This window comes from Pongo abelii, chromosome 22, assembly GCF_028885655.2.
Source record: "Pongo abelii isolate AG06213 chromosome 22, NHGRI_mPonAbe1-v2.0_pri, whole genome shotgun sequence".
In the NCBI taxonomy this organism is placed as follows: domain Eukaryota; kingdom Metazoa; phylum Chordata; class Mammalia; order Primates; family Hominidae; genus Pongo; species Pongo abelii.
The window spans coordinates 33,622,567-33,694,655 of record NC_072007.2 but is presented as its reverse complement, the minus strand read 5'-3'; positions in this window follow the sequence as shown (position 1 = coordinate 33,694,655).

Below are 72,089 nucleotides of genomic sequence, written 5' to 3'. Positions count from 1 at the left end.
ATGCCCCGAAGCATTTTTATTAACTTAGTTTCTAGTGGAAAATATTAAAGTAGGTGTTTTAGTCATGTTTTCCCCCCAAAAAAACAAACCAATAGGATACATAGAAAGATATACAGGAAGTGATTTTTTTGAGAGATTTGCTCATGCAATTATGGAACCTGAGAAGTTTCAAGATGTGTTCTCTAGAGATAGAGGCCCAGAAAAGCCAGCAGTATAGTTTCAGTTCGAACCCAAGGGCCTGAGAAGCAGGGGATCAAATGGTATAAAATTCCCTAGCTGAGTCTGAGGGCCTGAGAATCAAGAGCACTGATGTCTAAGCACAGGAGAACATGGATGTCCCAGCTCAAACAAAGAGCAAATTTGCACTTTCTTGGCCTTTTTTGTTCTATTCTTGCCCTCAAAGGATTGGATGATACCCCCTAGAATTGGTGAGGGTGATCTTCTTTTTCAGCCTACAGATTCAAATGTGACTCTCTTATGGAAGCACCTTCACAGACACACTCAGAGATAATTTTTTTTTTTTTTTTACCAGCTATCTGAGCATCCCTTAGCCGAGGCAAGTTGACACATAAAATTAACCATCTCAGCAGGTTTTAAAATTGATTATAGGTTCCTGTAGTAAGGGAACATATTCTGCCATTGACTCTCATTTGCTTTTCCATCTCACATCAAGAATATTCTTCTGGAAGCCCTGAGATTAAGCTCTTCAGACTTTCTGCTACAGAAAGTATTCTTGACATAGAGCCCGGGCTGCTTTGCTTTTAAATTCATTTCAGCATCTGTGCCAAAGCATTTTCCCCAACATGCTGATCCCTGTGGATGACCGAGTGTGACAGAGAGACTAAGATCGTAGGAAACGTGGGATCCCTTTGTCAGCTGACTTGCGCTCAAAAAAATCTTCGGCATTTCAAATGAATAGTTCTTAGTCTGCATGGCAGTCCAGGATGGGTCCAGCCCATTTTCTCTTTTTCACTTTGGGTCAAATTTGCTTTGGGCTCTGATGGCTCTTCCAGGTTCCCTCTATTTGTTTTTCCCATAGTTATTTCCCTAATAAAACCCAAACACATTTATTTATTTACTTATTTTTTTGAGACAGAGTCTCCATGTGTCACCCAGGCTGGAGTACAGAGGCGTGATCTCGGCTCACTGCAAACTCTCCCTCCCCAGCTCAAGCGATTCTCTTGCCTCAGACTCCTGAGCAGCTGAGATTACAGGTATATGCCACCACCCCTGGCTAATTTTGTATTTTTAGTAGAGAGGGATTTTTGCCATGGTAGCCAGGCTGGTCTCGAACTCCTGACCTCAGGTGATACGCCAGCCTTGGCCTCCCAAAGTGCTGGAGTTACCAGCGTGAACCACCACACCCCTGGCCACCCACACACATTTAATCCCATATTAGCATTTGCTTCTAAGAGAACCTGGATTAACATAGATGCATACAGTGGGTGCTCAGCAAATATTTCTCCTGATTTTACCATGACCAAAAATGACAGGGTAGACCTCATCATGTATTTAGTTTTGGAGTATTGAAGTAAGAGTCATTTATTTTTTGATTATGGCTTCTAATCTTTAATATTCTTGGTGAATTGTGTTTTGTTCCTTATTTTGAAGCAAAATACATTATTTTATATGTTCTAATACCTAAAGACTAATTTATCACTTTACTTTTCATAATATAAATGTCAGGATGTATATTTCTTTCCTTAAAAAACTATAAGTGCATATGTTCTAATTTTGTTTTACAGACACGTTAGCACTTCTCATGCTGGCAAAAATTTTGTCTACACTTAATGCCAGCATTTCAAAACACTTTCGTTATTAAAGATTTGACAGCTGTAAATTTTTGTAACTTATAGAAAATTTTACAATTAAGACTAAAGCAAGCATTATAAATATATAAGTTAAAAAGCCATATACTTAAATGTAATTCATATGAGAATGCAGCAGTTCATAAAGAATTGGTATTATCTTTTTAAACTGGTAACACTTGACATTCCTCCATACACTATAATTTTAGGCTCGTAGACATGTTCAATCAGAATGGTGTGATGAAATTAACACACTAGACAAAAAACTTCACATATTCCACTGATTTTCCTCAGAATGTAAGAAACACATTCCTTTTCTTCTCCTTGGCCTTTTCTCCTTTTTTTCTCCAGTCCTCATGGGTTTTCAGCACTAGGAAAAGTCAATTTCCTTAAGCAAAAAATTGTTCATAGCTTTGTGGATACATAACATATGCACTAGAGTAAAATAGCTGAAGGCCTATGTGCTACTTGCCACAAAAGTTCAATGTTTTGGTTGATGGGATAGTGTCTGAGAAAGAAAAAAAAAACAGTATTAATGACTTCAGTCAATATTAGCTGAAGTCACAAGTTTCTTATACTAGAGACAATAAAACCATGTCTATTCGTTTTATGTGTCTTCTTTATCCCATCTGTCAAAAGCTCCATATTTTGCTTTTTGAGGTAGGCAGTTACAGTCCTTTTCTTTACTGCAGTTAAGAGCAACTTAATCAGGTTTAGAGGCTATGAAATAATATATAATGGGGCAAGATGACTGGTTTTCATCTCTTTTGTCTGCTCGAAATACTGCTGCAAACATAAAGACCTGTGAAGCTTGGTCAAGCCACACTTCACAAAGCATCGAATGTATCTTTTGAACACACTCGACAGCAAATAAACAGGACAAAATAAGTTCCTGTAAGTTTAACTAGTGTCATTTCTTGGTGAGTATGGAAGCACCATATGGGGATCTTTAAAATGACCCTTAACCCTGGAAAAGAATTCTAATAGGATAGCAAAGCAGTCTCCCAAGGAGGCTGCCATGTACAGCTAAGTACCTCTGCGGCTCAAATGGCCCCTTTTGACTCCACTCAAAACGGTCTCATGGTTCTTTGCAGTTAATTAAAAGCTATTTAAACAAGATAATTTTCTTCTTCCAGGATTCTGGATATTTCCTTTCAGAAATATTATAAGGGGTTAATTGTCTCCGCAGTTTCTCGTGGGCACTTTACTTTGAGCTTTGCAGGCCTTCTGTGATGAAGGTGCCTTCCTAACTGATTGAGGCAAATCTCACGGCAGCCTTTACGAGGCTTCTGCCTGAGCGATAAAATCCTCCTTGTTTCTAAAGAGCCACTGTTTCATTTCAGGCAGTCCCTGTGGAAAGAGAGATACATTTCCACAAATGTGGGAGGTTGGTAATCACCACTTTTATGACCCACATAATCAAATCTCTCTCATCATGGCCTCATATTTGCTTATCCCAGGCTGAAGCCATCCAGGCCCTACCCCCACTCCCACAATTCTGTTAAATTATGAAGCTGCCCAACCAAGCTACAGACAGAGCTGTTCAGCTGTGACATCAAAATGTTGTGCTGTTAAAATAAGCTTCCCTTTTGCCTCAACAGGATACTAAGTATCTAAATTATTTTCTTTTTTCTTTCTTTCTTTCTTTCTTTCTTTTCTTTTTTTTTTTTTTTTTTGTGCGACAGTCTCTCTTTGTTGACCAGGCTGGAGTGCAATGGCACAATCTCAGCTCAGTGGAAACTCTGCCTCTTAATTCAAGCAATTCTCACGCCTCAGCCTCCAGAGTAGCTGGTACTACAGGTGTGCACCACCACAGCAGGCTAATTTTTGTATGTTTAGTAGAGATGGGTTTCAATATGTTGCCCAGGCTTGTCTCGAACTCCTGGCCTCAAGCAATCCATCTGCCTTGACCTCCCAAAGTGCTGAGATTACAGGCTAGAGCCACGGGGCCCGACCAGTATCTAAGTTCTTTACATTTCTTATTACTTGTCTCCACTTCAAGAAGCACAAGATAAAATTAACCATACTAGCTAATTAAAACTCTTATTCAGCCCGACTCTGACAAACCTCGTTAAGGAAGAAAAAGTGTTGTCTGGATTCCTATAAAAACAAACAAACAATGCTCATATCTTAGCTAGTCACTGGCATGAGGAATAGAAAGCTGACTTTTAATTCTCATTCATTCGTTTCTAACCCTCAATCATTTATTTATTATCTCTTTCCTCCACATTTTGCCTGTATGTGACTTGGTTTTTCATTCAGCTCTAAACATTTGCACAGCAACGTTTCCCGTCATACTCAGAACAAATGTCTATTCCCTTCCCCACCCCTCCTTGTCACCTTTTAGGAAGAGGCTCCCAGAGTAACCTCTCCAACCAATCTCAGTCTGAAAATTTGAGAATATGCTTTCTAATGAACGGCTACATCTGTATGTGTTCCAATTTTTAATTAAAAATACTTTTTAGTTTCAAAGAAGCAAACTTGTAAACAATGTTTTTTTTTGTTTTTTTTTTTTTTTTGAGACGGAGTCTTGCTCTGTCCCCCAGGCTGAAGTGCAGTGGCGCCATCTCGGCTCACTGCAAGCTCCGCCTCCCGGGTTCATGCCATTCTCCTGCCTCAGCCTCCCAAGTAGCTGGGACTACAGGCAGCCACCACCACGCCTGGCTAATTTTTTGTATTTTTTAGTAGAGACGGGATTTCACTGTGTTAGCCAGGATGGTCTTGATCTCCTGACCTCGTGATTTGCCCACCTCGGCCTCCCAAAATGCTGGGATTACAGGCGTGAGGTAAACAATGTTTAAGTTCTTTCCACCTAAAAGTATTTTGAGACTGTTATACCTGCACATTGTCTGCACAACGTCTTTAGCTACAGACCAGTGAGTGATGGGTTCTTCCAAGTTCCTTTCTCAGCTATTGCCTTTCCCTTCTTTACACGTGCTTCTCCTCCTTTTCTTTCTCTTCACATTTTTCTCTTTTTACCTCTACACTTGCTCCAGAGAAAATCTCAGATCTTTGGCATCCCTTGTTTTTAATTACATCTTCTGTCAACACTACACTGACAATTCCAAACTTAAGATTTTAACTCAAGATTCCATCAATAATGTGCAGTTTTCTTATGTTTAGGAAAAGAAAAAGAAGACTGGCCAAGCTCTCTATGCTACGGAGTGGGAGGTGGATGATGGAAGGCAGGAGAATGACTTGCTCACAGATGTGGTTGATAAAGTTGGATTAAAGATATTGATATTATCAGGCAAGAGAGCCATGGGTCAAGGTAGACACAAAAGTCAAGATTTCAGGTGCAAAGATTAGGGGTAGTTGTATGATTAGAGATGGGGAAGCAGTAATGATGAGTATGATAGGCAGAATTCTAAGATTGCCTCACAACTTCCACTCCTCAGTTGTAGACATCTTGTTTAATTCTTTGAACTTTGAACATAATAAATTTTACTTGCGTGAGTGATCTGATTTAGCCTGTACTATAGGGCAAGGTTGACCGTGAGATAGGGAGATGATCCAGGCCTAATCACATGCCCTTTTAAAGCATAGAGTTTCCTTCTGCTGATTGCAGAAGGGAAATCGGAGACTGAAAGCAGACATATTTATGTGTTCTCGCTGGCTTGGAGATTATGGAGACCACAAGACCACGGACAAGAAATGTAGGTAACCTCTAGGGACTGAGAGCAGCACTTGGTTGACAGCAAACATGGGGATGAGGAATGGTCCCATAATTGCAAGGAGCTAGATTCTACCTACAAGAACGAGCTTGGAAACACACATTTCCATGTAGCCTAACAATGAGAATTCAGCCAGGCTGACACTTTGATTTCAGTTTTATGATACCATGAACACACAAGCCAAACTGTGCTGGAATTCTCACCTGGAAGTATGAGGTTTAATGGCTATTTTTTTAAGGTGCTAAGGTTGTGGTAATTTTTTGCAGCAATAGAAAACTAATATACGTAAACCGGAGAATGAAAATGGCCAACTCTCAAAAGTAGGCTTTTATGTAGTTGTAGCAGTGTCTGTGCAAAGGTAGGATGACGCTATTTAAAAAGTTGAAAGCAAATTCTATTACGGAGTTTATCTACCTTTTTAAGTCCTTCCTAGAAATTTTTATGTGGCTATAGAGCCAGAATATTAAAATCAGTGTGTTTGAAAGCTACTTTCATTCTTTTGCCATCCCTTATTGACTGCACTATAATGTGCCTATGTTCGGCAGAAAAACAGACCCCAAAGATATTCATATCCTTAGCCCTGGAACCCCTGGATGTGTCATGTTCTATGACAAGGAGGAATTAATATTGCAAAGGGATTAAGATTACTAACCCGTTTATCTTAAAGTGAAATGCCATTGCAGTGTTACTCCAGTGGTATTCTTAAATGGGGAAGAGGGGCACATAAGAGTCAAACCAGAGAGATGGCATTGTGAGAAAGACACCACCTGCCATTTCTGACTTTGAAGATGGAAGGGTGTCATAGGCCAATGCATTAGTTTGTTTTCATGCTGCTATGAAGAAATATCCAAGATTGGGTAATTTATAAAGGAAAGAGTTTATTGACTCATAGTTTTGCATGGCTGGGGAGGTCTTAGGCAGGAGAGAGAGAAGTGCAGATCGAAAGGGAAAAAGTCCCTTATAAAACCATTAGATCTTGTGAGAACTCACTCACTATCATGAGAACAGCATGGGGGAACTGCCCCCATTATGTAAATCACCTCCCACTCCATCTCTCCTCTGACACATGGGAATTACAGTTAGGATTAAAATTCAAGATGAGATTTGGGTGGAGACTCAGAGCCAGACCATATCATTCTGCTCCTCGCCCCTCCCAAATCTCATCTTTCTCACATTTCAAAATACACTTATGCCTTCCTAACAGATCCCCAAAGTCTTAACTCATTTCAGCATTAACTCAAAGTCTAAGTCCATAGTCTTATCTGAGACAAGGCAAGTCCCTTCTACCTATGAGCCTGTAAAATTGAAAGTAAATAAGTTACTTCCCAGATACAATGGGGGTACAGGCATTGGGTAAATATGCCCATTCCAAATGGGAGAAATCGGCCAAAACAAAGGGGCTACAGCCCCATGCAAGTCCAAAATACAATAGGGAAGTCATTAAACCTTAAAATTCCAAAAAGATCTCCTTTGACTTCATGTCTCACATAAAAGTCATGCTGATGCAAGAGGTGGGCTCCCACAGCCGTGAGTAGCTCTGCTGATGTTACTATGCAGCGTACAGCCCTTGTCCTGGCTGCTTTCATAGGCTGATGTTGAGTGCCTGGGGTGTTTCAGGCACACGGTGCAAGCTGTCAGTGGATCTATCATTCTGGGTTCTGGAGGATGGTAGCCTTCTTCTCATAGTCTCATTAGGCAGTGCCCTGGTGGGAACTCTGTGTGGGGGCTCCAACTCCACATTTCCCTTTCACACTGCCCTAGCACAGGTTCTCCATGAGGGCCCTGCCCTTGTAGCAAACTTCTGTCTGGACATCCAGCAATCCCATACATCTTCTGAAATCTAGGTGGAGGTAACAAAACTCAATTCTTGTCTTCTTGCAACTGCAGGCCTAACACTATGTGGAAGCTACCAAGACTTGGGGCTTTTGCCCTCTGAAGCAATGGCCTTAGCTGTACCTTGGCCATTTTTAGCCATGGATGGAGGGGCTGGGATGCAGGGCACTCAGTCCTGAGCCTGCACACAGCAGAGGGGCCCTGGAGCAAGCCCAGAAAACCATTTTTCCCTCCTAGGCCTCTGGCCTGTGATGGGAAGGGCTGCCCTGAAGATATTTGACATGCCTGGAGACATTTTTCCCATTGTCATAGTGATTAGCATTTGGCTCCTAGTTGCTTATGTAAATTTCTGCAGCCAGCTTGAGTTTCTCCCAAGGAATATATTTTTCTTTTCTACTGCATTATCAGGCTGCAAATTTTCCAAACTTTTATGCCCTGTCACCCTTTGAATGCTTTACTGCTTAGAAATTTCTTCTGCCAGATACCCTAAATCATCTGTCTCAAGTTCAAATTTCCACAGATCTCTATGGCAGGAGCAAAATGCCTCCAGTCTCCTTGCTAAAGCAAAGCAAGAGGCACATTTATTCCAGTACCCAACAAGTTCTTCATCTCCATCTGAGACCAGTTCAGTCTGGACTTCATTGCCCATATCACTATCAGCATTTTGGTCAAAGACATTCAACAAGTCTCTAGGAAGTTCCAAACTTTCCCACATTTTCCTGTCTCCTTCTGAGCCTTCCAAACTGCTCCAACCTCTGCCTGTTACTCAGCTCCATAGTTGCTTCCACATTTTTGAATCTCTTTATAGTAGCACCCCACTCCTGGTACCAATCTATTGTGTTAGTTCATTGTCTTCTTGCTATGAAGAAATACCCAAGACTGGGTAATTTATAAAAGAAAGAGGTTTAATTGACTCACAGTTACACACGTATGGGGAGGCCTCGGGAGACTTACAGTCATGGCAGAAGAGGAAGCAAATATGTTCTTCTTCACACGGCTGCAGGAGAGTGAAGTGCAGAGGGAAAAAAGTCCCTTATAAAACCATCAGATCTCATGAGAGCACACTCACTCTCATGAGAACACACTCACTGTCATGAGAACAGCATGGGAAAACAGCCCCAATGATCTAATCTCCTCCCATGAGTTCCCTCCCCCAAAATGTGGGAATTACAATTTGGATTAAAATTCAAGATGCAATTTGGGTGGGGACACAGAGCTAGGCCACTTCAGCTAAAGAATATGAACAGAGTCTAGAATTTGGAAAATGCAAGGAAACAGATAATTTTTAGAACCTCCAGAAGGAATGCAGTCCTGCTGTCACCTTGATTTTAGACCAGTGAGACTCATTTTGGACATTTTACTTCTACAACTATAAAATAATAAATCATGTTGTTTTTAGGACACTTACTATATGGTAATTTTCATGGCAACAGAGAACACACAGCTTTTTATTTATTTGTCTTCTTCTACATTAACAGTATCACCACCTGTTTATCCATGCCAGTTACAAACCTCAGCATCATCTCCAAGTCTTTTCTTTCCCACAAACCTTGTATAACATATGGACAAATCCAAAAGATATTCTTTCATATCACTTGTATCCATTACTTGCACTCCATTAACTACAACATTATTGGTGTAATCATTTATCATTCCTTGACTGGGCTATTGCAGTCATCTCTGCCATCATAGCTCACTCCATCTGTCAAGCTAATATCAATGCTATTTTCTAAAGTTTTAAAATGTGATCAAAGCAGGTCCCTGGGTCACAAACTAACAACAAATATAGCTTTTAAATAAATTTGTTAACCATAAATATAATAAAATTTCTTATACTGCCTAAAAAATTATTCAAATCTCTGAGAACCTTTTGGATATCTAAATGCTCATTCCTGTAAATCTTATTTTTGCAACTTGAAATGTAGTGTTTCCCTTTACTTATCAAGTAATCTGAATGTTTTTCATCATTTAGTTTTTTTTTATATAATTTTTATTTCCCATTTTTTTAATCCTGGTTAAGATGACTATCATTTCCTACTCAGTGTAGAAAAAATTTTTCTATATTTTACTCATGTGTTTTTTAAAATTCAAAGAATGACTCCTAAACATTAGCCTCACTAAATCTACAGCCTTTCCTTACTCATTCTTTGATTCTTTTCCCCAAATAGAAAAATTATGTGCATACTGTTAGTAATGTAACATGACATCAAATGCTTCTAGTCATATATCACTGTGAAACTGGTTGTGTTTAAGAATAATATTTGGGAGGCCGAGGCAGGTGGATCATGAGATCAGGAGATTGAGACCATCCTGGCTACCATGGTGAAACCCCATCTCTTCTAAAAATACAAAAAATTAGCTGGGTGTGGTGGTGGGTGCCTGTAGTCTCAGCTACTCGGGAGGCTGAGCAGAAGAATGGTGTGAATCTGGGAGGCGGAGCTTGCAGTGAGCCGACGTCACACCACTGCACTCCAGCCTGGGCAACAGAGTGAGATTCCATCTCAAAAAAAAAAAAAAAACAACAACACTAGTTAAATTTCAACCTCCATAATTTATGTTAATGAGACATTAGTATATTATTCATTCTAAGCTTATGAATTTTTTCTGTAGCAAGGATTTCTTTTTTTCACCAGTATAGATGCAATAAAACCATCATAGGACTAAAAACATCTTGACCACACTTTGACTACTGGAAATGAAATACATGAACAATCTGCAGAAGATGATTATAAAGTCCTTTCAGTGGTCTAGAAGTATCCCCCAACACTGACCTCCACAAATATCTTAATTCAGTTCAATGTTTTGTTTTTTAAATGCTTACTCTTGGCTCCTATAAGTTATCATGTTTTATTTTATTAATTTAGGCTGTATTTCACAAATATACCTATAATACTTTGAATTGTTTCAGGTAAAAAGAAGAGTCATTTCTCCTTCCATTAATTTACTTAAATCATTTGAAATTGCCAATATTTAAATATTTTTTATTGATAAAATTTTCTATTTTATGGAGTTGAATATAACATTAAGTTTAATAACTTCATGCACCTATAATTGCAGATGCCTATTTGCTATTCTCCCCGATTTCTTAGTTTTCACACCCTTTTTGTACAGTACTGTAAAACCAGTTTCACTTATATTACCTATGTACTCAAAAACTCATCACCAACATGAGAAAATCATAAGTTAACCTCTCTTTGTCTACTCAAGTCATAACAACCTTTGAAAGTGCAAATTATGTTTTATTTCTGTTTTGTAAGGTTTACATTTACTGAGATTTACATGGTATCTTCTCCATTTTATACCAATAGAAATAGTACAGTGCTGTAATTCCATCCTCATACATAGGACAAATGTGCCTACTAATATATATCATGAACACATAAGAACATAATTAAAATTACATACAGTTAACTGACTAGATTAAAATATAGGGAAAAGGTAGAAATAAAACAGGGAAGAGGTCAAATCTGAACATTACTGAGATGTGTGAACCAATGAACTCTTTCTACTAAATCGAATATCAGAATTCTATGAATGGTATAAATGAATTATGAAAAGATCGACTAAAAGAGTGTAAAATAATGAGATATTTTACCTGTTGAGCATAGAGTTTATGGGCTATTTAGTATATTGGAAATAATGGCAAGGACAAACTACTGATTTCTGTAGAAGGTTGGCAAATGTCTGCAGATGAAATATTCTGATTCAGAGAAATGTACTTCGAAGAAATGTAGGTCATAGTATAAAGACATGAGACAGGCAAACTAATATCTTATTGATCATATGGAGATAAAAGAGCTTAATGGTTACAGTCTAAAAAAACTGGCCTTAATGCCTATGTGTGGTTATGATTTTGTGACATTGAGAAAGTAGCTTGACATCTGTGTCTATCCCTTAAGAAATAATGGTAGTGATTGGTTTCATGAGAAGTCAAAAAAGTTAAACTATTCACAATGATTTATAGCTACATTGACATATTCTTAGAAAATGTCTTCAGTTAAAAGGTAATTATGCAAATTTTAGTCACATAAAATGGAAAGGTAAGCTATGTTTATATATGTTCAAAGGAGTATGTATACACACACATACCCTTTCAGATCAGTGTAAGTGGTCCACTTACTAGCCCGCCATTCACATAATGCTATATAATGAAAATGTGGAGAACAAAATAAAGAAATGCTGACATTAATGCATTTGGAGAGTGATGTGAATCCAGAAAATCTGAAATTAGTTCACACAAAAGCTTTTCGAGCTGAATAGACTAAATAAATATGCAATGCATAGTTTTCTATAGTGTGTTTCATATTTGTAATCAACATGTAATACCCCAAGATAATGTAAATAGGACGTAGATATTAGCACACATTAGAAGCAGGCAGCAGCCCCTCACGTTGAGCATTTAGAAATGGATGAGAGATTTTTGTCCTCAAATCCAGTGACCTTTCAGATCTCAGATAACCAGCATTCTTGAAGTTATGGTATCAGTTGCCCCATTAATTTCATGCAGCTCTAAACTCTGTCTAGCACTGACTTCTTTGATATCAGACAAAAATAATCAATTTACATGAATTTAAATGTGTTTAGCTATTTGGAGATTCATCGGGGAGATTCCACACCAGAATGGGAAAAGAATGGGTAACAAATCCACTTTAAACCATTAGAATAAATCTTACCGAAAGAGAATTACACAGAAAAGTGAACTGTAAGTGATTTAGCCAAAATGCAAGGACCTGTTTTTTCTTTGAAGAATGTCAAGTTGCTGATGACGTGCTGACACTCTGAGCTTCACCCACACATATTTTCCTGTCCCTGCCAGGGATTCACCTCTGAATATGCAAAATGATCATACAAGGCAAGCAAACTTGTGTGCCAAAGACCAGCTTTCTGAAGCGTGAAATGAAGCTGTCTTTAACTTATGTTTTTGTTTTTTGTATCTTTAGAGTCTTGTAGATAAGAGGGCTTCAAACTATTAGTTATTATTAATTTGTCTTTGATTTCTTCTAATTTCTTTGAAAAAGAATTCCTGATCTAGTTTTTAAACATAATTTCTGATGTGTTTATAAAAGTTTGACTAGTGGTAAAACTGCAATCTTCTCGAGATACATTATAAAAATAAAATTTAAAGCAACTCAAATACCCTTTTTCAATGTTAGTAAAAGTTATACAATTCTTTGATAGATTTTATTTTAGTGTTTTACCTTTGAAAGGGCAGCAATGGATGAAAATAAGTTCGGCCTAATAATGTATTTTTCCAAATATGATTTTTAAGAAATTGGTTTTCTGAGCTACTTCATAAATCTAAAAATATTTTCATTTATGTTAGTTACTTATTCTGACTTTAGTTTGAAATCTATGAACCACATGCAGATAAAAGTATATTTATTAATGTAGAAATTAAAAAGCCCATTTAAAAATGTATTCCTATTTTTCCAACTTTTCCCTTGTCAAATAAATGATTGGAGAATTTTTCGGTATCAAGCATATTTTGTGAAGATATCAATGAATGGGGAATTCACAGATGTTATAAAAACAGAAAAAATGCTTTTTTATTCCTTCAACACTGTAAACACCAAATAGTTACAAACACTTGCCACCTGTTTCGGTTACTCTCAGCTGTCTCCCCTGCCTCCTTCCTTTTTTCTCCATTGTTTGAATGGACATTCAAAGGTTTTGAATAATTAATCACACAGAACTGTTTTAAACATGCCTTTGTCCTGAGAGGCCTTTCAAATAATTAGCCCCTTTGCAACTGTTCAAAGATGTAGCACATTATGCCAAAATCATAATGTCTCCAAATTCTTTGCTTCTTTTTGCTTATGTATAATAACCCAATGTTTCTTTATTCCCAGTTGTTGAATAAAACATAGACAGAAGATGGCACTATTTCTTCATCGTTTAAAAAAGTATATATCAGCAAGTAATTTCTCCACTTTAAGTGAAAAATAAAATTTTAAAAGCTACCTGCAAGGAAAACGCACAGGTTTATTAGAAAATGGTGGTAAGACTACATGTCATAAGGCATGATTTATTTGACTACTAGGATAGAAAGTAATTTAAAATTAAGCATGGAAAACTAAACAGTAATAATATACTTACTTCCCAATGAAATTATAGAAAAAGAATGCAGTATTTGTTATATAAGAAAAAAATGTCACCGTCATAGGTGATATAAAGAGACTGGAATGGTGCCAACACAAATAAACTTTGTGTGGGGAAAAGACAAACTTTTGTGTTTTATCACAATATTATCAACATTTAGCACAATGTTTGACAATCGGTAGAGATATGGAAACTGCACTTAAGGAGTTGATATCTAAAATATATAAGGAGCTCAAACAACTCAACAGCAAGAAAACAAACAAAACCAAAAAATCCCAATTAAAAAAATAGGCAAAGGACCTGCAGCACATTTTTAAAAATAATACATATAAATGGCCAGCAGGTATATGACAAAAATGTGCACAATCACTAATCATCAAGGAAATGCTAACTAAAGCCACAATGAGATATCACTTCATGCATTGTTATGATGGCTACTATCAAAAAGACAAGAGATAACAAGTGTTGAAGAGGGTGTGGAAATAAAAGGAATCCTTATATACTGTTGGTGGGAATGTAAATTAGTACAGCCATTATGGAAAACAGTTGGAGTTTTGGAAAAAAATTAAAAGTACAACCACCATAAGAGCCAGCAATTCCACTTCTGGGAATAAAGTATAAGGGAATGAAATCTGTATGTCGAAAATATATGTGCACCGTCGTGTTCATTGCAACACTATTCACAATAGCAAAGCTATGGATTCAACCTAAGAGTCCATCAGCAGATGAATAGTTATAGAAAATATAGAGTATATAGACAACAGAATACTATTCAACCTTTAAAAAGGAGGAAATCCTGTCCTTTGGGACAACAGAGATGAACCTGGAGGACATGATGCTAAGTAAATTAAGCTAGGCACAGAAAGACAAATACCATACGATCTCACTTACATGTGATGTCTAAAAAAGTAGAACTCAAAGGAGAGAGTAGAATGGAGCCAGGGATGGAGTTGAAGGAATTAAGAGAATCTTGATCAAAGGATACAAAATTTCAGTTAGACAGAAGGAATAAGTTCGATATCTACTGTACAACATGGTGATTATTGTTAATAACAATGCATTTAACTGTGCACTTAAACACTGCTGAGAGTAAATTTTATATATTCTCATCACAAAAATATAAGTATGTGAGGTAATAGATACATTATTTAGATTGATTTAGTCATTCCACAATGTTCAACATCATATAAAAACTTCCTATTGTACATCATTAATATTTGTAATTTGTATTTGTAAAAAAATTAAAAATTAACAAATGCACATGGTAAGTTAATAAGCCAACAGTTTCTTCCAAGAGCCAGTACAATTAAAAACTACATGTTATTACATCATCTGAAAAACTTTATATAAACCGGAATTTCTAATTTTCCTAATAAAATTTATCAATCTAGCAAATATTTAACCAGAAAAAAAAGTTGCATAAGTATTAAAACAAACAGAACTTAAATCGATTGTGTATTTGCTTTAAATGGCTTTCAAAGAAGCCATTACTGTGAAAATGAAGCTCTTAGAAGCAGTTTATGAATAATAACAATAACAAGGAATCCTAAGAGGTAGATGTTATCTTACTCGTTTTTGTAATTACAGCTCAACACTATTACACAAAGTAGATGATTATGTCTGAAAATAAAACAAGGAAAAAAGTTTTCTCCCTGTGAGATTGCCCATATTTACAAACTTAAGACAAGTTACTTGAATCCAATCTACACTGATTAAATATGTGTATTTGAAATCATCACATGTAAAAATGAGAACTCACCCTTTTAGTCTTAACTCCAGAGCAAATTTCAATCTTTTGTGTGTGTGTGTGTGTGTGTGTGAGACGGAGTCTCGCTCTGTCACCCAGGCTGGAGTGCAGTGGCGCGATCTCGGCTCACCCCAAGCTCCACCTCCCGGGTTCACGCCATTCTCCCGCCTTAGCCTCCGGAATAGCTGGGACTACAGGCATCCACCACCACGCCTGGCTAATTTTTTTGTATTTTTAGTAGAGACCGGGTTTCACCATGTTAGCCAGGATGGTCTCGATCTCCTGACCTCGTGACCCACCCTCCTGGGCCTCCCAAAGTGCTGGGATTACAGGGTGAGCCACCGCGCCCGGCCGCAAACTTCAATCTTAAAAACAAAAATTGCAAATACATGTTTACAAAGGATGTTGAGTAAACATCAATTTTCTCTTGTTGGGCATATATCTAGCCTTTATTTCCCCAGTCTCTCTTGATGTTAGGTTTGGCTATATGACTAGTTCTAGACAATGGAATGTGGATAGAAGTCATACGTGTTATTATTATATGACGATTTTTAAGAAACAGATGTGTTCCATAGTGGAGTACCAAGGGCACAGTGGTGGTTGAGCTCCACCTAGTAGGGAGAAATATTTTGTCACTGTTATGTTTACAATTGCCATTGAAATGCCTCTCTCATTATTTCCACTAGCAAAACGCTAATAGAAGAAAAAAGGCAGTGGAGCCTTAATAATAGAAAATTAGAAGATAGAAAAAAATCTAGTTACCTGGATTGTAGAGGTAATTCACTGTAAACCAGGAAAACAAGATTTAGACAGGTGAGTGAAAAATACACTTTTTTCGTATTTGAACATTGTAGGTGGTTGGATCTATTTTTGTCTAGCAGTTCACATTACCCAAACCAACGCCATAAGGAAATAGTGATATGACGTCCAGAAAACGTACACAACGTATTACTTACTGTAGCCCTTTTAAACCCAGTTTCTCTGCAGCTTCGTATTTCTAATTATATGTTCCTGCTTTTCACTGTCTTTACTAAGTAAAGTGTTTATTGGCTGGAAAATAATCTGGTATTATTATTTGTTTCTCTGACCTTCACTAAGCTAAAAGAAGGAACGTTTGCTTATTTGACTTCAACTAGTAAGAGCTTTATCAAGAGGGGAGATGAAACATTTTTGTCCAGCTGATTATCAATATATATATATAGCAGGCATGTAATTTCACATAAATACTTTTGTTCCTAAATAAACAATACAGATATTAAAGACTGCATACTGCTAAAGTTTTACTATATTTTACACAAATATATCTATTTTTATATCTCTCTGATGGATCGGTCCATCTCTTAAGCCCTTCTTAGATTTATTTCATTTTTAATGTCAACCTTAATGAAGGAGTTAGGGACAGGGAACCGCTGCATGACATTAAATTGATAGTAGCTACTTCTACCTTCCATGTATGTGTGGTGGTTGGGGAGGGGGTGGTTGTAGGGAATGGCATCATTCATCTCAGTGGGAAGAAATACTATATTGCTTTTTCCTTTCAGTACAGAACATTAGTGTACGTGAGAAGGAAGAATTAGAAATTCCCAAGTCACTGCTAATTGTTTACAGCTGAAGGGTAGAAGCTGGAGTGGATGATTCATAGCAAAACATATTAATTAGTCTTGGATAGTGAAGAAAGGAAGGAAAACCACGAGCAAGCAGGGAGTACAAAGTGATATGCTTTGCATAATAAAGTTAGTGAAAATGAGTTGTAGCAGTGGAGCAAAAGGAGCATGCAATTTCTAAAAGGAGAGGAGCTGTATAAACTGAAATAAACTTTAATATTATATTATAAATAATGATTTTTGAATGCAATTTTTTTGTGGGAAAAGAAGCTGTTTATTCCACCTCTGCCTCACCCCATCCCAATGCCATTTTCTTCCTCTATTATTTTTTAAATTTCAGTTTAAATCATATATTGCTAAAAAATTTATATATTCAAGGTATACAATGTAATTTTTTGATATATGTATACATTGTGTAGTGATTACCACTGTCAAATTAATTAACATATCCATCACTACCTGTAGTTACCACTGGTGCATGTATGTGTGTGTGGGGGATGGTAAGAGCACTTAAGATTTACTCTCTTAGCAAATTTTAAGTAAACAATGCAGGATTATTAACTACAGTCATCATGTTGTACATGTCAGAACTTGAACCCAAAGGTGGGAGATAGAAGCTCTGATGTCTAAGGGCAGGAAAAGATAGATGTTCTATCTCAGGAAGTGAGAAATAACCTGTCGTTTTTTGCCTTTTTATTCCATTTCTCCTTCAACAGATTGGATGATGCCTGCCCACACTGATGAGGGTGGATATTTTTTAACTCAGTCTATTATTTTAAATGCTAATCTTTTTTGGAAACACACCCACAGACATACACAGAAATAATATTTTGCCATCTATCTGGGCATCCCATAACCTAGTCAACTTAACACATGCAATTATCGATCACACTTGGTACCCTACAGAATCAGGCAACACCACTATTCCCTCTATACACTATATGAAGTAGAATAATATAAAAATGTTTAAGTAATAGAACCTTCTGGACAACAACAAAACTAAATGCATTCTCTAAGAGGCTAGAAAGCTTCTACGCCACCAAATCCCTTATCTGCTGAGGGTTCGTTATCTACATCAAATGACTGAGATTTTGCAGAATCTTTCTTAAGTGTTTTGATTTTTTTTTTGGTAGAGCTACCAGTTTTTAGAAATTTGTCATGGCAACCCCTTAGAGTGATACTTTGGTACTCTAGGTCCCCACCTTCTTGGAAGAACAGTTGCACTTTTTTTTTTTTTTTTTGACACAGGGTCTCACTCAGTCACCCAGCCTGGAGTGCAGTGACATCATCATGGCTCATTGAAGCCCCGACCTGCCAGGCTGAAGTGATCCTCCTGCCTCAGCCTCCTGAGTAGCTGGAATTACAGGTGTGCACCATCACACCAGCTAATTTTTTAAATTTTTTTGCAAAGGTGGGGTTTTGCCATGTTGCCTAGGCTGGTCTGGAACTCTTGGGCTGAAGCAGTCCTCCCCGCTTCTGCCTTCCAAAGTTTGGGACTAGAGGCATGAGCTACAGCTCTTGGCCAACAGTTGCATCTTATGTTTTAGTTTATATTATGTGAATGCTGAGATCTTTTGCCTTGTCTGAAAGTTAGTTTGTACAGAAAGAATGTCCTTAGGAGCTGCAGAGAAAAGGAAAGAGGCAGCAGAATGTACGTGGGAAAGACTTGGGTCTTTTTAAGACATCTGTCTTATCTTTGCTCTGTCTAGCCTGTCTATTTCAATATCTACATAACTGGGAATAACGCCAAATTCAAACTTTCAGTGAGGACTCTTACAAATCAGTTTTTAAAGTATCTCTTTTCCTCCACATATTTTTTCTATCCATATTGGGACTGTTTACCAGGGCATGTAATATTTGTACATTCTGAAAATATATGTAGATTGGATTCTTTTCCAGGAGAACAACATGTTTGAATGTCTTAACAAGGAAACCAGGGATATAATTTCATTTCCTTCCTAGAAATACACATATTATGGGATTAATATGTATAGTATAATTTGGATTCTAAATATTCATCCATACTCATTTTATATTATTCTTTAAAAACCCTTCCTTGTGTGGCTCACTTATTGAATATATTATTTCAGTAAAGGTAATAGTACATGTTATGAAATCCAATCATTTATATTTTATTTATCTTTGGCATCGTAAAAATTAAATGTTTAAACTTCCATTGTTGGTGAAAGTTAATGTGTCCATAATAGTCAATAAGCTGACTACTAAATAAAGCAGTGTAAAGGCATTTTACTCTTCAGCTGTTTTAAATAAATTCTCAGTTGGTGCAATCAAATCTTATAAGTTTATTACCTAGTCAACCTTCTCTTTATTGATTTATCAGAAACTACTCATGATCACTGGCTTATTTGTGGTGTCTTGTTCATTAAAAGCAGATTTACTAATTAATTCAGTACAGAGGTATGAACCCCCTACTGCCTACTACATGATAGATATTGTGCCAGGTTTTAGAGATAACTTAATCATACATGTTATTTCAGTTGAGAGACATATAAATTCATCAAATGATTAAATTAGAACAATTAAATATCAGATATGGCAATTGCTACAATGATGAGTGTTCTACAAACCATGGTTAAAATAAAGGTATTTAACCTAAAGATACTTTGAAATTATTAATCATTAAACACTTATATAAGGAAAGCATAGGCATTAATTAGATGAAATGGGAAAGACATAAGAACAACAGGCATGTGCGAAGGCTCTATAAATAAGATAATTGAAATTTGATGCAGTGGTTGACATAGAGAGAACTGGAGACAGTGCAGTGAGAGATAGCCGGGATCAGTGAGTACAGGGTCTTATAGACTGTGTTTACTAATGTAATCCCTATTTTAGATCTGGCATGCCAGTAGAGGGTTTTTACCAGAAAAGTTACATTTTTACATAGGAAGGAGGTCAGCATGCACAAATGATAGTGGTTGCTAGGAAACTATTTTAATATTCCAAATGAGAAAGTTTGAATGAGTGTGGTGTTCAGGCAGATGAACTAAAGTTAGGAAGATTAGATAGGTATTTAGGGACTAAAGTAAACCAGACTTTTTGGTTTGCCAGAGATGCAGTTTTGACGCACCCATTTTTATTAAAAGACACAATTCCATTGCCCTTGTACTATCATGACGATTGAGCCTCTCCACTTAACCATCTAAAAAGATATCACAAGCATTTCCTCTTGGCAGTGAAATGCACAGAGTGAAAGCGCCACTAAATTTTGTTACTCAGTAGGGTAAATTCATTCATATATATATGGTTATAAATAAAGACACTGCTTAAAAACAGTGACAGAGGCACCCACCACCTTATGAAGAAGAGGTGACTTGGAGGACTGATTAGTGTTGAAAGGAAAGCTAAATCAGGCACTCCTGTCAAACTTCCTTTTGTTTTAAATGACTATGCAGTAATTTACAATTACAAATCTCTGTTAGGAAAAATCACTTGTTGCATGGATATCTCTTTCTCATTGTAAAAATATGCAGAGGAGGTGATTTGTGTTTGTTTCCTTTTTTTTTTCTAAATTGCTTTTCTGATATCTTATACAGGATTGTTTTTCCGTTATTTACCTACCCTAAAGACTGTCAAAAATTCTGAAGTTTTCTCCCTTCCTGCAGATGGGAACCTGTTATCTCTTTAGTTATTCATAGTGCAGAAAGCCGAGCAGTGGTTGCGTCAAATGGGTGGGAATCAAATGAAAGTGGTATGAAGAGACTTCCTGAAGCAAAGCAAATACTCTACTTCTTGTTTTAGTTGACAGTTACTTGATGCATGCCAGTCAAAATTCATCAAACTGAATACTTAACATTTGGGCAGTTTTTGTATGTTATGTTTGATTCAGTTAAAATAAATAACATTATTTAAAAATGGATAAAGTATTTCTTCAGTTCTTTGCATGTTTGAAGGTAAGACATAATAAAAGATTTAACTACATGAGTGAAAATACGAGACAGTGGACGTTATAACTTTGAACAGAGAGAACTACAAAGAGACCTGCGGATGTGTAAGTTATTTAAATTCTATTACTTTCTGGAGAGGGATTAAGTAATCTTTCTAGCTTCAAAAGTAAAACAAGAACAAGAGATAAAATTAATAGAAGAGGAGGGATGTTAGGTTTTAGGGAAACCTCTAAAACACTTTTCTTTCTTGACAGCAGTAGGCTGAGGTAGGACGCCTGGACAGTGCATGTTCTAAGAAGTAAGATGAAGAGTGGCCAGGTATATTAGGAGACATTTCTACAGGTAATGGGATTTGGTGAAAAGGACTTTGAGACATTTGCCAACTTTAAGATTTTAGGATTCTAAAATTTATATTTCAACATATCAAAAATTATTATGCCTTATTTGCCCATAGCATAGCTATTCTTGTAAGCATCTGAAAGCTGTGTTTAACATACTGTTTATCATACCTCACTGTCTATCACATTTAACACATGTGCTATCACTTTTAAAGTAGTGCTTTTATAAACATGTATAGAATGAGTAGTGTTTTATAACCGGGTTTAATTTTATAAGATTATTTTAATCTTGTTCTATGGCTTATTTCTTATTTCAAATTTTATGCATTATAAACTTTACATAGAAATTGAGGTAAAACATTTGTTTCTCATTTACTGTCTGAAGCAATATGAAATTCACACACACACACACACACACACATTATACTAACATTTTGGTCTCTGGTAAAATCATCCTCTAAAAATATCCCCGATTGGTGAAATAAAATAAACTGTTTTATCTGGTGAATGAATACCCTGATTTAGTCTCCAGTTAAGGAGAATCGATCCGTGAAACATCAAAATGATCCAATATACTTGTTAGCAGATTTTGGGATTTCCTGGACTATAAAATTTTAATAAATGTATAAGTAAATGTATGCATAACTACATAATGCATACATAAATATTTTGAGAGAGGACTGACCTAAGATTGTCAAATGTTTGACAATATGTCTGTATTTTAAAACTATAGAAAACCAATAAAAAGTAATATTACTATCAGGCTGTAGGAAAAAGGGGGGACATTTAACGATACCCAAAAGTTAAAGTCTGGAAATGGTATTCATAACATTTACTGGTATGTTCAAATGAACTGACCAGTCAGAACAGATATTGGCTGATATGACTTACTGGTTTATACTCACACCATACTTGGATGATCAGAATGCTGAAATTAAAACAAAATGGACTGTTAACTAGGTGTATTTTGTTACATAAGAAATAATTACATTGTCCTTATGTTCCCTTGTTGTCTTGGATTATTAAAAAAATTGCTACACACAAGTAAGTGTCCTCAAAGAAAAAAACACGGAAAATGTTGAACTCAAATATCATTTCAAAAATGAGCTCCTAGGGCAGCATTATGAAAAGGATATAGGTGAATTTCACATGACAATGGAACACAAGAATTAAATTCAATATATGTGATGGTTCTCTCAGACCTGTAGGGGAAGGAAGTGAATTCTGAGGACTGTCTTAAAAAATGAATAGAGGTTATTCCAGCTTGCAAAATAAATGTAAAGCGGAATACTTTGTTCTAGCCCTTAAGGAGTTTTCAGTCTAGCTACAGACATGATGAATATATATAAAATCGCCATAAATATAAAGTGATGCATCTACGTGCATGAGAAGGTTGCATTGCTTAGGTGCATACTGAAGAAGATAATTCAGGGGAAAAGACTGATTACATGGAAGCCAATTTAATCTGGAAATAGTTTTCAAGTGCAATGGGTTCTATTTATATTTTCATATCTATAACAATTTTAAGCATGCTCATGGCATAACCAGCAAGGCATATAGCACTATATATTTAGACATCAGATTTTTCGTTTAAAGTGTGAGAATGGACTAATCTGGGCGAGAAATAGCCATATGTGCATCCCTGCTTTGTGCTCCACAGGAAGTCTACAGCTTCCTATGTATAGTTAGATGAGCCCTTAATTTGACATGCTAACTCTGTTTCCAAAATGCTCTGTTAAAGATACTGTAGGCTGATGAATTTCCAGTATTCTCTGAAGTCACATTTAAGAAATTGGAGGGTATATAGATTGTGGTAGGCCCCCACAGATATTCTGCTCCTAATTCCTGGAATTGTGATTGTTGCTTTATATGGCAAAAAAGAAAAAAAAAAAAAACACCTTTGTGGATATGATTAAGGAAAGGATCTTGAGAACAGGAGATGATTCTGGGTTGTCTGGTGAGCCCTAAATCTAATCACAAGTGTCCATATAAGAGGGAATCAGAACACTTTTGGAACACAGCAGATGAAAGAGGCGATGTGAAGGAGGCAGCAGGGACTGGAGCAATGGGGCCACCAGCTAAATAATGCCAGATGCCCCTATAAGCTGACAAAGCATGAATTGTCCCCTGGAGTCTCTAGAAAAAAAAATATTAGTTCTGCTGACACTTTTGTGTTGGTACCTAAGTTCTCACTCTGGACACAGAAACTCTAGAACTGTAAGATAAATTTACGTTGTTTTAGGCCACAGAGTTTTTGTAATTTGTTATAGCCATAACAAGAAACTGATACATAAATAAAAATATTTTTTCTTACATCTTCCCTGATATTATATTTAAGTAAGATTGCTCTCAGTGTCTTCCATATTGGCAGCTTAGCCAAGCGCAGTGGCTCATGCCTGTAATCCCAGCACTTTGGGAGGCTAAGGCAGGCAGATCACCTGAGGTCAGGAGTTTGAGACCAGCCCGGCCAACATTGTGAAACCCCGTCTCCACTAAAAATACAAAAATTAGTTGGTCATGATGGCAGAGGCCTGTAATCTCAGCTACTTGGGAGGCTGAGAATTGCTTGAACCCAGGAGGCGGAGGGTGCAGTGAGCCGAGAGTGCGCCGTTGTATTATAGCCTGGGCAACAAAAGCAAAACTCCAACTCAAAAAAAAAAAAAAAAAAAAAAGTGGCAGCTTGCATGAGTCTCTGCCTTTATCTGCCAGACTTTGTTGTCATATTCCTCTTTTCTATTTCAGTGGTATCATCTCCACTGCTAAGTCCCTTACATCAAAGGTGAAGCCATATTTAGCATTCTTTCAGCAACAGTTTATCTGAAGTGAATTAAAGAGATTGATTTATTTTATCTCTTCTTGGACTCTTCATAGCTCATACATTTCCTCATAAGATAGAACATATTTTTTCTTTCAATCAAATAATTTAATCAGTCATAAAATGTCATTTAATGAGAACATTTACATTCTCTTCAGAGTTTAAATGTAAGCAGTCCATTTCAAATATACATATATACATACATATGCAGATGTATTAATATGTATATATTTACTTTCTATTAATTATAAAATCATAGACATGAAATTGTATCCCTTAAAAAGTTCCAAAGGTTTGGATTTATTGCTGGAGAAAAAAAATGAAAAAATAAAAAATAAAAAGTTCCAAGCCATTATTTATAAGTTAAATCTCACATATCCCTTTACTGGACTACCTGTTGTTTTCGTAAGTTCTCTACTGGGGTGGTAATTAGGGCATACAGCAGTATCAGAAATGGGAGAATTGGAATCTCAGTGACATGAAAGACGTGTCATGAATATATTAGTAGTTGCAGTTTTATATTTTGTTTTGTTTTGGGAGGCTGAGGAGGGAAGTCAAACCAGAATGGTGTTGGACTCTTTTTATGGCCTTACCTGTATCTACTTAAAATTCATATGATGAAGTCCTAACCCCCAGAACTGCGGAATGTGACTATATTTGACCATATTTAGAGAGTAGATCTTTGCAGAGGTAATTAAGTTAAAATGAGGTCATTGTGGTAGACTCCAATCCAATATGCCTGGTGTTCTTATAAGAAGAGAAAATTTGGAGACAAACGTGTACAGAGAGTTGACCAAATAAAGATAGACAGAATGGCCATCTTAAACCAAGGAGAGAAGCCTCAGAGTATCCCAGTCCTTCCTTGATCTCAAACTTCTAGCCTCCAGAATTGTGAGAAAACAAATTTGTGTTAAGCCTGTTTGTGGTAATTTATTGCAACAGCCCTAGCAAACTAATACAGACTGAGACTGTATTATTTATTGGAATAGTTAAATTAAAAATAAAATTAAAAGTGAGTTCCTCTGTCATTGCTTTAATTAAAAAATCACAAACATATGAGCATTATGGCTCATGTCAATAAACAAAATATTAATTTATATGAAATTTATTGAGCTTCAGAAATATTTTATATACGATAGTATATATATATTTGTGATCTATGCAAGTGAGCCCTGTCTCAAATTTATGGTGTTTACTTCCCTTTTGGTTAATTCATATTGTTTTATTGTTTTTGAGTCACTATATTTACATTCATGTAAGGTTGTCCTGGAGTATTTTTTCATCCATGTAAAAATACATTTAATAAAAATATGTTTTTTCTTTGTCTGTTTCTATGTATTGGCAAAATATTTGAGAGCATTTTAAAATTAAATTGTTCAATATGTGTTACTGATGAAGAAAAAAAGTCAAGAGAAGGAAGTATAAATATTATACTTTTTTATTATAAAGAGTGGAAGCATTTTTAAAAAGTTAATCAATGTTGGAAAACATTTAATCCAAGAATTTTCAGGTTGTTACCAATGAAGAATGCATGATTTCTTGTTATTATTATGATCATCATGAAAAATTTAATGCATCATTGATTACTTCGAAGGAAGACTAAAACCACATGATATGCTAAGTTAAAAATAATGGTTTTTTTTATTTATTGGTAGCCAGGAAAGCTGTAACTATATAAATATAGTTAATTTTAAGCAACCAAAATCTGTATCAAGTACCTACAGTATTTCCAAAGCAAATCTAGAAACAAGTACATGGAAATATTGAAATTATGTTCTTATTCAAGGAACAAAATTATAGAATAGAAAGAAACAATTGGGTGACATTTAAATGCCTTATTTATAGCAGTTTGCATGTCTATGTGAGTTTTCAAAATTTTATGATTTTTTTCCACATTCTCATATTTCTGAATAAACAGAAGGATTTTTAGTAGATGTTGAATTATTTTTGTTGTTACTAATCTTGTTGTTATGATTTCAATATTAGCAGCTGTAGCATTTTTTATGGGGTGCATTAAGTGTAACATTTACATTATTAATATTTTCCTTTACATTCAGAAGTTCTGAAGTTTACAAATCAGAAGATTCTTGCATTTCAGCTCCATCTAAATAGGATATGATATTCTTTAAGTTTACAGGAGGTAACAGGAAAAACATTGAAATCCAGTTTTTAAAATAACACTTGCCAATTACAGTACGTCTATAGCATTTATTCTAAATTTGTGTGTGAATGTGCTATATTTCATTAGTGAAACAGTGTACCATGCACTTTTTTTCAAGTTTATTAAATTTTTAAAGTTTATATTTTGTGTAGGCTTGCATGCAGTTTTCATAAATATCGCAGAGAGATCTTATCTAGCCTTTAGTTAATTTCGCCCAATATGATATTGTGTACAATATCACAACCAGGCAATTGTGTTTAATATAATCCACCTAACTTATTCAAATTTCCCCAATTTCACATTTATTTATGTGCTTCTGTGAGTATTTACTTCTGCATAATTTTATCACGTGTGTAGATTTAAAGTAGCTATCACTGCATTCAAGATACAGAAGAGCCTCATTATCTCAAGGGTCCTGGTTTTGTCATTTTAGAATCACACCTAATTTTCTCCCATCATCCACATTCCTGCTGATTACTATTGTGCTCTCCATTTCTATAATTTTGTAATTTTAAGAATAATTGGGGTCAGCATGCTTGTTAGACGGCAGGGACTCTCACAGGTACTGTGTCAGGAGCCATGGGGGCTAGGTGGTTTGTGACCAGGCTTGAGTGGCAACCAATCAGGTTAGTAGCATATCCAAGGGAAAATTGGATGGTGACAGAGGTCACAAAAGTTTTCTCAAGAAACAAACCATAACCAATGGAAAGATGAAAGAAAACTATCATTTTAATGTTAGCAGGACATTTGGATGTCCTTGGCCTCTAGTTAAGAAGACTTTAACTCCAGACAACAATAGACATGTTTAAGAGTAGCTTAGAATAAAGCTAACATAATATTTAATGTTGGAGGTATATTTTCTGTATGAAGTAAAATGTAACCCTTAATATTTATTTTGTAAAGAAGGTATTTTAAGAAGTAACATGTATAGGTGCATTGCCAATTCAGTTCTTTCCCTAAAAGTGGGTAGATACATTCTTTATGTATATATATCTTTTATGTCTCACTTTCTTTGTGGAACATAATCATGACAGGTCTACTTTGTAATTCAATATCTTGTTCACAAAGCACTTTAAAACCTTGTAGCGGGCAAGCTATAATAATTCGAACTTGTGTAAATAATACTTAGGACTTTAGGATCTCTTGAAAAAAGAAATTTTCTCCTTACTGACCAGCAAATTTCAAATCTAGTTTCTCCCCTCAGACATAATGCAGAGTGAGTGCCCTGAGGAAGGAAGGAGAGAGTAACACTGCTCATGCGTGGTGTGTAAGGAAGCAGTTCATGGGCTACTCCTAATGAAATTTCAGAAGAACTGTACTTACCATAGGCTCTATTGCAGAAAAACATCATTGCGGGATTTAATAACATCAGAAGTTAGTAATAGAAGAAACATTATGAGAAAATAAAAAATAAATAAAATCTTCCACTTCATAAAGTGTGACCTGCCAACTGAAATCACTAGCATATTCTATATGAAATTTCAGTATAGGGAGAAAAAGGCACATCAAATTATTATTTTTGAGCTTTTAAAAATGAGTATATTGTCTTTTTCTCTTTACCTGATAAGACCTGCGTTCAGGGATCAGTTCTTCTGCAAATGATTATGGCTTCTGAAACGATCAAAAGGCTGTTTTCTCCACCGTGCTTTAGGTGTTAGACTAAAACTGCTGACCGATAGTGGGCCAGTGGGAAAGGAAAGATGGAGTTTTCAATTATAAATTAGCAAAAATTATTGTGATATAATGGTTATACTTTTCTATGTAGTGTATTGTTATAGTGGGGAAATTTATAGTCTCTGGTGAAAATGTAATACCTACTCACAGTGTTTCTCCCATCAAATGACAACAAAATAAATGCCCTATAAGTGGAACAATGAACATAAGTTTGGAATAAACATTTAAAAATTAGCTAAAAAAAGATTATCATATGGTTTAAAAACTATAATCATCCAAATATATTACAAAGGAAGATTTTTAAAGGTTTAAAAGCCAGGATAGGAGAAAATAAAACTAAATAATGGATATAAGCAGTAAAATACACCCTATTTTATTTTTGTAAGCTTTTGTATGGATGGAAGAGATGAAGAAGGAATTAATAGCATCTTAGTGTTTGAGAAAGGATGAAGGAAATTTCCTACAGTGGTTTTGTATGAGACATGGTTTCTCCATGAAAAGTTTAGGTGCTTTTGAAATAATATTGTAGTAAAATATTTGCTTTAAGCCAATCTGTTCATTAGAAGAAGTTTCAAATCAAGACTGTTAATTCATACCTAACGAGGATATCCCAGGGTATTGCATGGTTATTTTTCTCCACTCTTGAACATGTATGGGGATGAGGAAAACTCTTGAGAGAATATAACCAGAATTCTTATCAATTGCCAGTACCCCCATTTAGGAGAAGATAAACTCCTCTGTCCATTATCAATTATTTAGACTTTTGCTAATCATTGATGCACATATGATAAGTATTTTACTCTTCCAGAAAAAGAGGAGATCAGTGTGGATTAGAACTTTCAGGGAAGTCATCACAGAGAGTGGATATGATATAGCAGGCCAAAATTACATTATCACAAAAATAAGGCAAAGTGAAAACACAAACATGGAAAAAAGTTGAAGAGTCTAGCCTTATAATTTCATTCAATTCATTAAATCTGTGATTTAGGTAGTTATAAAGCACAGGGTTGTAAAGACCAATTACGTACCTTGTAAAGAAGGTGTCTACTTCCCCTTCCGCCATGATTGTAAGTTTCCGGAGGCCTCCCCAGCCATGCAGAGCTGTGAGTCAATTAATCCTCTTTGCTTCATGAACTACTCAGTCTCAGTAGTTCTTTATAGCGGTGTCAAAACTGACTAACACAGGTCACATGGCTTCTCCCCAGTTAATTAGTATTGACTATTATGTTGCTTGTTATAGATAAAGGTGTAAAATAAGATTGTTGTATAAATAATCAGATGCCATGCTGTACTCATGAAATATAGAAGAAATACAAATTATTTTGAAGATTAATATAACTTAGCAGGTTTATTTTATTTTACTGAACTATTGTGTTCTTTAGTTATTAATATTAAAAAGAAACAAGGGAGAATTCATCCAAGAGAGTTCATAAACCTGATGTTTTTAGTCCTCTATGTTTCTTAGAACTGTTTCAAAATAAAACAAATTTACTATGCAGGTAAAATCAAATTGTAGAAGGAAAATATAGGAGACAATAGGGTTAAGAACAAAAACACATAGTTTCAAGTACTACTTCATATTGGTGAGAGCTTTAAAAGTAGAGTATGAACTGTTTTTCAAATATGCTTCCTGCTGTTATGATACACCCTGGGGGGATCCACGGGTCTTACAGATATCTTGGGAAATGGTTGAAAGCTCTTTACCTACTCTAATCAACAGACTGTGTATTACTTAAATAATATGGTAGCTTTGATTTTGCTATTGTAACTGCATGATTTGATAGAAAAAATAGTTTGTACTCTAAAATCTTAGATGGTGTGGTTTGACAAATTTCTGCTGTAAGTTTCTGCTTATCTCTTGCTTGCTATGCACAATGGCTCTGTCTTGATTATAGGTTATATTCTAAGTAGATTGCTGGATTTGATTGTGTATTAGAAGCTTGTTCAATTTCAGGGTAACTAGTGTTTATACTAATTAATGAATTGCTTGCTTTAATCAGGAAGAGAATGCTGATGATTCTAGGAAGGGGAAATTGAAAACAAATGATGGTTCTATTATTTTCTCAACTTGATTAGAGGGACATTGGTCAATTCAAGTGTTATTATCAATTATTGAGAAAAGAATTTGTTGTAGAAAACAAATGAAGAAGAAAAACAGAGATAAATGAAAAGTAAATATTTTCTCTCTTTTTCTCATATTTTCCTTTTAAATTGAAGTTATTTAATTTTTAATTTTTTTTCTTAAATATGGAAAGGTCTGGGGCATTAGTAAGATAGAGTAAAAGAATTATGCTCTTATCACCTATAAAAACAAAGTCAGTAAGAAGTGACCACTCTACATATTGATTTTCCTGGTAAAGGATTTTTTAAAAGCCTATGTGGAGAATCCACAGAAACAAAGCACAAGAGCTTGTGTTAGCACACAACTTTCTTTACTGCTCTCAAAGAGATGCCAGAATTACAGCTATCCTAAATTAGTGGTCCTCTGATGCTTCTGAAGAAGCATAAGAAAAATATATAAGCCATGACCATAAAAGGGACTCCAAAAGAGGTAATGCATTAAAATAAAATTAAATCATCCTAATGTTCTAGAAAATTATCCAAAAAAAATCTAGGGATTCTTTTCCTTCCACTTAAAGTCTGCTTAGGCAAATTATGCATGGACAGAAGACGTTTACAAATAAAGGCATTTTTTTCATAATTTAGTGTCAGTGAAGGAGATAAACAGTTAAAAGTAATGAATTTCCTACAGATGTACCTGCCCTGTTGGAGATGACAGCCTCGGTTATTTTACTTCATGGCTGTAACTGCATTACTTGTTTTTGTTTTTGTTTACAATTTATTAGTCACTAACTAGGTGCTGGATATAAACTAATGAACAAAACCAAGTATTTTTCTGAAATTACTAAAGACAAACCTGTCCTTCAGTTTTAAAAAATCATTAATATTTATATGGTAATATTGAAAAACAAATACACCTTAATTAGTTTAATTTAGTACAATTTTAATAGAAATCCTAACTGTATTTGTTTGTAAGCTTTACTCTCCATAGTTTTTTAATATTCACTCTTCAAATTGGAAATAATTCATTAATTTTCTTTTTGTTGCTGATGAAGATGATATTAAACAGATGGCAAAGTCTAAGGCATTTGATGTTTAAAAGTAAAGCAAAATTGCCCACATGACACCTGAACAACAAGCAAATGGTAGTCTAGCAACTGTTAAAAGGATTGAGAAAATTGATTTTAACAATTACAAAATATTCCACTTTTCCCATAGTAGTAATTCAAAAAATGTCTTTGGAACTAAGCAATTATATTAAGAAGCAATTCTGATTGGTATTTCGAAAGTAGAAAAAAAATTAAGAAATATAATATTTGACCCTTTTATTAAAAAAATCAGTAAACATAGATCCCTCTGGAAAAAAAAAAAGCACAGAAGACTGACAAGTTAGTACAGCCAAAGTAGACCATTTATTAGAACGAAAAATTAGCAATGAATGACAAAACTGAAGCGTAAGAAACTTGTAGAAAATTACATGTAGTATTTTGAATAAAATAAAGTTTCATACATAATATATTTTACATTTTAATGTCAAGTCTTCCAAGTTAATATGATTTTAAAATTTAAAGTTAATACATTTTTCACTTAATCAACCATTAATTTAATGATTCTTTAGTAGTTACTAGATTCTTGCAAACTGCCAGTCTTGTGATACACATAATGCAAAGATCATTAGACATATTCCCTGGAATTAAAGAGATAACTATTTTAAAATACAAAGGAAAACATCAACAAGTAAAAAGAATATACAACTAAGATAAACTGTGCAATTGTGGTGAACTGCATGAAAAATGGCCACATATTCTTTTTATCTTTGAATGTAGACCACTTTGCAATTTAATATTGTAGTTTTTCCCATTAAGAGATGGGCAAAGTTATGCAATTTGTTTTGACCAATATGACATTAACAGAAATGATTTAAGAAACAGATTAATAAATTCTTGCACACTGGGACTTTTCCTCTTTCGGTTCTTGGAACCCTGAGAGCACCATGTGAAAAAGCTTGAGCTAACCTGCTGGAGTATGAAAGGCCATGTTTTCATCCCGAAAACATAAAGAAAATGTGGCATATATACACAACAGAATACTATTCAGCCATGAAAAAAAAAATGAAATCATGCCTTTTGCAGAAACTTGGATGGAACTGGAGTTCATTATCTTAAGTGAAACAAGCCAGACATGACAAATATCACATGTTCTTACTCATAACTGGGTGCTAAAAGAGGTTTATATGTTGATGTAGAGTGTGGAATAATAGGCAAAGAAAACTTAGAAGGGTGACAAGGAGGGAGTGTGATGGACAATCAGAAATTACTTGGGTACAATTTATGTTATTTGGGTAATGGATCCTCTGATTTTACCACTACGCGTGTAACAAAATTGCACTTGTACCCCATGAATACAAAAATACATTAATACAAAGAGTGCCTTTCTTTTCTTTTCTTTTTTTTTTTTTTTTTTTTTGAGATGGAGACTCATTCTGTCACCCAGGCTGGAGTGCAGTGGCACCATCTTGGCTCACTGCAACCTTCACCTCTCAAGTTCAAGCGATTCTCCTGCCTCAGCCTCCCGAGTAGCTGGGACTACATGTGTGCACCATCATGCCTGGCTACTTTTTGTATTTTTAGTAGAGATGGGGTTTCACCATGTTGGCCAGGCTAGTCTCGAACTCCTGACCTCAGCTGATCCACCCACCTCGGCCTCCCAAAGTTCTGGGATTACAGGTGTGAGCCACTGTGCCTAGCCAAAAATGCCTTTCAACCATAAGATATAATCAGCCAACTGTTAGATAAGGACAAAGCCTGACAGAAAGATCAACTAGGCAGGTCTAAACCACCAATAGTTGAGCCCAAAACTCCTGAAAAATAGTTTTTGGGAATAAACTTTGGATGGTTCATTACATAACATAAAACAAACTATTTTAGAAATAATATAAGGTTTTAATGAAAACATCCCTATTTTGCTTGTTAATTTTATAGAATTAAGAGACAGAAGTGTTAGCTACTATAAAACTTATTCATTTATTATATTTATAATGAGTTTAGACTCAGAAAAGTGTCAGAAATACTTCACTCTGTACGTATAATCTTCACCAGCTTATCCTAAAGTTAATAACTTACATAAGCATAGTATGATGAGCAAAACCAGAAAATTAGAATTTGAACAAATACTATTAACTATACTAAATTTCTCCACTAGTTCATTTTTTACATGTCGGAATTCAGCACTTCACACTGCATTCAGTGGCTCTTGTTCCCTAGACTCCTTCAACTGGTGACAGCTCTTCCGTCTTTCCAGTCTTCCGTTGCAATACTTTTCAAAAGTGGTGGCCATTTTGAAAATGTGTCTTCGCGGGCGCGATGGCTTACGCCTGTAATCCCAGCAATTAGGGAGGCCGTGGTGGGAGGAGGATCACATGTGCTGAGGAGCTCCTACCTGGACAACATGGTGAAACCTCTCTTTACTAAAAATATGAAAATTAGCCAGGACTGGTGGTGCATGCCTGTGGTTACAGCTACTCTGGAGGCTGAAGCAGGAGAATCACTTGAGCCCGGGAGGAGGGAGGCTGCAGTGAGGTAAATTTGCGCCATTGCACTCCAGCTTGGGGGATGGAGTGAGACTCCGTCTCAAAAAAAAAAAAAGGAAAGAAAAAATGTAATGTGTCTCAATTTAGGTTTATCTAATCATTTTTTCAGATTAGACTGAAGTTATGTATTTTCCATAAAAACCCGGAAGTTATGGTGAGGCCTACTTAGTGCATTTGTAATGATTGCATGCTGTGTCTTTTTTTTTTTTTTTTTGAGACGGAGTCTCGCTCTGTTGCCCAGACTGAAGGACAATGGCGTGATCTCTCGGCTCACTGCAACCTCTGCCTCCCAGGTTCACGCCATTCTCCTGCCTCAGCCTCCAGAGTAGCTGGGACTACAGGCGCCCACCACCATGCCCGGCTAATTTTTGTATTTTTATAGAGACGGGGTTTCACTGTGTTGGCCAGGATGGTCTCGATCTCTTGACCTCGTGAGCCGCCCGCCTTGGCATCCCAAAGTGCGGGGATTACAGGCGTGTGCGTTATGGTATTGATTTGGAATACTAACTTAATAGGGTTTCTTCCAGATTTCTCCACTTGTTAAACTTGCAGTAAAATAAAACTGTTAAATTTAAAATATGCCAGACGTATAGTAGTTAAGTATATTTTATATGAGTGATTCCCCGTGAAATAAACCAGAAGATATCAAGTTGTCTAAAGTATACTGCAAAAGTTATAGTTTTCATGAGAAAATGTAGTCAGTAAAGCAATGTGTACTTAAAAAAAATTACCTGTGATTATATTATACTATAGCATTAAAACATTTAACATCTTGAGTACACCATTTTTCTTCTTACGAATGAAGAGGTGGGTTTTGGGGGTTTATTTTTATGAAGAATTATTACACAGTATTTAAAATTTTTAACAGTCCAGTTTCTATACGTGAAACTGTGGTGACAGAAAACTTCAGCATGTCATTGTTAGGTAGCAGTGTTTCTCTGCTTTTTATTCATTATCACTCCACAAGAAAAAAATAAATTTAATTTAAATTCTCCTCATTCATAATGCTTGTCTTAAAATCAGAATCATTTATTTTCCTTTTACTTGCTCTATTAGGAGCTGTTGGTTGTTAGTGTCTCTATTTATGTGACTTATTCTAGGACCCAGGTGGAAGGAGCAGCTCTGCCAGTCACATACTGTTGTTGGAGGAGAAAGTAAGAAAGCTGGTAAATGCACTCAACGTCTCTTAAGCCCTATGCTTAGAAAGGGCTGTTGGGCAGGTTCACTGGGCACTGGTTATGAACTTGTCTGAGTTCAGCGAGACAGAACACACTCATGTGAAACAAGTTACATAAAGTGCATTTATTACAATATGTAGGCAACAAGGGACAACAGAATCCTAGGATTTATTGTAAACCAATGCCCCAGGACTCAGGATAGCTGCCCAGGGTGAATAGGGTCTCACTTAGATGTGTCCCACTTGTGGCAGTTAAAGGAAGGCAACCAAACCCAGGTTATATACCTCAGGGAAAACATGACCAGACAGGCTAAAGCACTGAAGGACCTCCTATTTCTAGCAGAGAGAAGAACAGAACACAGGCTATTCTTAATAGTTCCCCTCCTAGCTCAGGATGTTGTATTCCCAGCATATTCTTAGTTTTTCTTGAATATTACAGCAAGAAGGGAGAAAAAACTGGGTTGGTCCAAGGCCACCTTGAGAACGGTTTTGCAATGTATCTGTCACTTCTGCTTCTATTTCATTGGTCAGAACAAATCAAATGAGCAAATACGATCTGATGGGATGGGGGGAATATTCCTCCCACAGGAAGTCAATGCAAGTCATGACAATGGCATGGGGTATGGAATCTTATTACAAGGAAGGCAGTGAGTGAATAGTGGAAAACAATAATGAAATTTGCACAGAGTGGAACACTAAAGCAGGCCATCAACGTTTGATTTCTCGCCTATCCCTTTACTAGCTGGAGGGGCTTTAAAAAGTCACTTAGCTTTCTTATGATTGTTCTCCTCATGCAGAATGGGAAAACAAAAAATACTTACCTCATAGGGTTGTTTGGAGGATTAACTGAGTTCACATAAATAAAGCAAATACAATATTTCCTTGAACATTTTGTGTGCTATAATACAAATAAGTATTAATTAGAGTGTATATATAAGTGTTTATTATATCACATGGACAGACACACACACACATACATCCAAATACATGCACAGAGAACAACTGTGCTGGTGATTAAACTAGCCTCTTTTAGCAATACTTTAAAATTCTCTCTTTTTTTTTTTTTTTTTTTTTTGAGACAGAGTCTCACTCTGTCACCCAGGCTAGAGTGCAATGGAATAATCTTGGCTCACTGCATCCTCCACCTTCTGAGTTCAAGCGATTCTCCTGCCTCAGCCTCCCAAGTAGCTGGGATGACAGGTGTGTGCCACCACGCCTGGCTAATTTTTGTATTTTTAGTAGACACGGGGTTTTGCCATGTTAGCCAGGCTGGTTTCAAACTTCTGGCCTCAGCCTCCCAAAGTGTTGGGATTACAGGCCTGAACCACTATGCCTGGCCTGAAATTCTGTCTTATTGAATACTGTCTATTATATGCATTGAGTTTTAAACAAAAGATTGATTTTTTCTCTATTTCTGTCTTATTTAAGCTCCCATAAAGCCAGCTCTGTAGCAACTTTTAAAAGCTCTAAATTAAATTTATTTCCCAAGGTGTCATGCAGATATTGCTGTTTACAACAAAATTGCAAAACACAAACTTTGCAATATTTTTGTATGGCTCTATCAGAGTATTATGGAAAATTTAAAAACACATTTTAGAAACATAAGCTTTTATGGAAAGCAAAGCTTCTATTGCTTAATATTACACTGTTGAAACCCAAGTTTATTACTCTGGCTCAGAACTCTCTTATGAGCTCAATCAACTACCTATATACACTTCCGCTTGGGTATCCACAGCCACTGCACACTAAATGCAACCAAGTTTGAACTCATGATATTCTCCAGAAAACTTGATTGTGATCCAATGATCCCTTTTTCATTAAAAGATGTAATCACTCTTCTAATCATGCAAGCCAGAAACATAAGAATCATGTTTTCCATCACCCCTTTTTACTATCAGATTTACCTTTTTCCTAGATTCCATCATTATCTTCTTTACTACATCTCAAGTCTATCCATTTCTCCATATTTGCCTACTAGGCCTAGCCATTTCATCTTTACCCTAGGTGGCTGTAATAACTTAATAGTTCATATCCCCACATCTTTCTTCTCCATCTTATATCCTTGTACACATATGCACAACCGTTTCAAACACTGCAGTCAATGAAATACTTTAAAATGCCTATTTAGCTGTTTGCCCTAACTTGAAGTTACTGTTAGCATGGCTACATCTCCACATTAATTTCTTATCATTGTTCTTCCAACTTTATCTATGTGAACCACACCAACCCTGTTTACCTTGCTACATGCACCAAGCCAGGCAAAACAGCTACAGAAAACTTTGCCTGAATCATTTTTCCACCCCATTTATTGCTTCTATCATCCTTAGATCTCAGTTTCAGGAATTTCTCCTAAGGCCCCTCTAAGACCTGCATGACTGGGTCAGATATCTTATTGTCAGCTTTCATATAACCATTAATTTCCTTTCACGGCACTTAGAGCACCAATTTTACTTTGTTTGACTATGTACTTAATACCTGACTCTACTATGAATTTGTAGCTCTGTAATTACAGGAGTTTGGCTTTGTTGCTGTTGTTCAGCTTTATTTCCCCAGTACTAAGCATAGGCGCTGTCATAGTAGGCATTTGATGAATATCTAATTGCTCATTAATCGTTATCTAAATCTCAAGAGTGTGGGCTAATTTGAAGTAGAAAATATATGCCAAAATAATTAATAAACAGCTGTATGTAGATTCTTCATTATTAATGCAATTCATTAGTGAGACTTACCTGAAAGTCAGGAAATCAGTCATTCAATTTTAAAAGAAAATATAGGTGGAGTATATGAAAGGAATAGGCAGAAACAGGATACCTAGACCCATCTAGGCTACTTTATTTATTATTTCTTACTCTATTGATCTTAATAAGCAACCTAGTACTAAAGGTGGGAAAGAAAATTGCTGGAGCTGATAGAGACCCAATACATCTACTACTTATGAAAATTAAAACCAGGTATAAGAGTTAAGATTTTTATCTTCAGGCATTAAACATTGTGGTAAGTTTATTCTATAAGGAAATTCTGGGTTTTGGCATACATTAAACCAATATGTTTATTATATATCTTTTTTGGAGGATCTAGATACTTATACAGGTATCTGTGAAACATTTTAGCATGAAGAAAAATATATTTCTGTTATACATTTTAGAAAAGTAAGTAGCATGCAATTATTTTATTAGCATTGTTTGCTAGCTAGTTAATAATATGAAAATTTTACCTGATTTCCACACTCTCAGCTCTACTCTGAGCTCACGAAAAATATAATTTTTAGTTTCTCCTCCTTAAGAGATCTTTTTACATGCAGAAATATCTCACATCTTAAAAAAACTAATTTTTAATTTGTACTTTAAGTCATTTGTTCTCCAAGATGTAACTGAAAATGTGCTCAGATTTGGTTGCTTGCCAAAGTATGTGAGTTTTAATCTAACAGAAAAACATATAGATATGTTCCAAGAAAAGTATTGCAAAATATATGAGAATAAATTTTACAAGCTGTACACTTAAATTTTTTAACCCCAACAATGTGTTAAATTTGTGTGTTCTTTAGTAATAAAAATAGTCAAAGTCAGTAACCATAAACCACTTTTGGAATGTGTCTATAAGAGCAAATAATACATTTACTTATACATAAAAACACATGGTGAGATGTATGTGTTTCTAATTTAAAACTATTTAAACAACAAAAATTACAGGAATATGGGATATGCAATTTTTAGAATGGATTATCCCACGAGGGCCTCCTCATGTTAGACATTATGGATGGGGGTGCCGAGCAAGTTACTCATGTCAGAGAGAATGCTGTCTGAATAAAGCAAACCATGCAATCAACTAAAAATTTTACAGTGACCAGCCCTTTTTGCATGGAGAGAGATAAACTACTTCTTCATACCTGCAGATTTGCACTCTAATATTAGCTAAATGGCTCATGGTGTTGGTCATTTGGAGACTTGCATGTGGGATGTCTCCATGAAATCCTAGTATAATTCTCAACATTTTAAAGTATAAAAAGCACAATATTTGCAGACCAATATCCTCGGTTTAAGCTTTTACTCTGCTACGCATTACCCTTGTGGTTTTGGAAAATTTCACTACACAGAAATTTTTCTGTAAAGTGAAAAAATAAATTAGTCTGTAATACACAGAATCACAGAAAAACAAAGTAAAGTGACATATATAAATGATATGTGAAAACTGTGAGAACTTTTAAAATTATAACATATAGCTATTATTTTATTGTCACTATCATAATTTTTGTTTATTGTAACTACAGGATAAATAAATATGTATACAAACACCCTAATGACTGGAACGACCATACTTATTTTAATACAGATCATGATTTTACATGCCTGAGTATAACTTTCATTTTTAAAAGACCGGCAAAATGGATTATAACAAATTATTAATGATTCCAAAAAGCATTATGAAAATTACGAGAAGTTGCTCAGGAAATAGCACAATCCCTGGCCCACAGTGAACAGTGAAGGTCATCTTCTCCCCAGCTTATTTTTTCCTTATGTTGTACAAAGAGTTAAATTACAGCTCTCAGAGGTGAAGAATCTTATTGGCTTGGGGAGTTAGTGGTAAGTCTGAGCCCAAGATTCCCTGCATTTGACAGCTTTGATTGATCTTATAATTGCACATTTTGCAAAACAATTAAGTTAGAGAAATTACAGTTCTATACATGGAATTCTGCTAGAGAAAATAAATAAGCCAAAATTACTATAATGAGTGCAAATATTAAGTCCACTGTTGTATTAATTCATTACTGTACTGAATAGCCTAGAAAATGTATCGCTGTGAATAATCACAATTTCCTTGGACAGCAGTTTCTTCACTATTTTTACCTAATTGTCAAGACAAATGGCTTACTGCTTACTTATTTTTTGAGTCTGTATTGTCCATAAAATTATAAGAATTAATGAATTCTGCATTTATATATACCACCAAATAATGAATTTTTATAAAAGATATATTTATTATGCTGAAGAGAATATGACTGCCCAATGTTTTTCCAGAACTTTTAGCAAATATTGATTCATTAGTTCACAACTATGTGTGACATTTCAATTTTTAATGTCATAAATCAAATGGAAATATAATTAATATTCACTTTCAGATTCTAAGTATCCTTCATAAGATTTGATGACAGATGGCCCATTTTTCACTTGATTCATCTTGGGCTTATATATTGATATAAGTCACTTAAAATTATCCTGACATTTCAACATGTTAAAAAGTCAGCAAGCATTATTTTATTTGATAAGTGATAAAGAAGAGCAATGTGACCCTCTAATTTATTTCATAAGCAAGGCATCAATAATTGACTTACAGAGATTCTTCTTCCTTGCACCCTTTGTATAAATAAGTCACCATTGATGATTGACTTTTGTTGGAACTCTGTCAACTTTTCTTTATTGTAGACTTGCTCCAAGGTATCAAAAATAGCTTAAAGATCTAATATGTAAGTTTGTACACATCGAATACTTGGATATCTTGGTTTACACATTCCCACACTTGCCAATTTTTATAGCAGTTTACTAACTATTTTTAGCTAGTCGTCAAGAAAAGTGGCTGCTGCTTACTTATTTGGAATTGACATTGTAGGACATTCATTTCAACTCTTTTAGCCATTTGTTCTCTGTATTTTCTCCTTCATTCTTTCCCTGGCAGTTGGATTTCTGAAAACTAGTATTTGTTATATGAATGAATAAACTAAAACTTTGACATTTATTTATGAAATAATTATAAAATCAATAAAACAAGTTCTTTCTTCATAATTACACGTTGATCAATTAGGATTAGATTTCTTTTCAGTAGAGTGACAGGGAACAGATTGTTTAAGAATGTGCCAAGTGAATAGCTATCCAAACTGTGATTAAAAATAGAATACTGGGCTTACACACACAACTGGCGACACTAATGGAGAAAAATTGGTTTGGCTATTCTTTGAAGATCCTTAAAAGCAATATTCTAAGACTCTCAGTTCTGTTAAGAACTTTTGTGTCTAAATTTTATTTATTCTCTAACTCATTCCATAAAATTTAATATATTTTACTTTTTTCCCTAAATCAAAACATTTATATATTATGACACCTCCATGATAGATGCTGTTTCAAGATTGATTTCTGTCTTATATTGCTATACAAACCAAAAAGCATTAAAAGCAAATACCCTAAACATGGGTTAAATGAATCATGATGTTTATTCTTCACAGTTATTCAAATACTTGGTGGAGCTCATTAAAAATTTAGGATATTAGTTTTGACAAAGAATAACATTTTAAACTTTTATTTCCTTACAGAAGCAACAAAGCACAAGAAGTGCCTTATTATTGAATTTTTTCACATTTGATATTTAATGTTGACACAATAGCCCAATTAAGTTGTACTTTGAATCAGTAGTAATGTACATATATTTTTAGAAAAATATTTGGAGAAATATAAAAACTTCATGGTCAGTAAGCAGATGGAATCTCCTCATTCAGGAGAGTATAGGGCGATGAGGACAGGATGCCCATATGACCACATGTAGAAAAAATATATATGTATCCAGCAATCAATGATTCTTATCAAAAGAGTATGCTATCGTAAAGAATGAGAATAGAAATAAATTGATTCTTGTTGCAGAGTTGGAAATTGGTTTCCAAATAGAAAATTTAACTAGCTTGTCTTGGGACAAAAACTACATTATTACATTTTTATTTTTACTGTACTTTGGGAGGAGGTGGCAGGAGAATTGACAGTTGTCAGCGTTTACTAGAAGAAAGTACTATGGGACTGTGTGTTGACTTCAACTACTTCGAATGACAAAATCTACAATTTTAATGTATTACGATTATTTTTATATCCATGGAATATGCATGATTGAATCCTCTCCCCTCTCTGATCATTGCTATTATAACTAGCATTCCATTGCTACTATTACTATCTCCTAACTTACTAAAGATAGGATGATCAATTCTGAACCAGTGACATATATGGGCAATTTCATGTTTGATAAGATGTGAAGAGTGGTGGGAAAAATCCCAGGTTTCTAAAATAGTGTCTTCGAATTCAGATTTCAAAACTTTTACATTTTATTAAATAAATCCATTTGTTTCTTCTCCCTTGGTATTTTTAAATGCACATATTTCTGAGAGGGTAAGTTCATATACAACAGGACCCTGGCGGAGGATGTCATTAAGATAGGATGCTCCGGACAAAGGTTTCTGGAGAGATAAGTAGAAGGATTTAAAAAAATTGGCTTCTCGACTTAAATTTACTTTTTTTTTTCCTGCCATTTTCCCTTCACCAAATAATACAATTAAAAATTTACTTTTCAAGGTTACTTGCAGTGGCTTACACCTGTAATCTTAGAAATTTGGGAGGACGAGGTGGGTGGATCACTTGAGGCCAGAAGTTTGAGACCAGCACACAGCGAAATCCCATCTCTCTCGAAAAATAAAATAAATAAATAAATAAATAAATAAATAAATAAATAAATAAATAAATTAGCCAGGCATGGTGGTGGCTCCACCTGTAATCTGTAGTCCCAGCTACTTGGGAGGGTGAGGCAGGAAAATCGCTTGAATCCAGGAGGCAGAAGTTGCAGTGAGCCAAGATTGCGCCAGTGCACTCCAGCCTGGGGGACAGAGCAAGACTCTGTCTCAAAAACAAATTACTTTTGAAAAATACTAATGTTGGCCAAGTATAAAATATTTATATAAACAGAAGTATCAAAACCTTGAAAATGCCTCACCAAGAGTTACGCAACAGGGGCAACTTTGTGAGAGAAACTTTTCCAATTGGCATCCAATTTTGTAGGTTGAAGAATTTCATTAATCAAAAAAAAAAAAAAATTCAAACTCTGGATGCATTAAACTAAGCCCCAATGTCACGATTTTGACCTTTCTCAGTAACTGCTGCTACCTATTTCTCCTTTCTGAATCTGAGAAAAATGCTTGTATTTTTCTCTCTATATTTTCATCTTCTACCATAGGAAAATATAGTATTGTAAAAGCAAACCCCTAATCCCGAGGCACTCCAGAAGCTCATTCAGTTCTGTTTTCCTTTGGCCCTGAGATTTCCCCACTCACTTTCAGGAATAAACAGCTTCAGAATGCAATCTTTATAGCTTTAATAGCTCCTGGCATTCACAGTCTCTCAAGCTCAAACCACTCTTTAAACTCTCCTTCTTCAAACACTTGAGGCTGCTGGATTCAGTCATTCAGTGCTCTAAAGTCTCCCGGGTTTTCCACTTCCTTTCCTTCCCTGATTTCTTTTCTTCTTAACTGGATACAACTGAACCTGCTTTGTGTCAATCTTATGAGCAAAATGAGGCACTTGAAACATTTTCAGTTTCGTTTTACAATATATGATCTGCTTATACATTTTTCATAAAAGACATTCATTTGCGTTAACACCAGCTTTAAGATATCTGTATAGGATATTTTATATTATCTTATATATCCTAAATTAGTCAAAATTTTTATTTGCTAAAGGTAGCTGAGAGTTTAAGTGTGAATTTTTCTTTATTTTGTTCTCAGAGGACATAGCTATTCCGGAAGATAATTCTGTTAAAGCAACAATTTAAAGTGGAAATGGATTAAATGTTTCCTTAAGTCGTTCTAGAGCTGTGTGATCCAATATGATATCAAATAGCCACATATGACTATTGAAAATTTGAAATATTGTTAATCCTAATTGAGATGAGCTGCAGATATGAAATACACACTGATATGCAAGCTTTAATATGAAAAATAATGTAAAATATTTCATTGATAGTTTTGGCAGTGATCACAATTGAAATAATATTTGGATATATTAAAGTAAAAAGATATTATACTTAATTTCATCTTTTACTTTTTATATTTTATGTGACTACTAGAAAATTAAAAATTTGTTAAAGTGGGTTGCATTTTGCATTTATTATTTATTATAATTCTATTGGACAACACTTTTTTTTTTTTTTTTTTTTTTTGAGATGGACTCTGTCACCCAGGCTGGAGTGCAGTGGCACCATGTCGGCTCACTGCAACCTCCGCCTCCTGTGTACAAGTGCTTCTCCTACCTCAGCCTCCCAAGTAGCTGGGACTACAGGTACATGCCACCATGCCTGGCTAATTTTTGTATTTTTAGTAGAGATGGGGTTTCTCCATTTTGGCCAGGCTGGTCTCAAACTCCTGACCTCAGATGATCCACCCGCTTTGGTCTCCCAAAGTGCTGGGATTTCAGGTGTGAGTCACCACGCCCAATCAATTGGACAACAGTGGTAGAGAATTAAAACATGGCATTTTGCGGGTGTGATGGTGGGCGCCTGTAATCCCAACTACTTGGGAGGCTGAGGCAGGAGAATCATTTGAACCTGGGAGGTGGAGGTTGCAATGAGCTGAGATCATGCCATTGCACTCCAGCCTGGGTGACAAGAGCAAATCTTCGTTTAAAACAAAACAAAACAGAAAACCATGGCATTTTGCCAGGGTAAGCTAACTAAATTATTTGAGCTATTTTTGAATAAATTAATGATGAATACAAATATATACACATGTAAATATGTGTAATTCCATCTGTATATTCGTATTTATACATAACGCCTGTGGATTCCCGCCCTCAAAATTCTGACCCTCAGTGTGATGGTATTTTGAGATGGAGCTTTTGAGAAGTAGTTTGGGTTAGATGAGGTCACTGAGAGTGGAGCTCTGGTTTGACAGAATTAATATCTTTAGAAAAAGAGACAACAGAGAGCTCTATCCTTTTCTGCCATGTGAGACAGAACAAAAAGACCATGGTCTGTAAATCAAGAAGAAAGCTCTCATCAGGAACCCAATTGGTATGCACCTTGACTCTGAACTTTCCAGCCTTGAGAACTGTGATAAATACGTATCTGTTATTTAAGTCACCCAATCTATAATGTTTTATTGTAGTCTAAGACAATAAACACATATACATATGTACATTTATACCTATACTTATATCTAATTTATAGATGCATGTATAGACACACAAACACACAAATACACACACATATTCTTGAAATAGAACGACTAAAGCAATTGCTTGAGGATTTTTATGCTTATGTGCTTCTCTTCTCTTTGCCAAGGCACAACGTTCTAATTTTGTTGCTGCTCTACGAGGCATGTCAGTGGTGTTTTTATTTTTATTTTTTCTCTGAAAACCAAAAACGTAGAAAAGTTAATATGACAAATGCAAAAGTTAATTTTTAATGTTTTCTTATTGTGTGTTTAGAAAATACTTATCTAAATTCACTTTATTGCTTGAAAGAAGTTGGAATTGCCTCAATAAACTTCGAGATTATGACTCGTTGCTATTCTAAGAATAAAGTTATGCATTTTAATATGGATTATTTATTTGATAGCATGAGCATGAAACGTTTTTATCATATGCAGATCATAATCTGAAAACCCTTTAGAAGCTAGGATAAGTTTCACCTAGAAAAAGCATTGATAAGGTATATTTTTTTTGTGGCTTATATGCTATTGTACCACCGTTCTAGCAAAGAAAATATAATGTTTCTTTCCAACTGTTTTATTGCTGCATTTCAATCTTACATTGTACTCATCAAAATTCTCTATAATATTTTTATCAAAGTCTCTGAAATGTGTGGGCACAAAGCAAACAGATGCCAATTGATTTTTTTAATCAAGGTTTTTTTTTTAAATATCACATTTTATTTTCTTAATGTCTAATAGTTCTAATGTTCTTCTATAGTCATTTATTTATCAAGCACTATTCTCAATTTTAAAAGAGAAGTTTTATATAAACTTAGTGACTTACTTTTATGAAAAAAATTGTCATGATCTAGTGGAGACTCTACGAAACAGTAAAAAAATAATTAGAAACAACTGAAGGAGAACCAGACAATGATTTAAAAGAAGATACTGATTTTGACTATATTTGACTACATTTAATATATTATTTAATACAAATGCAAACATATCCAGGTATTGGGAAAGCTAGAAAATCCATGTTAATAGAATGATATACAAGTGGAGAGATAATGAATATAGAACAATTTTTCAATTTTTAAAGCAAGGAACTATTGTTACTGATATAATTGAAATCTAAAGATATGTATACAATTATCTACTTAAAAAAAGAGTTACAGTTTACCCAAGTAAATTTCACTCCTTTGGGAAGCATCTGGGTAATGATAATAAAAGCCTTCTACATTACAGAATCTGACTTTAATCCTTATTTCGTACGTGATCCTGAGCACATCAGTACTCTAAGATCTCAACCTCTTAATCCATCAAAAGAAGATAATTATGATTTTCCTACTGAGGGATCTCATGTTACTTAGGAAAACAAAAGCTGTTTGAAAAGTGTTGGTAAAATACTAATATATGTTCTTGCAATTTAAACCAAGTTGAAATGTTCAAGAATTGGTAACTAGTCTGTAAAGTAATGGAGATCAGTGTACTCATGTGAGGCCTAGTGATTTAAGCAGGATTCATGTAGGAGCTGTACCTGCATAGTATGGAAGAAGTGTGGTGGCAGATGTACCTAGAGACTTCGCAGAAGAGAACTGCTGTATCCTATTTGCCACAGATTATGGATAAAAGAAGATTACATTTGCCCCCAAATTCAATGAAAATGCAGATTCTCAGCATCTATGTTTAAATTACAGAATTCATCAGTACGTATATATAGTATATATGTCTACATATACACCAAGGTGGGAGGACATCATCCAATCATTTGAGGGCCCAGATAGAATAAAATTCTTTTTGTTTTTTCTTTGATTATTTTATATTTATTTGAGACAGAGTCTCTCACTCTGTCACCCAGGTTGGAGTGCAGTGGCAGGATCACGGCTCACTACAGGTTCAGGCCATCCTCCCAACCTCAGCCTCTGAGTAGCTGGGACTACAGGAGCATGCCATCACAGCCCACTTATTTATTTTATTTTATTTTTTGTATAGATGGGGTTTGTCCATGTTGTCAGGCTGGTCTTCAACTGCTGGGCTCAAGCAATCCACCTGCAGCGGCCTCCCGAAGTTCTGGGATTACTGGTGTAAGCTATTACCCTTGGCCCAAATTCTCTTGTTCTTCTTGACGTCCGTCTTCTCCTGTCTGACATTGGCTCCTCCAGTTCTCAGGCCTTGGGACTCAGAATGAGTTAACCCGCTGGCTTTCCTGGGTCTTGAGCTTGTGGAAGATGTATCTGGAGACTTCTCAGCCTCCAGAATCAGGTGAGCCAATTCTCACAGTAATCTCCTCTTACATATCTATCTACATAGTGTTGCTTCTATCTGTATGCAGAACCCTAACTAATAAAACTAGAGAGACTTCTAAGGTGTGGGAACACCTCTGATAGGTTCAAAAGCAGACATAAAAAAGGTAGGTACAGAAAATCTTTCTGACTGAAACAGAGACTAAAGATTGGAGACTAAAATAAATTGAACAGAACGAGAATGAATAGACAATAATTATAAGCTTCAGAGCAAGTAATTTAGGGTTACAATGATGTTCTGTGCATATTAAACACACAGAAGCATTCAGGATGAAGTAGATGAGGAAGAGACAAGAATGACTATGAAGGAAGTTATCACCGAATTATGCATCTGAAAGAATTTACAAGGAGAAAATGACTGGGCTTTAGGAGAAGGAACATTGAAACAATAACAAAACAAAAACAAAACTCTTAATCTTCTCCCTTGTGATCTATAGTACACACATAAACACAATCATATATATTTGTAAGCATTTGACGCATTTTTTAAAGCTTGTTTCAAAACTTTGAATGCTTTACAAAGAGTAAGCTTTTATTTTATTTTCAGGATATTATGAATATGTTAAAGTTCTATGTTTTCTGGAATAGAAGTGATATTGAGGTGCAATTATGTCAAAACATTAAAACAAGGTATTTTGGCACTTCTCAATTGATGTAATGATAGTACATATTTTGCATAAAAAATTTTGAGTATTGTCACTGAGTAAATAAATAAATGTATATGTGTATATATTATTTTCAGTTTTTAGAACCATTTTGTATTAAAATGAATAATAAAAACTAATTTATCATATTTTCTTTTCTCAAAGGATGAAAGTTAGCTAGGATGATTTTATCCTGGATGATTTTTAAATAGTTTTGCTCTAAAAACATTAACATACATTCGTATGAAGGGAATATTGTTTTACAAGTAGAAGGAGTTCATAAAGTTTTACAGAAAGAAAAAAGTCCATCATCTCTTAGCACAGACTATGCCCCTTTTTTGTACTTGAAACAAATTGCAGTATTTCCTCAGTTATTGAGCTTTTCATAAAGTATAATTAGTAATTGGCTGTACTTGTGCAGCCCCTTAGAGTAAAACACTGTCAAACTCTGAGTACCATGGGTGCATTCTGACCACATACAACAGGAAGTTTGACTCTGCTGTGTGTAAGACATGCTTCTTTTGTTCAAGCTGCAACAGTGATATGACCTTGTTTTTCTTTTCAGAAGCTCTATCATATGCAAAACGATGCCAAGAGAGGAAACACAGTGTGGCAGTGTATGGACAGGGGCAAAGAATCCTGAGGTCAAATGTAGGGAACCGCTGTAACAAAGAGAAACATGATTAGGGCTAAGAACTCAATAGAAAGCTGGGAATTTGTAAGGCACCTTGGAGGGATGCTAAAGCTCTGTGAATAAATGAAATTAAAGTAATTTACACTTTAACTCAGTGAATGCTGGGTATTGGTAGTACTTAGTGGGCGAGAATTATGTACCTTCTGTGTGTGACTTCCCTGTACTTGTATATTGTTTTGGGATTTTTAAAGAAGTATATAGATGTGCTGATATGATTTGTTATAATCATATAAAATAACACAGGTTAACAGTGATTCCTAGTGAAAAACAGATTTCAACGTGTATAACATTAAGAATATATATACATACCTGCTAGTAGTCACACCAGAAATGTCTGAAAATCTTTCCTAACTGAACTCAGTGATGATTTCAAATATTCTATTCTTATAATTAAGAAGAATATATTGCACATAGAACAGAAAAAAGTAAAGTTTATTTTTTAATAGTTCAGTTGTCAGCATTCAAACATTTGATGCTTTTCTTTGTTAACAGGGTTAGAATTGTGTCCGATGCATAACTGTGGAAGCATGAATTATGTAATTGTATAACAAAAGATTAATAAGACCTGTCAACTTCCTTTCCTAAGTAAACCTGCCATTTTTTAGAACCCTTGAAAAAATATATATGATATTTGCCAAATATTTTACTCTTCCATCTCCAGATTAAATAATATATATGGTTGAAACAATATTGCTAAAAGTTTTGACTGTTAATTTTCTCCCCTTCCTTCTGAGGATTTTTTAGAACACTAAGAATCTATGGTTGAATTAAAATTGACAAAACTTTGCCTTATAAAGCTAAATCATTGCTGTTTAGAGCATAAAAATAACATAAAGTTCAATGTGTTAACTAGTTGATAAACATTCATTTTGCAAAAATGGATATACATTTGTCTAAAGCTCTCAATTATATAATATGCCTCAAGCACAGACCCTTCAAAATAATTTATGTAAATCTCTTTTTTTCCTTTAATTTATGAAGGACTCAGGAAATCAATTTGTAATTTTAAAACTTATAAAGAGCTAGGGAATACACTGAACATACATGTAGCAGCATAAAAGTAGTTCACCATCAAAATTATTTAAAAATAAAAATAGATACAATTACTCTATAACAAATTTATTCTTCATTTGGACGTCCCAGGCACTAGAATATTCCCAAATGGTTATCAATTTATAAATCACTATTAAGTAGTAATAACAACAGGCCTGATATGATTTGGATTTGTGTCCATACCCAAATCTCATGTCAAATTTCAATCCTCAATGTTGGGGGAGTGGCCTGATGGGAGGTGATTGGATCATGAGGGCAGATTTCCCCCTCTCTGTTCTTGTGATAGTGAGTTCTTAGGAAACGTGGTTGTTTAAACGTGCGTAACACCTCCCTCTTTGCTGTCTTCCTCCTACTCTGGCCATGTAAGACGTGCCTGCTTCCTGCCTGCTTCCTCTGCACCTTCTACCATGATTAAAAGTTTCTTGAAGACTCCTCAGCCATGCTACCTGTACAGTCTGTAGAAGCATGACTCAATAAAACCTCTTTTCTTTATAAATTACCTAGTCTAAAGTAGTTATTTAGGCAGGGTGTGGTGGCTCACGCCTGTAATCCCAGCTCTTTGGGAGGCTGAGGCAGGGGCTCATGAGGTCAGGAGTTCAAGACCAGCCTGGCCAACATGGTGAAACTCTGTCACTACTAAAAACACACACACACAAAAATTAGCCAGGCGTGGTGATGTGTGCCTGTAATCCCAGCTACTCTGGAGGCTGAGGCAGGAGAATTGCTTGAACCTGGGAAGCGGAGGTTGCAGTGAGCCCAGATGTCACCACTGCACTCCAGCCTGGATGACAGAGCAAGACTCCATCTTGAAAAAAAAAAAAAAAAGAAGTAGTTCTTTATAGCAGTGTGAAAGCGGACTAATCCAAGATATTTTTCTCTTCTCAGGAATATTGTTCCCATTTCATCCTTAAATGTTCAGACGATTTCAGTGGTGAAGCCACAGGCCCAGAATTTGTTTATTAATCAATCTTCTCAGCAGTGTATTATTTACTTTAGAAAAGACACAGAAAGGTAGGTAGGTAGATAGATATAGATAGATTATTGAAATATGTAGATATAGCTACATAGATATACATGTAGATTTAGATACAGATATGCTGTAGTAGACAGAGTGAGGGGAAATTACCTTGTGCCATCAGGGCCGCCCATGTTCCCAGGCCATATTTCAGGCTTGTTGTAGACGATTTCTTTACTTGTTTTTTTTCCAGTCCCTTGGAAATAGTATTTTAGGGGTTTTATGTGACACATGACATATTTAACAGGTCCCATTCTTTCCTTGGTAAAATTTAAGTTTCATTATCTTCTCAACACCTTAACCATGCTGATAGCTGTGTTTAGATATTTAGCCTCTTTCCCGTTACTTAGTTTCTCAGACACTTCCTTTTGAGCAGCTTAGTAATGGGCATCACCCTCAACAAAAAAGTGATGTAAACTTTGTGTTCCATTTCTCTGCTGTTCCTTTCCATTGAAATCCTGATCCTTCCATTGACTGGCTTAAATAGCTCTGAACAACCGTGTGTGTCCTTCCACTTTGGAGAGACTGACAAAGGAGCTGTGCCCCAGCTCTTTCCTACTACGTCTCCCAGTGCTTACACACTGGCACCTTCACGGAGCAGAAAACTGGCAGGACTTGTCAGGTATACACCAACCCCATTCACCACCCGTCTCACAAGTGTCTTGATGATTGCTCTTTGATTTTTTTTCCCTTAGTATATTATCCAGATTTTACAATTTTTCTCAGAGGGAGGCTTTGTCTTCATCAAGCTACCTAATAGCGGAACCCAGATTTAAATAAAACATGATTACTTTCCAGAGAAAATCGGCTTTAGAAAATAAGCATTTGGGGCAGGGCGCGGTGGCTCACGCCTGTAATCCCAGCACTTTGGGAGGCAGAGGCAGACGGATCACGAGGTCTGGAGATCGAGACCATCCTGGCTAATACAGTGAAACCCCATCTCTAATAAAAATACAAAAAATTAGCCGGGCGCGGCGGGCGCCTGTAATCCCAGCTACTCGGGAGGCTGAGGCAGGAGAATGGCCTGAACCCGGGAGGCGGAGCTTGCAGTGAGCCGAGATCGCGCCACTGCACTCCAGCCTGGGAGACAGAGCGAGACTACATCTCAAAAAAAAAAAAAAAAAAAAAAAGACAAAAAAAAAAAAGCATTTGGGTTAGTTACAAAAATGAACCTTCTTTCTTTATTTATTTATTTATTTTTATTTTTGTAATCCACTAGGGAAATGTAATACCTTCAACTCTTTTCTGGCTAAGTCAGTGAAGGCATAACCTCAGAGGCAGTACTTTCAGTCAGATATCTCTGTAATTTTATCCTTTGTTCCTTTACATAAGACTTCTAACTACTACTTCTTGGGAGAAATATTTGTTATCACTTTCTTTTTCTCTATCCATTGGAAATAAGGGGTTTTGTTTCTTTGTTTCTTTGTCTTTTTGACAGAGTCTTACTCTGTCACCAGGCTGCAGTGCAGTGGTGCAGTCTCAGCTCATTGCAACCTCCACCTCCCGGGTTCAAGTGATTCTCCTTCCTCAGCCTCCTGAGTAGCTGGGATTATGGGCACATGCCACCACGTCCAGGTAATTTTTGTATTTTTAGTAGACATGGGATTTCACCATGTTGGCCAAGGTGGTCTCAATCTCTTGCCCTCGTGATCCACCCACCTCGGCCTCCCAAAGACTGGGATTACAGGCATGAACCACTGTGCCCAGCCGGAAATAGCTTTTTTCACCCGATTTTTAAAATCAGTTTACATAGTTAATTTGTTAGGTTGTATGGCATAAAAATCCATTAAACCTTAAAAATCATGAATTGTGAGTTGGCTTTCATTGAAATAGCTCATAATTTCTACATTATCATGAAATGAGAACTGAAATTTGCTCACAGCCATATGGAAATAAAATCAAAGCCATATATCAATGGAATCACAATGTCCCTAATTTCTGAGAAATATTACCAACAGAGCTAAACATTTTGTTTTGCAGTTTATAGCTATCTGGGAAAAATGCATTCCCATATTTTTCTCATGCAAAACTTGTCACAACTTAAGACTACAGGAAAAATTATCCCATGGCACTCTTTTTTCCCCACATTTTAAAATCACTTTATTTTTCCATGAACACACATTATTTTAAGTACATGCATATAGTTATGTCACATGCTATTTTTGGATACGCACTTTTTTCTTTTCTTCTTTTACTTATGTCCTATTTTTATGTTTTTTAAACTTCATTTTGCCAATATCCTTCATCCTACCGTACAAAACAAATAACAAGATATGTTTCTGCATGTGTTATATGCAAACTTAAACATATGGACACATAGTCATCCCTGAGGATATTTTTGAAGTTTATTTTTCAAAAACTGGATGACATTATAAATGTGTTTCTTGTTTTCTTTAGAAGTTAGATGTAGTCAGAAATTACATCAGTTTTGTGAGGTAGTCTATCTCTGGACCCTAGAACAGGGTCTAAACAATTATTTCCAATAGGGCTTTTTGCCATGTTGTGACTTCTGCACTGCTCCATATGATAGCACTAGCCACTCGTGGCTACTGAACATTTGGAAAGTAGCTGGTGCTACTGAGAGGCTAATTCCTTATTTAAAATTTTTATTTAGTTTTAATCAATAAATTTCAAATAAAAAATTATATATAGTTATAGGCTACAATAATGTACAGTGTAGCTCTCGGCCATGTGTCCAATAAATATATGTTAAGTATATAAATACATTTTGTTATTTTGATTGTTTTACAGAGATAGCTATGCTTATGCTTAAAAAAAACCTTCCTTTCTGTCTTTTATGCATTCACTTTCCTAAAGATTATATAATGTTCTAGTTTCTAATTCTCCTGTAATTTTATTTTTCCATTCTTTTTTTTTTTTTTTTTCTGCTGGGCATTTGCCTTGTTTATTGGAGCATTTATTTCTGTGGAATAAATTCCCAGGAATTGGGTTATAGCTAGATATATTTTTATTTTAATAGATATAAGAACTGCTGGACAGGTTTTTTAAAGACATAATACTTCTGAAATATGACATTTACACTAGCAATAAATGCTAGTGATACATGTTCTCATTCTAAATTTTTATCTATCTATTGGGATACAGTGGTAATTAATTGTAATTTTATTTTCATGTCCATAACTACTAAAGAGATTGATTATGTTTACATATACTTTTAAACATGTAAACTTGCTCTATTGTATAGCGTGCTAACTCCTTGTCAATGTGTAAATTCTTAGGGATATATATATACACATATACATATATATATACACATATACATGTATACACATATATATACACATATACATGTATACACATATATATACACATATACATGTATACACATATATATACACATATACATATATACACGTATACATATATATAGTATACACACACACACAATTGTACATAATTTTTTTTTTTTTTTTGAGATGGAGTCTCGCTCTGTTGCCTAGGCTGGAATACAGTGGCTCACGCGGCTCGCTGCAAGCTCCGCCTCCCGGGTTCACGCCATTCTCCTGCCTCAGCCTCCAGAGTAGCTGAGACTACAGGCGCCCGCCACCACGCCCGGCTAATTTTTTGTATTTTTTAGTAGAGACGGGTTTCACCATGTTAGCCAGGATGGTCTCAATCTCCTGACCTCGTGATCCGCCCGCCTCGGCTACCCAAAGTGCTGGGATTACAGGCATGAGCCACCATGCCTGGCCTGTACATAATATTTTTATATAAAGTGACACCCATTTATAAATCATCTCTTCTGCTTCACTACTTTAATTATTGTATTTCTAGTCCAATAAAATGCTGATTTGATTACAATGTCTTTGGTTTGAATACGCACTTTCTTGGATCATTAATCTTCTCATTTATGCAGGTAGTAGATATCTCTTTTCCCATGAAAAAATCAGTTCATTTTTGTCCAATTAAAAAAGTGCTGAGAATATTATAATTAAATTTAATTTTAAAAATTATTTTTATATTTGAAATATTATTAATGTTGAGTTATATTTTTATTACATTTTAGCATCTAAAAGCATCATATTTTTCCACTTTTTGAAAATTTGTTTTATGCCACTTTTATATTTCAAACTATTGTATCTTTTTGCATCGTATTTCACGGTTTTTTCAACCCTTAACCAGCTAAAATTTATAGCTAATTGTTTTAATCACTCTAATGTATTTAATTTCCTGACTATATCTATCCTGCCATTATCTCACTTCATCCTTGCCCTTGGTATAAGCTTAAGCCCGATTACATCTGACTCTCCACATACTCTGAATCTGTACTATCACTATTGACTATGTCTGGAGGAAAACAGACATTCATAATTATGGTCTTCTGTATAAATTTTATCGTATCCTATGAACAGCAAGAAGACTTTTCCATTCTCAGGTTATCCTACAACATATTTTTGTTTATTGTCTTGATTTCATCCTTGCAACATCTTCCCATTTTACTAAGAGTAAAATGAGTCTAGAGTTCTTACAAGAGCCTCATCTCCTTACACTCTCCCTGTTAGATATTGCTTCAGAAATGCTGGCCTCCTTGTTCCTCAGATACAACACACCCTGCATACCTGGTTTTCTGTCATGGCTGAATAATATCCACCAAGATACATGCTGAAAACTGTTTCAGCTACTTTAATGTTCTACAGACGATATCACTTTCTCAATGAGACATTATCATGATATTGAGTTTTAAAAATGTATTTGTTGAGAATTTTTTATTAGTAAATAGTTAAATAATTTTAATAAGTGATGTTTTAGCATCTTTTGGTGCTATTCTATTACTAATGTTTTTCTAATTTTTACAATAAATTGTGATACATTAGACCACATTTACAAGAAAGAAACAGACAAATTTAGAAATGACAAAGGAGATATGATAACATCCTTTGACTGAATTAGATTTTCATGCAATCAGTTGGTGAAACAGTAAAATTCTAGGATGAATTGAATCAGCTCATTAAAATAAACATTTCCAAAATCAATTCAAAAGTTGTATGAAATACTACCATTTTAATTGTTTTCTTGATTTAAAAAAATTCCCTTTATATTGTCTTTTTGATCTGAGAATTGGCCACTATATTTTTTTAATTTCTAAGTAGTTGAGACTTCCATTGTTAACATACATTTTTCTAATTATGATTATGGTTATATGACACAGCAGAAAACATCTTAAATTTAAATATTTTGTTTGTTTTCTTTTTTGGCCAAATACATACTTGATTTTTACAAATAGTTCATGGACAGTGAGAAGCTTTTTTTTATTTTTTAATTTAAAACTCTCTGTCTCAATGTGTGTGCAGGTAGGTGTGTGCCAACTACTACCTTTCTTTATTTTTCTTTTAGCCTTTATGTATTGATTTATGTGACTTATAGTTTAAAGGGCTCATGGCAGTTGTATTTTCCCAAAATGTTGTTTTTTATTCTCATGAAATATTCTTCATCTTATTTGATATATTTAACTTCAAATATACATTTTCTGATATTAATACTTCCCCATTTGCTTTCCATTTTATGGACTTTCACCTGATATTTATTACTTAATGCTTAACACTGTATTTTATACACCTTTTTTTTTTTTTTTTTGAGACGGAGTTTTGCTCTTGTTGCCAGACTGGAGTGCAATGGCGCAATCTCGGCTCACCGCAACCTCTGCCTTCCAGGTTCAAGCGATTCTCCTGCCTCAGCCTCCCTAGTAGCCGGGGTTACAGGCATATGCCACCACACCCAGCTAATTTAGTATTTTTAGCAGAGACGGGGTTTCTCCATGTTGGTCAGACTGGTCTCGAACTCCCGACCTCAGGTGATCCGCCCGCCTCGGCCTCCCAAAGTGCTGAGATTACAGGCATGAGCCACCACGTCCAGCCACATCTTTTACATAGAACCTACATAGCTAGCTTTTTAACCTAATGAATGGTCTCTGACTTTTAAGGGGGAATTATTTAATATTGATTTTTAATTATTTAATAAAATTCTTTTATTTAATTATTACTTTAACTATTTTAAGAATTACATTAATTGCTCTGATAATTCAATAAAAAATTAATCTGATAGAAATATTAACAACAAAGCAACCTATCCTTTTGATACATGAAGTTATTAAAAAAAAAAACAAATATTTCTGATCAGGTTTTTCCCCATTGTTTTCAATGCAATTACTTTAAATTGTACCAGGATTAGAGAATCAGTCAGGGATTTAAGCAAGTTATATTGTCTCAAGAAAAATGAGTTCACAGTGAAGGAATCAGACTTTTAGCTTCCATTTAAAAAATGCATAAGACTACTTAGTTACTATTCTGGTTAATCAAATTTCATAAGTATAACACTTTACTTCAAAGATACTCAAGTTAATGTCTGTGGAATTATAAAACTTCTTTCCTGGGACCTGAGGATGATTCTGGCCTTGGGAACAAGTTGGACCTTGATGAAGATGGTCCTTTCACATTTGAGAAAAAAGTAGTGAAAATCCTCCATTGGGAATAGAAGTTATGAATTTAAATAAAGAAGGCGGGTCTGGAACTGCAGACATAAGAGTCCATTTTGAACATGTGTGGAAATCATAAAGGTATTGCCTCCTTGCGTACTTAAATATTAAAAATAGGGCATGCTGATACCAAAACCATGTTGGAAGTTAAATTGTAATAACTGTTTAAGTTCAAACACAGTAACGCAGTGTAAGTGAAAAGTAACCATGTTGGTTGAAATTACAACACAAATAAAGGAATTCTACAGTCATTAGTAATACATGACCAGAAGTCTTCTTCCCTTCCCCCACAAATAAAACAACTGGGACAAGAGTAATTGAGATTTCTTTTCTCTGAGTATTAAAATAATGTTAACCAAGATAAATAACTGCTATCTTCTCTGATGCTTTGGAAGAGATAGGCCACCCTGAAATGGGTTTCCTACTCATTTGGGAGGAAAGAATAACAATGCATGTCTGGAGATCTAAATTCCAGAAAAGTTGCCTGTATCAATGACTTATTTATTGCCTTATTTTTGTAGTGGTAATAATATCTAAGAAAATGGAGATAGATTGTCAGGGTTCAAACCTAGCTGTCACCACTGCTATCAGTAGTTGAATTAAATGAGATATTCTGACATGCATGGATAGCATAAGCATTATTTGAAATTTTATTTAAATTTAAATACACTTGAATAGGTACATGTTTTTATGTGTTAGATATTCTCCTTGAACTGGAGTTGAATTGAGGAATAAAAGTCCTCGTCATTGGCGATCTACACTTTGTGAAGGAACAAGTTAAATAACTAACATTTCATAACAAACAACTGGCATTTCAAAATCTCATTTATGAGCAGCTACATCCTATGGCAGAATGACTAGCTCTAAAGAATATCATTTATTAGAATCAAAGTGAAAAATAGAGAGATAAATGGAAGATTTCAAGTCAATGTTTTCCTTCTCTTTTTTTTCAGTAATTCCCACAATAGGCTCTTTTTTCTGGTTATTTTCTTTATTGAAGTTCCTGAGTACTTAGTTAGGTTAAATTGTGTGGATCTAGTAGTCAATTTGCATAACCAGTTCAGAAGTCTTCTGTAATACAGCTCTCATCAGCTAGACTTGGCAAGAGAGAAATGGCTGGCTGGGGACTGAGAGGAGGCGTGCTTTGTGGAACAAGTGGAAATTGGAAACTGGGACATAGACAAATTTCACCTACATTACTGTTTGTCTTAAAGGGAGGGGATATCATTATAAAAATGCCATGCACTAGATAGAAAATACCTAATAATGGAAATAGATGTTAATCTTGAATTTGATTTAATGGCTACTGTAGAAAGGCTATAAAGACTAGAGAAGTCCTTTTTGTATATTTTTAAAATTACTGATGACTTAAAAAGGAACAATGTGTATCTAGTGAATGGGAAAATTATCTGCTTCAAAAAGAAGTTATTACTCTGCCTTAATGCTATGAAACTTTAACTGCAAAATGAATAAAAGAATGACTAATATTTTTTGCATGCTAATATCCATAGGCATTTTGAATAAACAACATAATGTTTAAAATACCTTGATTTGTGAGACCACCCAACAGATGCAAATCACCATCAGAACCTCAGGTCTCAAAGGAAGCAATTTTTATAAGACACTGCCTTTCTTACAAATTAGTTAAAATCTTTTTTTTTCTAGCAATTACAATTAGTGGAGTCTTTTCTCAATAATTTGGAGCAATTAGACTAAAGTTTTGAATGACAAATTTCTTACACATTGCCGTTTAACTTTAATCAGAACAGTACCATAACAAAAATGTTAATGAAAACACATTTTCAATCAGCCTTGAGAGGGAAGGAAAGTACATTAATTTAAAAAGTGACAGTGACACAGAAATCAATAATCCATGATGGATTTGAAGGATGAGGTGTTTTTTTTTTGTATGTTAAAATGCCTGATTAAAAAAAGAAAAATCCTTTGCAACTAATTGTAGGAGCATAGAAAACTGCCTCTGAACTTTTTAGTAACAGAGGCTCATATAAATGCTATGTAAATACCGCTGTATAAATAAAAAGAATAATGAATTGCACCGTGGTTGTATAAAAATTTGAAACTACAAAATGAAAAGTATCTGGTTTTATATTTTGCTCATTTTTAGCTATATTTTTTCACTTGTAAAGTATATTTCATAATGATTAATTTGAATTTTAATTATAATGATATTAATTGGTCATTGAGGGGATTAAATAGTATGCATTTACAGATAGTCCCTGACTTACAATTTTTCCACTTACAGTTTTTCAAATTTATGATGATCTGAAAACAATACATTGAGTAAAAATTGTACTTTAAGTACCCATTTAACCATTCTGTTTTTCATACTCAGTATAGTCTTCAATAAGTAACATGAGATATTCAATATTTTATTATAAAATGGCTTTTGCGTTAGATGATGTTGCCCACCTGTAGGCTAATGTCAGTGTTCTGAGTGCATTTAAGGTAGTATAGGCTAAGCTATGATGTTTAACAAGTTAGGTAGATGAAATGCATTTTTGACTTAGAACATTTTCAATTTATGATGGATTTATCCAGATATAACTCCATGGTAAGTAGAGGAGCATCTCTATATATTCTTTAGTACAATATTTCCAAAGCAGCAGTTGTTTAACCAGAATCAGTCTCTGACATTGTTGTTTAAAATACTACACATGAAACCTATACTAAAGAAACACTGTTATTGATGGAGAGGGTAATTTTTAATGAGAAATTATATTTATGAAATAAAAGGCCCTATCATGTCAAACAAAAGGAATTATTTTTATAGTAACAAGACATTCCATAGGAACCTCTAGGTAAGGAAACATTACAACCACAGGTTCATTCCAGATTGTTTGCACCTTCCGTCAATGATAAGGGTCTGACTCAATTTTCCAAAAAATATTAATTAAATATATATTTTTAAATTGGTTTCAAAAACAAAGCATGCAAAGATTGTGGAAAATAAGTATCCCTTTTTTTGGTTGGAATTAAAGCATTTTATCAACTAGAAATCTGATTTTTATTTAAACAAGCTATCATTCTTATTTACTTAAATCTGGTTAATTTTAATTTTAAAATTGAAGTGAAAGTATTTATTCAATAAAATTCTTAACAATTATGAAATGAATGGAGAAATTGAAAAATAAATATGACTTTCGTGATAAAATAAAATGGGGCCATCATTGCCTGTGTCACAGACAACAAGTGTCATACTGGAACTTAATGTGCATATCTTCTTTGAAGATACTCAATATTAAAGTAATCATAGATCCTGTTTTCTTTTGCAGTCTTGAATGCCCCTTAAAAGAAATAAAAAGTGCTGAGTGCAATGGCTTATGCACGTAATCCCAGTGATGGCAGCAGCGGCCTGTCTAGAGCAGCTGCTGTGAAGATGGTTGCAGAGGGGATGGCAAAGTTGAGGCTGAGCACTCCACAGAACCAGCGGGGCTAGGAACAGGCAGAAGCCCTGTCCCCTTCCAAGTTAGAGGCTGCAGAACCTCCATTCTCCCAGGCACAGCTTCAGGACCCAGCACTGGCTGTGAACCTGGGCATTCATGCCCAGGAAGTTCCATCTGCCCCAGCAGGCTAGGAAATGTCTTCTCCCACTGCCTAGCCTCTCCCCTCTCTGCACCTCTCCCCACTCCCAGCACCTGCTCTGATTTGGGAGCAAAGTTGAGGCCGAGCCTGGGCACTATCACAACCTGGCCCAGTGTGCATGCACTTGGGGCCCCGCTGACACACCAGTCCCCTGTCACCTAGGCTTCCTCCAGACTTTGGGTGTGGAGGAGCACAGGAGGGAGCCAGAGGGGTACCTGAGGAGAGCTTGGCATGGGCCTGCAGGTGCCCCTCGGCAGGAACAGCATGGGCACCAGAGATGGCAAGTGGATGGCAGCAGGAGACAGGCTCCTGGGTGGAAAGGGGCGGTCCTTGTGAAGCCCCACCTTCAAGCCAGGGATGGCTTGAAGCCTGGGGGCTGGGCTGCCAGCTCCATGGACCAGAGTGAGAACTTATGGTGCTTTTTCTGGGCCTGCCCATGACAACTCATGGACCAATCAGCATGTACTTCCTCCCCTCTGAAACACTAAAAACCCTGGACACAGCAAGACTCAGACAGACATTGGGACAACCTGCCTGCAGAGAGGAGTTACCCACAGCCGAGAGTTGCATTCCTTGGATGACCTGCCTGTGGAAAAGAACTACCCACTTCGGGTCTCCTGAGAGCTGTACTTGGCTCAGTAAAGCACCTCTTTACCTTGCTCACCCTCCAGGTGTTCGTGTGCCTCATTCTTCCTGGATGTGGTACAAAAACTTGGGACACACCGAATGGCAGGACTGAAAGAGCTATAACATAAACAGGGCTGAAACACCCCTCACTTACCATGTTGCAGGTGACAAGGAGAGAAGAGAGAAGAAGAGAAGAGCTGTGGTCCTTCAGGGAGCCCAGATCTAGAAACTTCCTGAATCAGGGCTGTGACACCTTCCTTGGGGCTCTGTGGTTCCTTGATCTCCAAGCTTCTGGGCACCATTGCATTCCCTGGTGCCAGCAGTGGAAGGCACTTGCCATATGCCTGGTCCAGCCATAGCCTTGCAGGGAGTTGGCACCCATGTCAGTGTCTGGAGCTGCCCACCCTGCTGCTGCTGGTGTGCCTGGCTGTGCGCAGCAGCTGAACCCCACAGTCACTCACTGACACACCCCTCACCACTCTGCATCTGGCTTGTCCTTGGCAAGCAAAGATTCAGGCTGGTAGTGCAAACCAAGTGCAGCCTGCCAGTCTGAGTGGGCGGAATGAGCCCAGTGGGCTGAGAAAAACTTGGGCAAAGATGCCAGAGGCCACAAAGGTTTCCAACTGGCAAAGCAACACCCCAAGGATCCTGTGGCACCAGCACTTTGGGAGGCTGTGGCAAGTGGATTCCTTGAGCTCAGGAGTTTGAGATCAGCATGGGGAAAACCCATCTCTACAAAAAATATAAAAGGTAGCCAGGCATGGTGGCACATGCCTGTAGTCCCAGCTACTTAGGAGACAGAAATGTGAGGATTGCTTGTACCCAGGATGTCAAGCATAGAGTGAGCTATGATCTTGCCATTGTACTCGAGCCTGGGCAACAGAATGAGACTCTGTCTCAAAAAAAAAAAAAAAAAAGGAAAAGAAAAAAGAAACATAGAAAAAAAGAAATAAATAAAAACGACTACAAGTCATCCTGAGCCTCATAAGATTCTTATCCATAAGTGAATCAGTGGACACAAAGACTTCCCAGACTTGATACAAAAGAATATCTCAAATGATTGTTTGAGGAGAAAGGAGAAACAGCACAAGCCAAATTAAAACGAAATCATTCACATTGCTTCAAGCCATAGGATTTGGTGCAGGTACACAACCAGGGTGAAATAAGGCTATATAATTGGCCACATAGCCTTCTAGCTGTGATAGAGGGCAGGTTGTTTAAGCTTTTCAACACACAATTTCTGCCGCTATCTAATAGGCAACTGTACACTTATAAAGTCAAAGGATGTTCAATCAGTGTGGGCAAAGTGCTACTTACTATGCCTAGGCAGGTGTGCTATTTCTCTGCATGTCTCATGGACAGAAAAGATCTCTTTGCCAAAACAGAAACTGAAAAATATTTCCGGTAAAAGGAGCTATTCAAGTTAAAGCAAAAGTCCTCCCTCTCAAACCTAAAGTTTTGTGTTCTGCTGAGGATAAGTCATCCATGGTCAACTGCCAGGTCTCAGTTTGGAAGAGAGCCTTTATCTGCTTGGGGAAGAATGAGTTAATACTATTCAGTAGCCTACACTTTCTAAAGATAAAGGTGTTTGAAGCCTCCAGATATTTCCAGAGCTGGAGAAAATGTATTGAATCTTTTCAGAAGCAGAGGAAGGGATGAGAGAGCCAAGGGTCAGTTGCTGCATTGTCAGGGACTAGCTGAAGGAACTGACTAGCTTACCTTTGAACTGACTAGCTTACCTTTGCACCCAATGTGCTGATATTTAGGGAAAGTCAAGTTAAAAATAAGGTGTCATCTCCTGAGCTGGGTAGGGTGTGGTGGTAAGTGAGTGAGGGCAGCAAATAGAGAAAGGAAGGTAGTGTCTTAAGCGGACACTGTCAGGGAACTTGTATACCATTTATTTGCAATCACGTGGTTGGGAGGAATGTGGGAAAACTCAGTCGAATCTGAGCCAAATCCCTCTTCATTAAAAATTGGGCCCTTGATTTTTCCTATAACTTGTTTGGCTTAGTGCAATCAAGAGTGACATATAAAACGATATCCCAGGCCCTGTATTGTATTTTAAACATATCTTCATATGTAGTTGTTAGGCCTGAGACATTTTAGAGAAAAAACAGAGGTTTGAAGTGATTTCAATCGATCTAAAGAAGGAAATATTAACATTTGGTTTGCATTAAAATAAAGGGAAGTAATAATAATAGAGAAAGAAGTTAAATTGTTGTCTTGGGAACAAATATTAAGAGTGAGAGATGTGAACTTGGTATGATGGGAGAATTCGATCTTTCTGAGATGCAGTTGTAAGTGCAGATCAAACTATAAATATGAAGAGCTTTGAGATTTAAAAACAAGTAACTTTCAGGAAAAAATAATTTGGAATTACATGGTAAAAAATGTAAACTAGGCATGAAGTCCTTGCCCATGCCTATGTCCTGAATGGTAATACCTAGGTTTTCTTCTAGGGTTTTTATGGTTTTAGGTCTAACATTTAAGTCTTTAATCCATCTTGAATTGATTTTTGTATAAGGTGTAAGGAAGGGATCCAGTTTCAGCTTTCTACATATGGCTAGCCAGTTTTCCCAGCACCATTTATTAAATAGGGAATCCTTTCCCCATTTCTTGTTTTTGTCAGGTTTGTCAAAGATCAGATACTTGTAGATATGTGGCATTATTTCTGATGGCTCTGTTCTGTTCCATTGATCTATATCTCTGTTTTGGTACCAGTACCATGCTGTTTTGGTTACTGTAGCCTTGTAGTATAGTTTGAAGTCAGGTAGTGTGATGCCTCCAGCTTTGTTCTTTTGGCTTAGGATTGACTTGGCGATGCGGGCTCTTTTTTGGTTCCATATGAACTTTACAGTAGTTTTTTCCAATTCTGTGAAGAAAGTCATTGGTAGCTTGATGGGGATGGCATTGAATCTGTAAATTACCTTGGGAAGGATGGCCATTTTCATTATATTGATTCTTCCTACCCATGAGCATGGAATGTTCTTCCATTTGTTTGTATCCTCTTTTATTTCCTTGAGCAGTGGTTTGTAGTTCTCCTTGAAGAGGTCTTTCACATCCCTTGTAAGTTGGATTCCTAGGTATTTTATTCTCTTTGAAGCAATTGTGAATGGGAGTTCACTCATGATTTGGCTCTCTGTTTGTCTGTTATTGATGTATAAGAATGCTTGTGATTTTTGCACATTGATTTTGTATCCTGAGACTTTGCTGAAGTTGCTTATCAGCTTAAGGAGATTTTGGGCTGAGACAATGGGGTTTTCTAGATATACTATCATGTCATCTGCAAACAGGGACAATTTGACTTCCTCTTTTCCTAATTGAATACCCTTTATTTCCTTCTCCTGCCTAATTGCCCTGGCCAGAACTTCCAACACTATGTTGAATAGGAGTGGTGAGAGAGGGCATCCCTGTCTTGTGCCAGTTTTCAAAGGGAATGCTTCCAGTTTTTGCCCATTCAGTATGATATTGGCTGTGGGTTTGTCATAAATAGCTCTTATTATTTTGAGATATGTCCCATCAATTCCTAATTTATTGAGAGTTTTTAGCATGAAGGGTTGTTGAATTAAAGCAATGGCAACAAAAGCCAAAATTGACAAATGGGATCTAATTAAACTCAAGAGCTTCTGCACAGCAAAAGAAACTACCATCAGAGTGAACAGGCAACCCACAAAATGGGAGAAAATTTTCGCAACCTACTCATCTGACAAAGGGCTAATATCCAGAATCTACAATGAACTCCAACAAATTTACAAGAAAAAAACAAACAACCCCATCAAAAAGTGGGCGAAGGACATGAACAGACACTTCTCAAAAGAAGACATTTATGCAGCCAAAAAACACATGAAAAAATGCTCACCATCACTGGCCATCAGAGAAATGCAAATCAAAACCACAATGAGATACCATCTCACACCAGTTAGAATGGCAATCATTAAAAAGTCAGGAAACAACAGGTGCTGGAGAGGATGTGGAGAAATAGGAACACTTTTACACTGTTGGTGGGACTGTAAACTAGTTCAACCCTTGTGGAAGTCAGTGTGGCGATTCCTCAGGGATCTAGAACTAGAAATTCCATTCGACCCAGCCATCCCATTACTGGGTATATACCCAAAGGACTATAAATCATGCTGCTATAAAGACACATGCACACATATGTTTATTGCGGCATTATTCACAATAGCAAAGACTTGGAACCAACCCAAATGTCCAACAATGATAGACTGGATTAAGAAAATGTGGCACATATACACCATGGAATACTATGCAGCCATAAAAAATGATGAGTTCACGTCCTTTGTAGGGACATGGATGAAATTGGAAATCATCATTCTCAGTAAACTATCGCAAGAACAAAAAACCAAACACCGCATATTCTCACTCATAGGTGGGAATTGAACAATGAGAACACATGGACACAGGAAGGGGAACATCACACTCTGGGGACTGTTGTGGGGTGGGGGGAGGGGGGAGGGATAGCATTGGGAGATATACCTAATGCTAGATGACGAGTTGGTGGGTGCAGCGCACCAGCATGGCACATGTATACATATGTAACTTACCTGCACATTGCGCACATGTACCATAAAACCTAAAGTATAATAATAATAATAATAATAATAAAAGAAAAAGAAAAAAAAAAAAAAAAAGAAAAGTAAACAATGTAAGTTCAAACCCTGGTCCCACCATTAACTCACACTGTGACATAAATATACTCAAGTTTGCTTATCTGTAAAATGAAGATAATAAGATAGACAACACTGTAATGTACTGGAAAGTGTTGGTGCAATTCATGCCATGCAATAAATGTTAACTGCTTTTTCTTCAAAAAAAAAAAAAAATGTAAACTAGGATTACTTCGTGCCATCTTTTTAGTGGAAAGATGCAAATAGAAGTAGGAAAAAAAACTATTCAAAGACAATTGTTTAAATCCATGACAGTTGATATGGTTTGTCTGTGTGTCCCCACCCAAATCTCACATCCAGTTGTAATTCCCCATGTTTCAGGGGAGAAGCCCGGTGGGAGCTGATTGAATCATAGGGATGAACTTCCTTCTTGCTGTTCTCCCAATAGAGTTCTCACAAGATCTCGTTGTTTGAAGGTGTGTAGCGTGTCCCCCTTTGTGCTGTCTCTCCTGCTACCATGTGAAGAAGATCCTTGCTTCCCCTTCCTCTTCTGCCATGATTCTAACTTTCCCAGTTATGCTTCCTATTAAGCCTGTGAAACTGTGGTCAATTAAAACTTTTTTCTTTATATGTTACTCAGTCTCAGGCAATTCTTTATAGCAGTGTAAAAACAGACTAATACAACCATTATGATGAAGATGTAATTGTTTGAAGACAAAGAAAAGCATATCATTTCAAAATACTGCTTTTTCCTCTACAGTGTTTTTTTTTTTAATTTATGCATTCGGAAGGACATCATATAATGATAGATTTTAGAGGTTTTTGTTTATTTATTTTATTGACTCTATTGCAGCTTTTTGTTTTTGTTAAGGTAACATAAGCCAAATACTATTTTCCTTTATTTTATTTGCCTTCATTTTGGAAGTAAAATAAAAGCTGTGCAGTTCTTCAAATGCTTTGCCAAGGTAGTTCTAGTAATCCCTTAAACTTATTCTTCTCTGAGGTAATACTATGTTATTATTGAGAACTGAGTCAAGTTGTCTACACAGATAAAAACCCTTAGACTTATAGAACTGGAATAGATATCAAATATTATTTACCTCAGTAGTAGTTCCCAATTCTGATTGTACATTAGAACAATGACTTTAAAACACATCTCTACGTGTAGATCTCAGGCTCTGTTCCACGTGGTTCTGATACAGACTAAAGATTGAGAACCATTCATATGATTCATTTCCTGCATATAACAGTTTGGGAAATTGAGATTGCTAGAGATTAAGATTTCAGTCAATGTTACTCAATTAGTAAATAGCATATTTGTGACTAAAGTCATGTTTTTGAAATCAAAATAAGAGGTTTAAAATATGTTATGAATATAAAACCTTATGGAATAATTTGTGCCTCAAAATACTTAATATTTAATATTTCTGGTCATTGCCTTTATTTTCAAAATTAATTGACTAATTTAAAGATTCTGATTCTTATTCACCAAAGAGTTAATTTTTTTTCTAGGTCTGGCACTGTGCAAGTTAGCGGGTGTGCGTGATTAGGCAGCATATGGAATAGTTGAAAGCATTCTTGGGTGTGCTACTTTGTACTCCTTGTAATGCCACTCATTATTCTATTTGACTTTAATTGTGTTCTTAGGTAGATATGTTAAAGATTAATGATGCATTTAGCCTAAACCAAGACTTACAGAGATGTGAAGATAAAAAAAGAGAGTAGAAGCTATAATAGTTAAAGATTTTGCTTTTTCTCTTTGGAGATACTATATCCTGAGGATTTTATGTGAAAAAATTTAAGTAGTTATAGTCAATCTCCTGGTGGATGTGTTACTATCCCATATTCTTGTCATAAAGCTGCTATTCTAAGTCTGCCATTCGACTTGGAAATATATAGTGAGCTGGTGTGCAACGAGAGCTATTATCTAGCTCAATACTGTTGGCTTTAATTGAGCAGAATGTGCACATAACATTCACATTGCATTAGTTGGAGAAAATACAACTTCCCATTTTATATGGAATAAGATGTTAGTCTTTTCACAAAAAAGTATGGGTCAAAGTCCTGGGACAAAGATTTCTTTTGTAACTGATTTTAAAAACTATTGACTGGCTATAGGTAGAAATGTAGCTACAACTTAATCAACATATGTAGTAGTTACAGTAACAGGAGGTGAGATACATTTTCCATGGATTAAATGAGTACGGTTGGACTTGTAATAATAATTACAATGATGATGAGAATAATATTCTTATTGTGCTACTGACAGTAGTAGTAGAAGTAGCAGCAGCAGCAAGATAATGCATATATTTAGCTCTGGTGTTGTTCCAGGCATCTGTAAAGTCTATATATGTATCACTTTATTTAAATGTTCACAGTAATCCCACAAAATAGGTACTAATTCTATGCCCATTGTTCAGATGATAGGCATGAGGCAGAGGGAGGTTAAGTAACTTAATCAAGATCATACTATCAGTAAGTTGAATATTTGAGACCAAAAAAGAAAAACAGTGTGGCTATAGTGTCTGTAAATTTGTGTGTGTGTATGTGTGTGGCTGTGTATATACAGTAACTTTATGGAGAAGTAATCCACATACTAAAGAATTTGCGCAATTAAATTGTAGAATTCAATGTTTTTAGTAGATTCACAAGTTGTGCAAATATTACCACAATAAATTTTAGGATATTTTCATCATCCCAAAAAGAAATCCCTTCTTCTTTTGCAGTCACCTCTCATTCTCCACCAAACCCCCATGCCCTAGGCAACAATGAATTTACTCTAGGCATTTGTCTGTTCTGGACATTTCGTGTATATGATATCATATAACTTATAGTTATTTTAAATATTTTCTTTTAGTCATCATAATGTTATTAGCATTCATCCATATTGTACCTGTGTTAGTACAGTACTGCATTCCCTTTTATTGGTGAAAAATAGTCCATTGTATCAACAAACCACATTTTACTTATCCATTTATGGGTAGATGAGCATTCAGATTATTTCTAATTTTTGACTCTAACAAATAGTGATGCTATGAGTATTAATATCATAACACTTGCTGGAGATAGATGCCACCGTTTAACAGTGGAATTACTGTTGCCAAATCATGTTATAATAAAAAAATATAGTTCAAACTTGTGGATGAGTCCACAAAATCTACACAAATCACCAAAATTTTGTTTTTAGCTTCCTAGTTTTAAAAATATAAATTTTACATATTAATCTCATAGATTAATGGTGTTAACTGTTCAGATATATTGATTGAGTTATATTCATCTTTTTTCTCCAAAAACTAGTACTAGGGTTATGTATCTACGGCTAAAGCTAGGGTTTAACACCCATTGGATGGTCAATAAATCTTTGCTAAATAAATACGCTATTATAAGAAAAATGCATTTATTAGCAGTGTCCTATACTCATCAGATATAAGTAATTTTTGTCTCAATGTCATCCTCTTCTTAGTGACTGGTTGTTTTGGTCAGGCATTACAAATGACATCAAAAGAACTCGAGTCCAACTATGGAAACCATTTCTGTCATATAGCTCTAGCATTGTCTTCCAAAGACAGCCTCACCCTTAATTAAGTACTTTCCCTCCTTTTGAAGGAATATATCCTAGTTTCTTGAGTTTTTTGGGGGTAACGTTTAATCCTATGTGGGTTTGTGATGTTTCAGATTTTCCTCTACGTGGAAAAAAAGGACTTCAAACAGATCTATGTATTTCCTTAGCAGATCATTGCTATGTCTGACAGATAAAGTATTCTAAGTCTAGTATTTAATACCTAGGAGTGGCCATGGGAATCCACATGCTCACTGACTGTCTTTTGGAAAGAGATAATTCGTGCATTTTTCTTCTAAGTGAAATATCACCGTGATTCTTGATTTGCAGTTCAGTTTCTTGTTGCAACTTGATTTTTTTTTCTTTTCTGTGACCAAGATCCCTTGCTTGGATGTATGATATCTTGCTAGACTTTGTCAGCTCCATTGTTTTAAAAGAGGATCCCGGGTCTCTTTCTCTCGTAGCCATACTCTAAATGAGCCAATATTCTCCTTTCTCATGGCAATATGCTCTCTGCCATATATGATCACCTTTATTTTTGGGAGTTCTGATGCCATCCCTCCAAACTAGATAGGATTGGACAAACTTGTCATATACCCTCATTAACCCACTCTCTATAGGGGAAAATGGTACACTTGCATTATCTTCTCTTTAATTCTGGTCCTACTCATCCTTGGATGAATCACTTCTCTTTAGTGTTACACAACTGAGGTTCCACCGTGCTTTTTATATGAGTCAGTAGAAATTAATCCTCATTCTCTTACATTTTCTTCACTTGCAAATCAGATGAGTAGACGAATGATTTACTAATGTTCATAAAGTTGGTCCAAAATGTATTTTACATTTCATGAAAATAGATGTATCTCAAAATCAAACGGTTGGAAATGTAGACAATTTCATTATAATCACCAACAAACATGCTTAGGTGTTTGTAGCTTTGACATTTAAAAATATGAATTATAATAATTTAATGAGAAGCCTCATCTTATACTTAATATCCAGTATTTTACAACTAAATATCTCAAATATAACTATTAAGTATTTTATACTGGATCCTCTTTAAAAGAGTAGTTTTTTTGAAAATGTTTTCATCTTTTCCTCTCTCATGATACTAAGCAAATATTTGTTTTATTCTCAATTTACAACTATTAATTAAATGTATATGAATGTGTGTTTGCTTCTTTATCTCTTCAGTGTTTTATTTTTCTTTAGTTTCTCATATATATATTTCCATATAACTCAGAAGTACCAGCAGTAACTACTACTACCAATGTTAAAAATTTATTGAAATCAAACAGGTTTTGGGAGTTTTGTTTGTTTGTTTGTTTTTTGCTATGTTGCGTCCAACAAATTTAAAGTGATATGGCTTTCAATTCTCTTTCAGTCACAGTTTCTTTGTCAGAAAAACAAAGGCAAAAAAAAATCGGGTGAAAATAGTGTGAGGATTATAAGAATATGTAAATAACTAGCACAATTTCTTGAAAATAGTATCCTATTGACACATTCTTATTATAAAAATATATTTTATTAAGATATTATCATAGCATTGTTTTCTAACAGTGTCATTCAGTAGAGCCATGTAATACTTTTATCTTAAATGCTTATTTTATAAAACTTTTAATTAACACAGTATCTGCTTATGTGAAAACTCCTTGGTTCAAATGAGCAAAATATCAATGATATTTATTTTGTAATCTGGAAGTGATATTGCTGTTTTCTAGTTCTTTTTTGAGGGGGTTGTTTATTTGTTTCCGAAAATTGTGTAAGCTATATATCCTACCCTAATTAGTCAATAGATTTTTAATTAAGCACTGAATTATTCACCCTATTCAAAATTCTTTGAGTCACACACACTTAATAAATTTTAAGTCTACCTGGTGTTCCCATGTTAATATAATGTGGATGAATAATAGATAAAGAAGAACTAAGACAATCAAGCAGTAGTTCTATGGAAAAGAAACTAAAAACAGTGTTTTTAAGGGCTGACAGCTTTCTGCATATATTTTGCAGATTTTATTGTTGTTGTTTTGAAACAGCATGGTGCCAAAATATGCTTCCAATTTTTGAAAAGCTGCTATGAAGAAATATATTGAATTAATGGTATAGAAGATTTGTATCTCACTACACACACTTTGTTCTCCTCGGCTGTTAAGTGGTGCCGAAACTCCAGGGTTGTACATTTTTCAAACAAATTGGCAGAGCTCTTGTGGCAATGGGATTTGACAGAACAACACGTTCATTTCTTTGCTGATTCTAGTTGCATTGTTGTGCTAAGTCTATTTCATTTTTTGAACTCTTTCACTGAGTCAGTAAGATTATAAACTCAATACAAATAACTAAAGCTGATTTAGTACATTCAAAAGCACTAGAAAAATAAAGTCTCATACAAAAGAGTTTTTTCTTTTTCTTTTGAGACAAAGATGCCCGTGTTCAAAACTGCCCCTGACCAGCCAAACTTGCAGATTAATTTTTATGAGCTGCTTCTTCCTGCATTGTTCTTAGACTTTCAGAGCATAGATCTCTCTGACCTTCTCTCTTGGTTTAATATTTACTTTCAAATATTAGAAAGATGAGTTCTTCAGGGTAAAGTAGCAAAACCAAACTAATAAATTCTTAAAAATTTAAGAGAAAGTGATTTTAAAAATATTTTATTCAGTGCTTTGAGATTTGTTTCCCAAATTTTGATTTGTAGCTTTTAAAAATTATGAATACATAACATTTGCATTAATAGATATTTGTGGGATATATGTGATATTTGATACATGCATACAGTGATTAATGAGCAAATAAAGGTAATTGGGATATCTGTCAACCTCATACATTTAGCACTATTTGTGTTGGGGACATTCCAAATCTTCTCTTCTAGATATTTTGAAATATACTATAAATTCTTAGTAATTGTAGTTGTCCTACTGTGCTGCTACTGAATACTAGAAGTTATTCCTTCTATCTAATGGTATTTTTCTACCCAGTAACCATTCTCTTCATTCCCCCATCTCCACTACCCTTCCCAACCTGTGGTAACCACCATTCTCCAGGTTGTTGTAAATGAAAATA